The 68,031-nt window shown below is 37.7% G+C and overlaps 1 protein-coding gene and 1 pseudogene across 2 annotated transcripts; both read right to left on the reverse strand.

Moving 5' to 3' along the window:
* Positions 1-1,678: 1,678 nt before the first annotated feature.
* LOC127446282 (general transcription and DNA repair factor IIH helicase subunit XPB-like) lies at positions 1,679-35,210 on the reverse strand (annotated as a pseudogene).
* A 1,530-nt stretch (positions 35,211-36,740) lies between these two features.
* LOC127446276 (ribosome biogenesis protein wdr12-like) lies at positions 36,741-47,449 on the reverse strand. Of its 2 annotated transcripts, XM_051707051.1 has the most exons (13): positions 47,286-47,449; positions 46,944-47,038; positions 45,450-45,544; positions 42,577-42,683; positions 42,261-42,376; positions 41,623-41,777; positions 40,812-40,857; positions 40,058-40,140; positions 39,831-39,971; positions 39,439-39,544; positions 39,225-39,357; positions 39,045-39,117; positions 36,741-37,094 (listed from the first exon to the last, which is right to left on the reverse strand). In XM_051707051.1, the coding sequence occupies exons 1-13, from the start codon at positions 47,324-47,326 to the stop codon at positions 37,017-37,019; spliced, it is 1,269 nt and encodes a 422-aa protein (XP_051563011.1). In that variant the 5' UTR covers positions 47,327-47,449; the 3' UTR covers positions 36,741-37,016. The 2 variants fall into 2 exon arrangements, with proteins under 2 accessions (XP_051563011.1, XP_051563012.1); XM_051707052.1 differs by lacking the exon at positions 47,286-47,449 and having other exon boundaries at positions 45,024-45,544; positions 46,944-46,997.
* Between the last annotated feature and the right edge of the window lie 20,582 nt (positions 47,450-68,031).

Consider the following 68,031-nt stretch of genomic DNA (forward strand, 5'->3'; position numbering starts at 1 on the left):
AGGACTTAATGACTACAGACCCGTCGCTCTGAAGTCTGTGGTCATGAAGTCATTTGAGGAGACTGGAGTTGGCCCACCTGAAGGACATCACTGGACCCTTTCTGGATCCCCTTCCATTTGCTTATTGGGCAAATAGGTCTGTGGATGATGCAGTCAACATGGGATTGCATCATATCCTGCAACATCTGGACAGACCAGGGACATATGGAAGGATCCTTTTTATGGACTTCAGTTCAGCTTTCAACACAATCATTCCAGCTATTCTCTGGACTAAATTAAACCAACTCTCTGTTCCCACCTGTCAGTGGATCACCAGCTTTCTGATGGACAGGCAGCAGCTAGTGAGAATGGGAAAATTCACTTCCAGCACCTGTGCCCCTCAGGGATGTGTGCTCTTCCCACTACTCTTCTCCCTGTACACAAATGACAGCACTGCCAAGGACCCCTCTGTCAAGCTCCTGAAGTTTGCAGACGACACTACAGTCATCGGCCTCATCCAGGATGATGATGAGACTGCATACAGAAAGGAGGCTGAACAGCTGGCTGTCTGGCGTAATCAAAACAACCTGGAGCTGAACACACTCAAAACAGTGGAAATGATAGTGGACTTTAAGAGGAACACCCCAACACTGACCCCGCTCACCATTCTGAACAGCACTGTGGCAGCAGTGGAGTCATTCAAGTTCCTGGGCACTACCATCTCACAGGACCTGAAGTGGGAGACCCACATTGACTCCATTGTGAAAAAGGCCCAGCAGAGGTTGTACTTCCTTCACCAGTTGAGGAAATTCAATCTGCCACAGGCACTGCTGATTCAGCTCTACTCAGCAGTCATTTGAGTCTGTCCTCTGCACTTCAATAATTGTCTGGTTTGGTTCAGCTATGAAATCAGAAGACTACAAAGGACAATTTGGACTGCTGAGTGGATTATTGGTTACCCCCCTGACCTACCTTCAAGAACTGTACACTTTCAGAGTGAGGAAAAGGTCTGGAAAAATCACTCTGGACCCCACTCACTCAGCCCACAAATCTTTTGAACTCACCCAGCACACTATATTTTTGAACTGCTGCCTTCTGGCCAGTGCTACAGAGCACAGAGCACCAGAACCATCATGCACAAGAAATGTTTTTTCCCTCAGGCTATCCATCTCATGAACAGTTAAAATTGCCCCACTGAGGAATAATTAAGTGCAATACACAGCTTAATCTATTTATATTTATCCAACATATCCTACCTCTTCTGCCATTACATTCCCTTGCATTATCTGTAAAAAACAGATTTGTATTTGTACACACACACACATATATAGTCTTATGGTGTATTTCTACATTTACTTATATTTTCTATGCGCTTTTTATTTTCATTCTATTTTTTATTATCTCTGTCTTATTGTTGTATTGTTTGTGCACTGAAAGCTTCTGTCACCAAGACAAATTCCTTCTATGTGTAAGCATACTTGGCAATAAAGCTCATTCTGATTCTGAAATGATGTAGAGAAAATAGTTAGCAAAGACTAAAGTATTCAAAGTTTTAAGTTAAAAAGTTAAAAGTAAAAGATTATAGGTTAAAATTTATATGACATGGGAAAGTGTATATTTTAGGTGCTGTGACTAGTAACCAATTTTTCCATCATTTTTTAATAGTCCTGCAGTGTGACATCACTTGTTTGTAGTCTCACAATTAAAATGAATACTGTATAAACTATATGAATAAAATAATTATTCAATAATTAGTCAAATGTTGGTAGTTTTAGATGGAGTACTGCTGTGATATGTCATGTCAACATCTCATGTATCTGTAAATTATTAGTAAATGAATGCACTAAGGTCATTCTCAAACAAATAGCTAAACCTCAATTTGCACGATGAAGAATATACACTTTGTTCTTTTAATATCCATCTATAATATGATTACAAACTCAGTGACTGAGAAGACATTCATCTGCACAATAAAGGCATGAATGCTGGGAAGGGGATGCACCCTCTAGTGTGGGATAAAGGATTACATGATTCAGCAAATCACGTGAAGTTACACGGGGATACAGGACCATGATGACTGAAGTGAGCTACCCCTAACAGCACTGTGTGAGGAGGATTATAAACAGACTACAGAGGTTAACAAAGTTCGATGGGAAATATCATTGTTTTTACAAGAGGGAAAGAGAGATGGACAAAATACAAAAGCTTCATTGCAGAAGCCTTTATTCCAGCCATGTAAATAAAAGTGTGGAAAACCACTTATAATAAGTTAAACAATAATTAACTTCACACAACAATGGACAATATGTTCACAGCATTTATCTTTGTTAATTTTGATTTCTACATATATTAATATATTTTTAACACTAAAAGTAGTATACATTAACATTAGGAAATGCATTGTGAACTAACACAACCTAACAATAAACAACAGTTCATTTAAAAATGAACATTTACCAAGATAAAGGCTGTGAAAAATATTGCTCATTGTGTTCATGATACCTAATGTATTACATAATAATTTTTACAATTCAATTACATATAAAAAATTCAAATAATTTCTAATTACATTACAAACATCCTGTTTGTAATATGGTTGATTTTTATCTGACAGTCCTTAACTGGCTCCGTCAAACACAAGCATCTATGAAACATATTTTACCATTTTGTTGGCCACCCTGATTCAGATAGGTCAATATTTGGTCATGGTGTGTCCAATTACACCCCTCTTGCTCAATGGCTCTGCTGGGATTCGTTCAGCTAATACAGCCTCAAAAGGTACTTTCAGTGATGCAGCCAGGCTGTGAATGTCTTCACTTGCGGAAGCGTTTAAACAGAGGGTGGACATTCTTGCTGGCTGCAGACTTGCTTCCGCGGGTCATCTGGTATTCCATGTAGACTGAATCATCTGCGCCAGACATGGAGCTCATAGTTCCCATTCAACGAGAAAACTAGAGAAACAGGTGAATAATTTATATCTTAACCTATTAAACTGATAGGCCCAAGTTAAACAGGTCAGCATAAACAGCTTTACGCTATAACATAAATGCAGCTTAAAGCAATCCTTATTATGCTTTGATCTACGTCAATGTTACAAAACAAGGAAAAAATACTCAAGGCTCAGTCAGTGCATATTGACAAAGAGCCAACAGAGTTATAAAATCAATAAATTAAGACAAAAGGCCATATAATAGCTTTGTGTGAGGAACAGACTGGAATTGAAATGGTTATTCACTGAAAATCTTGTCCTCTGCTGTAGCTCTCAATTCTGATTTGAACTTTTCGAACATGCCCATTATGACTGTTACGAGAAATGTGGATACCTTTGTCATTTGGCGTCTTTGACTGGCGCAACGCATCATAACTTGTCATAACTGAAAACACGCAAATATGAATGATTTTCAGTGAATAAATTATTTTTGGTCGGTTCTTCACACAATCTTTAAATGGCTCCTGAAGACTTGGGATTTAGAATAAAATGTAGTATGAACTACGTTTATGTTGCTTTTTATGGTGCTTAAAACCCTCAGTTCCCATTCACTTTCATATTCTGCTTAACATTTTTTGTTTTCCACAGAAATACGTCAGTCATATAGTTTTGGTACTACATGAGTGTAAGCAGATGACAGAATTTACATTTTTGGGTGACTATTCCTTTAATTCTGAACTGAGACCAGTTTTTGACATTTCTATGATAATTACCAAGATCAGCACAAAAAACAAGCTTATCCTGGCTCAGTGTTACAAAGGAAGTAAGAGTGAGAAACGAACGATATGGCAGAGAAGAATGAATAGTGAATCATACCTGTGGCTTCCCTCCCATGTCTCCCATCACCACTTCCTCCTCTGTATCAAGATCTGATGCTGCCAGAACCTTCTGCAAGAGCTGCTGCTGTTCATCTCGAGAGGAGAACATCAGGTCTTCCTCCTCCATCCTAGCCAACTTTGTGATCACCTAGAAAGAGATAGAAAAAAAAAAAGAGACTGAATGTCTGACATGCAGCGACACAGATAAAGAGAGAAGAATGGATAAGGAAAATAATTTTTGTTTTTTAACTAGATGTTTTTTTGTTTTGCATTTCGAGATGCAAATACCATAAAGTTTTATGTACAGTGCTGTGAAAAAGTATTTGCCCCCATCCTGATTTCTTCTGTTTTTGTATATATCTCATACTAAATTGTTTCAAAAATAAACTAAACTAAATCTAACATAAAACAAAGGCAATCTGAGTAAACACAAAATACAGATTTTAAATTATAATGTTGTTTAGTGAAGTAAAAAAGTTATCCAATACCAACTGGGCCTGTGTGAAAAAGTTTTTGCCCTTAGTTACTAAATCCCCAAATCTATGAAACTGCATTCATAATGGGGTTCAGGTGGACTAGACACACCCAGGCCTGATTACTGCCAGCCCTGTTCAATCAAATCAACAACTATATACAACTTTTTCAGCAGTATGAAGTTGGCTAAAAGGTCTCACCCAGTAGCACACTATGCCAAGGTCGAAAGAAATTCCAGAAATGATGAGGAAAAAGGTGATTGTATCCATGGAAGAGCGGCAAGGCGAAAACCACTGCTAACCCAGAAGAACATAAAGGTTCGTCTGAATTTTGCCCAAACACACCTTGATGATCTGCAAGGCTTTTGGGAGAATGTTCTGTGGACTGATGTTTGGAACAGTTTGGAAGACAGGGTCCTGTTAAATCTGGCGTAAATCAAACACAGAATTCCACAAAAAGAACATCATACCTACGGTCAAGCATGGTGGTGGTAGTGTGATGGTGTGGGGATGCCTTGCTGCTTCAGGACCAGGGTGACTTGCAATGATTGAGGGAAACATGAATTCTACTCTCTACCAGAAAATCCTAAAGGAGAACATCCGGTCATCAGTCTGTGAGTTGAAGCTCAAGCGCAAGCAGCAAGACAATGATCCAAAGCATAGGAGTAAGTCCACCTCTGAATGGCTCAAAAGAAGCAAAATTAAAGTTTTGGAGTGGCCAAGTCAAAGTCCTGACTTGAACCAGATTGAGATGCTGTGGCAGGACCTTAAACGGGCAGTTCATGCTCGAAAACCCTCCAATGTGGCTGAACTAAAGCAGTTCCGCAAAATAAAGTGGGCCAAAATTCCACCACAGCGTTGTGAAAGGCTGATCTCCAGTTATCGGAAGAGTGGTTGCAGTTGTTGCTGCTAAAGGTGGCACAACACCCTATCAAGTTTAAGGGGGCAGTTAGTTTTTCACATGGGTGATATAGGTGTTTGATACCTTTTTTTGCTTAAAAAAAAAAAAAAAAAAAAAAAAATGATATATATATATATATATTTGAAAACTCTTATTTTGTGTTTACTCAAGTTGCCTTTGTTTTACATCTCATTTGAAAATCTAAAACAATTTAGTATGAAAAATACACAAAAATAGAAGAAATCAGGATGGGGGCAAATACTTTTTCACAACACTGTAAGCTTAAGTTTTAGGATTTGGTTTTGTGTAAATTACATGTTCTGTTCAATCTTTTAAGTTCTCTCTAGCTGTTTTTGAATGAAAGGGCGCATTCCGTGTGAATGATCTTCTGTACTGACTTTGCAGTGGCTATAAATGGTATACTAGATACAAGAAATTTAGACTAATCACAATTAATTATGCAAATAGATGTAAATAAAATGTAATTAAGACAACCAATCAGACTTACCGGTATATACAAATATTGCAATGACGTCAACATGACCTGTTAAATTTTGAAGACTGAACATTCTACCAATGGGAGATTTTCAAACTTAAATCTTAAATTTCTTAAAGTCAAGATGTTTACTAAAATGTTTACAAAAAACAAACATTGACCACCCAAAGACTTTTAAATTAAGCCTAGGGATGCACCGATATGAAAAATTCTGGCTGATATGATAACGATTTAACAAAAAACTATTGGCCGATACCAATATTTTGCCACTTATTTTTCATTAGATCACTGTTTCGTTCAGGAATTATGTTTTAAAAATGTACAAAGAGGTACAAAAGCTTATTTTATTTTATTGTTTTAAAAATAAATAATTTCCATTCAACTTTGGATCTATTGAACACATGACAGGCCAAAATGTTAAAGAGAGCCACAATGAAAGATAAATATAAGATAAAAAAATTATTGAAAATTATATAAATATTAAAGCATGATGATTGATGTGAAAAAAGGTTATTTAGTACTTCTAAAACATTTTTGCACTTCTGTTTTTGCAATTAAAAACAACAGAACTCACATTTAACATGTTTGTACTGTATATAGTACAAAATAACAAATTCATATTATGGATATGTTGGGCAATTCCATGGAAATGTCAACCACATCATGGAAAAATAATAAGTTACAAAAGGAACAAAAAGTCCTATTGTGGTGATATTGCAGTTTTCATTTCTGTTAATGCATAATTTTCTGTAAATTTGCTTTGAAACGATGTGTGTTGTGAAAAGCGCTAAACAAATAAAAATGACTTGACTGGTACAATGAATAATGCCATACACACTGCTAGAGGGTGCCACTTGCTTACACAATGCTGACTGAAGCACTGACTGAATCACTGAATGCAGTCTATTTTTAAGCTTTCAAGGTTTAGTAATCATACAAGACTATATTGTGATTTCAGTCTTAAATCTTAACTATCGTGTAGCATTAATGGATACCATACCAATGTCTAAGAAGTCAAAGTTTGCTGGTTTTAAAGTGTTTTGTATAGTTTTAACTCATGTTTAGGTAAGTGGCACTTTTACCACTGTCACATCTGTTACACCGGTTTTTCCTCATTAATGTGAGAACGAGAATGATTAAAAATTAAATATTACATGTTCTTAAGAGTGCCAACCCTTACACATTCTGTGGCTATCATTGTTTCTGGATTGTGCATTTGAATTCACAGAGTTTTTACAAAGTGTGATGATAATTAATTATAAATGAATCATGTGTGTTTCATTGTGGCATTTTCATGCTTAAAAGCGATTTGCTGATATAATTGGTAATATCGGGGGCCTGGGTAGCTCAGTGGTAAAGACGCTGGCTACCACCCCTGGAGTTCGCTAGTTCGAATCCCAGGGCGTGCTGAGTGACTCCAGCCAGGTCTCCTAAGCAACCAAATTGGCCCGGTTGCTAGGGAGGGTAGAATCACATGGGGTAACCTCCTCGTGATCGCTATAATGTGGTTAGTTCTCGGTGGGGCGACTGGTGAGTTGAGCATTGATGCCGTGGTGGGTGGTCTGAAGCCTCCACATGCGCTATGTCTCCGTGGCAACGCGCTCAACAAGCCACGTGATAAGAAGTGCGGGTTGATGATCTCAGACGCGGAGGCAACTGGGATTCGTCCTCTGCCACCCGGACTGAGGCGAATCACTACGTGACCATGAGGACTTAAAAGCACATTGGGAATTGGCCATTCCAAATTGGGAGAAAAAAAAAAAAAAAAGGTAATATCAGTGGCCAAAACATCGGTGCATCCCTAGTTGAGCCTGTGTTTTGAGCAAATCAGACTATTGTAGAAATTGTGGAGAAGAAATGTAATTAAGTATGAGGAAGTAAGAGGAATTTCAATATAGAGCTCAACAAGCTCTTTGCTATAATTTCCAATTAGCAAGTATTTGCAGCTTAAATATGACAAACCTTGAAACTGTATCCCTGGTCCACCAGGAAGCGCTGTCTCTTGGTGGAATTTGCCATTTCCTGTGTGTCCTGAGAGACAAGTGAGTAGAAGTAAGCATTGTATTCCTCTGCGGCCATACCTAGTAAAGGTAATAACATGTCAGTTCACGCATTAAACTTTCAATTTGAAAATTGATCAGATGATGATCATTACATGGTTAAAAAAGAAAACACAGCTTTTCTTAACACAACTCTTTTCAAACCTTTGGCAGAGAGATTTTCAGTTACTAAATTACTACATTTTGGTCTGTTCTTCACACAGCATTCCCACACTTTCCACCAATTAACTTCCATGATATTTCCATGAAGTTTCCATGGTTTTTCAGTCATTCAAATTACTAGATAAAAATTCTTAAAAATGATTATGATCGCACTCACAAAGAGCAATTTCTAGCCAATTAAATATTTTAGAGCGGAGCATCAACAGAAATTTTTATTTTCACTATATAAATTGCCATGACTTTGAGAATGGTTTATTCTTAGTAGTTTTTGACGATCACAATTATGCTCTACAACCATAATGCCACTTGCAATAGACAGTTGACACAACCCCAGGTTACTACAAAGGGGCTTTTGATTCAGTTGCTTTACTATAAACTTAGGCAATCTATCCAGCTATTCCATAATGATGTTGAAGGTGTTGATTTCCCATGGCTGGTTACCATTCTTGGCGCGCAGCACTCTGCCAAGTCTTTGAGCTTCCTGACGGCGAGAACCACCATGAGAAGAGATCTGAATCAGCACGTTTGCCTCAGGCAGGTCAAATGAAGTGTCTCCTACCTGACAAAGTGTGAGAACGAGAGTGTAAGACAGAATGAGAAAGGAAGAGGATCTTCTACAACGATTACCAAATCAAAACTGTTGAAAACGAAGGAAAATGCCTGAAACATCAATATGGCTTTTAACACTTGAAATTGTTAAACCAGGTCATCTTTTACCCTGGGTAAATGAAATCCTGGGTTATCTTGTTTCATGTTTCACACTGTTCATACTTTAACTAGGTTAAAGGAATATTCTGGGTTCAATACAAGTTAAGCTCAATTGCTAGCATTTGTGACATAATGTTGATTAACACAAAAATGTATTTTGACGCGTCCCTCATTTTCTTGAAGTCAAAATCGAGGTTACAGTGAGGCACTTTCAATGGAAGTGAATGGGGCCAATTTTTGGAGGGTTTAAAGCAGAAAAGTGATCTTATCATTTTATAAAAGCACTAACATTAATTATTCTGTTAAAACTCGTGATATTTGAGATGTAAAGTTGTTTAAATAGTTATTTTTACAGTCATTTTAGGGTTAGTTGACATTAAATGTCATGACAATGAAGTTGTAAAACTTTACACAGAAAAGGTTAGTAAGTGATTTTATCACACTAAAATGAAACAATGAGTATTTTTACCTTTACGGAATGGCCCCATTTACTTCCTTGTAAGTGCCTCACTGTAACCTCAATTGCTGCTTTTTTTATTAAAGGAGGGACAAGCGAAAATACATTTTTGCAGTAATCAACATTATGCCACAAATGCTGTCGATTGAGCTTAACCTGAATTGAACCTGTAATATTCCTTTAATTAATCCTGTTAACGTGCTTATTTTTCATATTCGTGGTGTCAATAACAATGATTGGATGAATGCAGCTTGTGACGGACATGCAACCTGTCAAATGGAAATGATACAAATCAGCTCTGTTTGTCTTTCGTCTTATGAAACATACAATAATAATAAAAAAAGAAATACTGTCTCTTCATCATGCCATTTATTGTGCATAAAAAGAACATGGTAGCATAAAATTAGTTATTCAATGAAATGGTTTAGTTTCCAATATAAATCTGTGCATATTGTACACTACCAGTTAAAAGTTTGGACACACTTGACTAAATTAGTTTCTTATGATTTGAAAAACAATTTGATCTAAAGATAATGCTTAAATGCTTCAATTTAGTTTTGCAGACAAATATAAATTGTGCCTAAATATGAATTTCTTTACAAAAAACTTAAATCCAACAATTTTTCAATAAATGAGCTAGACTGGATAGTGAAGGAAAAGCAGACAATAAGTGCCCCACATACAGGGGAACTCCTTAAATACTGTTTAAAAAGCATCCAAAGTGAAGTTGGTTGAGGGAATGTCCAGAGTGTGTAAAACTGTATAGGCATAATACAAGATATTTTTACAATTAAAACACAACATAATTAGTTTTTTTTTTTCTTGGTCACTGCATAATTCCCATACTTCCAATGACTTTACTATTATGGAAAAATGTGGAAAATAGTAATAATAAATAATGAGCACGTGTGCCCAAAATTTTACTTATTTAAAATAATTGAGGGCTTTTTTTTTTTTTAGAAAACCAACCATCATATCTTGGAAATTTGTATATTTATTAATTTACATTTTTTTCTTCACTTCAGGCATTTTTTTCCATAGCCTACATGTGTGCATCCTACCCACCTGGTACTGAGGTGTGCTTTTTTTTTTGTTTTTTTTTAAAGAAACCAACCTTCATCTATCTAACAATCATGTCATTAATCCTATTCATATTATTTTAACAATTTAATGTTTGATTTAATGGCCAAAAGAGGTTTAATCTGGACAACATTCAGCAAATCATTAAGTCTGCTTAGATTTTTGAGACACTAGGATATGTATGTTTTTGACATCAGCAGAGAGAGTTTTAGTCTAGAATTAGTGATCATTTAATCTTTTAAGCTCTGAAGGCACTTTTAAAGATTTCCTGTTTCAGTGGCATGCCCAAAATTAAAGGCTTATAACTCTACACACACACATACGCACGCACACCGACACACACACGCAGACAAAATCGTTTGGTATCATTCTCAGAGAAAACCTTTCAATTCAAATAATTTTTTTAATGATATAGATTATGCTTAATTACAAGATTCTCAGCCTAAGAAACTGCAGAAAAATCAGGAAAACAATTTGAGCCAAAACTATATAACTATTTCTTTTTTTTTTCTGATTTCACATTACAAATCCCAGGGTGTAAATAAGGTAGCTCTGAAAAACTGCATTTGTTGTTCCCAATCAAGTCACCTGTAACCGAGTAAAAATTTTTGTTGATACGACAAAGCAATTAAAAGTTATAGCATTACAAACATCATATATCCTTGTGTCCAAAAGCCTCTCCAAACCAATAAAAACATAATAATTGTACATAAGAACTAATTACACATGCAAATACAACAATGACTAAAGATATGCTCTCTCTCCAAAGCATGCAGACATGAGTAATGAGATCTCATTCAGTTCCATTCTGTGTCATTTGAGCCATCACTGAATCTGCATCATGTACTTGGCACCATCTCCTGATGGCCATATGTGATTAGAGTGAACGATACTCTTTGCCCATATTTGGATGACTTTCACCACTGGTTGCAATGATCTGTATCCTAATACGATTGGTTTAGCGTTCCAGGACACTGGACAACGTACTACATAATTTCCGAAGAAGTCATCTGATCCAGGAAAGCTCACGTGTTTTTAGCCAGATAGCCCATTATTTATCCGATCATGCACAAGCTTGTTTTTTTAGGGAATCCCCTCCTCTAAGTAGTGGTAAGTGACATTATGTGCTGTTTATTTTTGTGAAGTTATAAGTGAAAATTCAGCTTATAAGGAACACCTGTTTACATGTAACATCTACAGTATGTCAAAGACATGTACTTAGCCATTACTCACTACATTTTTGCCCGTGTGTAAAACAGGCTGGTTGTATTCTACTCTTTGAGAGCTTTCCAACAACATATGACACATGGCTATTTGATCAGTTTTATATTTTTACTGATAACAATAATATGTACAGTGCATAATTATTAATAAATTATCAAAACGGAACACTTATATTTGCCTGCACATTTCAAAGCACTTTTTCAATTTTGTTCATAATGCCTACATGCATTTTACAGTACAGTTTTTAAGCTTTAATCTGATACCTATTATGTGTTGGTCAAGAGTGTAGTTATTAATATTTTGATAATTATTTTTTTCTTGGAGGGCCAATCCGAGCTTAAAGGGTTAACAAATTAGGCTATGATAAAGAAGACCTGGTCTGTTTTTGAGAGATTTCTGAGGCATATGTTATAAACAATGTTAGTAGGATTTCCAAAGCACCCAAACTATGGAAACATGTTTATTTTATAACATGGATGAAAATGTCAGTTAATCAGATCAGTGTGATCACGTCCACTGAACTCTGCCTGAGGTAAACTTAGTCTCATAGAAACAGTTTCAAGTTAAAATGGTCTTGTGGTCTCATGTCAAAACTAAACCATTGCATTAACAACTGCATTATTGATCATAATGATCCAATTTGATTGTTGTGCAGACTTTACATTTGTGTAAATGACTGTGGCCTCACTATGCGATATTTTCTTGTTTATGCTGCCTCACTTTATTTTTACATTTTTTATCCCAGAAATCTAAAATGTTGAATCAAAATTTATATTGCTTAAAATCTGAGTTTAGTGTCTCTGCAGATGCAGGGATCAGACATACATTCATATGAATGTAGATGAAGTGGTATTTGATAAAACAATAAATAGTATAAAAAATTATTGTGTACATTCATATTTTATATAGTCAGAAATATATAATTTCCCTGTAAATAAACTGAAAGAAAGAAAATTGTGCTTTAGTAAAGACTTGAATGGCCAGCTGCTTGTTTCTGGCAGGTCATTGCGTCCAGTGAACGATTGACGATTTCTCACATGTATTTACACAAGAAAATAGTTTTTCGCCATTTGGTAGGAATATAGCTTTATACATTTGTCATTTGTGTACCTTGTCTGTGTTCTGTTATATAGTATGTGTGCTGCTGATGATTTACTAGAAAGATTATTGTGTAACCTGTGTAGTACTGTGATTTTGGAAGTCAAGAATTACAAAACAAATTATAAATAATATAGTTTTCTCTAATTTTAAATGTTTCCTCAATTCTTTATCTGTGAAGATGGGTGGTCATTTACCTTGGATATGAAGATGGTGTTGATCTTGGGATTGTTTTTGAAGTTTTGAAGGATCTGCATATGTTCTCCTTGTGATGTGCGTCCATAAATATATGGTCTATACAGAGAGAAAGTTAAAGATAATTAATTTTGTGTCCATATACCAGCACAGGTTTTCGTCAAATCAAGATGGGACATTTAGCAAAAGTGCAGTCATTCGCAATCTTTGTATGGCGACAAATCATTATCATTGAAGCTCAACAAGTATAAAGCCCCATTCACACAAGCAGCAACTTGATGTTGCTAGTCTCTATACAATGAGGTCTACTGATGTCCCTCTAACGTTATTGGTGGACTTCATGTCTGGCCATATCTTTAAAAAATGTGATCACAGATGGGCTACATTGCCGGTAAAACTAAGATATCATTCTAATTTGACAAGGAATCAGCTTTATTGTTCCAAAAAAAAAAAAAAAAAAAAAAAATTTACATTCAGCAGTGCTCAATGCATATAGCGGAAACGCTGTCATACAACTTAATGATATGATGCATATTGTGATTGCTGAGATTTCACATGGTTCATTTAATATTTTTGTTGCAACATAACGCTTGCCAGCCCCAGTTAGCTGTGCACATTCTACACTGTGAAAGAGACCCCACCACACACTAGGGGTGTAACGGTTCTCGGTAAAGAAAAAACTAACCATACGGTTCGCCACCCACGGTTCGGTAAGCATTGGCACCGCGGTTCACCTCAAGTTTATTGACGCATCTGGAGAACAAGGTTTTGCGAAGAAAATAAAGCGTCAAATAGACACGCACAGTTACAACTTCCGCTAATACCCCTGAATGGATCTGTAGATGGATACGCTCCACCTGTGTTTCACGTGGGTCAACTTGATGACATCACTGATCTGCAAGTGTTGTGTGTAGTTGAAAATGGCAAGTGGAGAAAATGAGCCGCTGATAAAGAATCCCCCTGCGTTATTCAGGTCTCCTGTCTCGAAACATTTTCATTTTGCAGTCAATTACAACAGCGATGGTCAAAAAACGTTTACAAAACAGGCACTGTTTGCAGACATCGCTCGATGTGAGTGCTGTATACTAGATACTAAATTACTCCGAAATCACCAGGGAAAGATTTCGCACGCGGCACGCACAGAGCTGCAGATGAGCCGAAACTGCACACACTCCCTTTCGTTTTTAAGCAGGCACTCAGTGCTGATTCGGACAGGCATAAAACAATAACTAAAGCGATTGGGGTGTTCATTGCCAACGATACGTTTCCCTACGAAGATGTGTGAATTCCGCGTATGATTAAAACACTCGAGCCACGTCACAACATCCCTCGTATCCATTTCAATAGCAAAGTTCCTTCTGTAGTGATGTACAACTTCTGAATATTGAATATATGTGAAGTAGAGTTTGAAAGGCATTTTATGTCGATGCATGTAGCGTAATAGAGCAGGTATTATGTTAAAATGTTGCTTTAGTAATTAGAGAAAAATTTTTTTTTTTTTTTTTGTTAAAAGACCCTAACGAAAATTAACCATGGTTTTACTATAGTAATATTGTAGTAACCATGACTGCTGTCACCATGGTCAGAAATCATGGTTTTGATACAATTAACCATGGTTTTACAACAGTAATATTGTAGTTTCAATATAGTAACCATGATTATACTATATTGTAAACATGACAGTAACCAAGTTGATTTTGTGGTTACTATGTTTTTACTACAAATACCATAGTTAAACTATGGTTACTGTAAAACAGACTCTTTTAAATGTGTTTCTGAACTAGTGGGATACGCGGTTAGGATTGTGAAACCCGTATTAATGCAGTACAGAATTGTCTGTTGCAAAACTCATATGTCTAGGTGACGGGGCGGACTGGGAAGAGAAATCAGCCCAGCCCATTTCAGCTTATCGCGGCCCATTCGGCCCTGTTTCACGGCCGGCCCACCAGGGAAAAGTCCAGGTTCTCCCGATGGCCAGTCCGCCCCTGCTCGGTGATAAAACTAGTTTAAAATAAACAGCCCCCACATTCTAAACAGCACTGACAAAGAAAACGGGAGTAAACATAAATTAGAAGGCTTTTCGACATTTACAAAAACGTACCATGGATTTACTGTAGTAACACTAACTGTACTTTATTAACCATGGTATTTGTTGCAGAAAAAGTTTCTATATGTATTTAGGCTGCTGTTTTTTATGTGATGGGAGGAGAATAGAGCCTTTCAGTCATGAGGTCAATATGTAAGCCAACCCAGAAAGCTTATCAGTCATGTGATCGGCAAAGAACAAAAAAGCAAGAAAATGTAATGAGTAAAGACTATGTACCAAGCAAAGACTGTGGCACAGCGAACAACTCCAAGGGATTACTTTGACAAGCTTTGCGATTTGAATTGTAATATGGTAAACGTTGGATCATCGCATATTTATGCACTGCTCAGCGTCTTCCTCACATAGCCGCTAGAAACGCTGCTAGCTCAAGCATCACTGACTGAAGAGGTCAATGCAGCATGCAGACTGTTAAAAAATGCAGCATTTTGCAGTTTACTAGTAATCGTGCAAGGTCATATCATGATTTCAATCTTAATTCAATCCATAATGCTGCCTTGATGGATACACCAGTGTCTTAGAGGTCAAAGTCTGAGGTTTCAAAGCGTTTTGGATAGTTTTTCCTCTACATTTACTGTAAGTGCCACTTTTACAAACTTCACGCCAGGTTTTCCACATTAATGTGAAAATGACAATGAATTTAAATTAATTATTACATGTTCTTAGGAGTGCCAACCCTTGGCTATTATTATTTCTGGATTGTGCATTTCAATTCACAGTTTTTAAAGAGTCTACCAAAAACTAAATTTTTATCACATCCGTAATGCAAGTTCATTCTCCGATCTAAATGGGGGAAAAAACTTGCCTACACTTATCTAACATTTTCTATTGTCTGAGATTTATGATTATACATACAAATGGTTCGATATACTGGCACAGAGTACTTTATATGTGAAGTTAAATTTCATGTTTTCACAGCAAATATCACATCCAGAACGCTTGAACTGCCACTTTAACGATAGAGATTTTTAACCTGTCAGCATCTGTGGCAACAGTTTAAACCCATGTTATATCCAACCATTTATAAGCTTTTATTTCTCTGGACCTGAATTAACCTTGAATACAGTTATGACGGTGAAAATCAGTAACCTCCGTCTTGCGTATTCTCAACTCTTAAGTATATACATGACACAGCAGCAGCGGCTCAATCCAAGGGAAGGTTGAATGACACTCGTTTGAGTGCTAACTAAGTGCTTACATACAATGTACAGAATGCACAGCTTATCGAGAATTCATGTGTCACATTTTAGGTTGGAGAAAATGGAATTCTGTAAAAATCTCAAGAATTTCCAGTGGGTTTTTAGAACAGCCTAGAACTGTCCTGGGATTTTCCAAGTCAGTGAATTAATGCATGGATCAGCAAAGGCTCTCAATTTTGACTTGTTGATCCAGTGTGGACATTTTCTCTTTCCATATGAGGGGTACTGGGTTCTAATTCATAATAAAACGTTTTATTTTAATAAACTAAAATTGCAGCTGTAAGTCCTGTAAGTTGCAAAGTGGACAGATCAGGATCGGATCGGACTTGTTGGTCCAGCACATCCCATAGGTGCTCAATCAGATTGAGATCTGGGGAATATGGAGGCCAATTCAACACCTTGAACTCTGTCAGTTTCCTCAAACCATTCCTGAACAATTTTTGCAGGGCGGGGTGCATTATCCTGCTGAAAGAAGGCCACTGCCATCAGGAAATACCGTTGACATGAAGGAGTGTACGTGATCTGCAACAATCTTTAGGTAGGTAGTATGTGTCAAAGTAACATCCACATGAATGCCAGGACCCAAGGTTTCCCAGCAGAACATTGCCCAGAACATCACACTGCCTCCGTCGGCCTGCCTTTTTCCAATGGAGCACCATGCTGCTATCTCTTCCACAGGTAAACAATGCACACTCACCTGTTCACATGATCTAAAAGACAACGTGATTCATCAGACCATGTCACTTTTTCAATTGCTCCATGGTCCAGTTCTGACGCTCACGTGCCCATTGTAGGCACTTTCTGTGGTGGACGGGTCAGCATGGTCACTCTGACCGGTCTGCAGCTACGCAGCCCTATACGCAGCAAGCTGCGATGCACTGTGTGTTCTGACACCTTTCTATCATGGCCAGCATTACGTTTTTCAGCAATTTGTGCTACAGTAGCTCTTCCGTGGGATCGGAACAGAGGGGCTAGCCTTCACTTCCCACACGCAATAATAAGCCTTGGGCACCCATGACCCTGTTGCCGGCTGTCCTTCCTTGGACCACTTTTGGTAGGTACTAACCACTGCATACTGAGAACACCCCACAAGACCTGCCGTTTTGGAGAGGCTCTGACCCAGTCGTCTAGCCATCACAATTTGGCCCTTGTCAAAGTTGCTCAGATCCTTATGCTTGCCCATTTTTCCTGCTTCCAACATATAAAATTCAAGAACTGACTGTTCACTTGCTGCCTAATATATCCAACCCCTTGACAGGTGGCACAGTAAAAAGATTATAAATGTTATTCACTTCACCTGTCAGTGGTTTTAATGTTGTGGCTGATCAGTGTATATTAGCAACAGGACCATATTTTGTTGCATTTTGTTTTGCGATTTTACTACCTATTTTATAAAGTGGAGGGGAAATGTCAAACCTGTCCCCACCATAAATAACCCCTAAGGCCATTTGATTTATGAGTCTGTGGTTAACAGTACTTGAAGAGACTTTCATATTTTGTTTACAAGTGGGTTCGTGTGATTTTAAATTCTTAACCAATTGGACAACCATTGCAGTCCCTTTGCACCAATATGTTAGCAATAAAGCAGGCCGTATGCGAGCGGAGCAGCATGATTTTAGAGGAGCGGGTTTTTTGAAAATTGGAGCGGCATTGTTTTCTCTTGATTTGAGCGCTCCACTAACACTCCATCAAGAGCACAACACCTGCTAACGGCCCATAATGCAGCAAGAATTCATCATGTGCTAAGCAGTGTTCAACAAAAACTTTGAAAATTAATGACGGCGAAGAGGAACATGGGGAGTGGGGAGGTGATTGCCACGACCAAAGGTTTGTTGTGGAATCTTAAAAAGGCATATGTCCAGAAAACACACTGTGTTCCTTTTACATGTGGAAAGAAAATCTAAAGGTCAGTAATAAATCTCTCTTTCTCTCCCCTACTGAATATTTTGAACCTAATACATCGCCATCTCAACTGTATTATGTCCCGCATTAAAAAGAATTGAACTTTTATTGACGTAAAACACCAGCTTAACTTAATTTGTTAGGGCAAGTTAATTTATAAAATAAAAGGGCAATAACAGAAAAGCGCCTAATAATATATATAAATTTTTTGTTTGGTAATTTATTTACAGTTGAAGTCAGAAGTCTACATACAACTTAGCCAAATACATTTAAACTCAGTTTTTCACAATTCCAGACATTTAATCGTAGAAAACATTTCCTGTCTAAGGTCAGTTAAGATCACTATTTTATTTTAAGAATGTGAAATGTCATAATAATAGTAGAGAGAATTATTTATTTCAGCTTTTATTTCTCTCATCACATTCCCTGTGAGTCAGAAGTTTACATACACATTGTTAGTATTTGGTAGCATTGCCTTTAAATTGTTTAACTAGGGTCAAACATTTTGGGTAGCCTTCCACAAGCTTCTCACAATAAGTTGCTGGAATTTTGGCCCATTCCTCCAGACAGAACTGGTGTAACTGAATCAGGTTTGTAGGCCTCCTTGCTCACACACGCTTTTTCAGTTCTGCCCACACATTTTCTATCGGATTGAGGTCAGGGCTTTGTGATGGCCACTCTAATACCTTGAATTTGTTGTCCTTAAGCCATTTTGCCACAACTTTGGAGGTATGCTTGGGGTCATTGTCCATTTGGAAGACCCATTTGCGACCGAGGTTTAACTTCCTGGCTGATGTCTTGAGATGTTGCTTCAATATATCCACAAAATTTTCCTTCTCATGATGCAATCTATTTTGTGAAGTGCACCAGTCCCTCCTGCAGCAAGCACCCTCACAAGATGCTTCAATGCTTCCATGCTTCAAGATTGGGATGGTGTTCTTTGGCTTGCAAGCCTCACCCTTTCTCCTCCAAACATAACGATGGTCATTATGGCCAAACAGTTACATTTTTTGTTTCATTAAACCACAGGACATTTCTCCAAAAAGTAAAATCTTTGTCCCATGTGCACTTGCAAACTGTATTCTGGAGTTTTATTGTTATTTTGGAGCAGTGGCTTCTTCCTTGCCGAGCAGCCTTTCAGGTTATGTCGATATAGACTCGTTTTACTGTAGATATAGATACTTGTTGACCTGTTTCCTCCAGAATCTTCATAAGGTTCTTTGTTGTTGTTCTGGGATTGATTTACACTTTTCGCACCAAACTACGTTCATCTCTAGGAAACAGAATGCGTCTCCTCCCTGAGTGGTTTGATGGCTGCATGGACCCATGGTGTTTATACTTGCTTACAATTGTTTGTACAGATGAACGTGGTACATTTAGGTGTTTGGAAATTGCTCCCAAGAATGAACCAGAATTGTGGAGGTCCACAATTTTTTTTCTGAGGTCTTGGCTGATTTCTTTTAATTTTCCCTATGCTGTCAAGCAAAGAGGCACTGAGTTTGAAGGTAGGCCTTAAAATACATCCACAGGTACACCTCCAATTCAGTACACCTCCTATCAGAAGCTAATTGGCTGATTGCCTAAAGGCTTGACATCATTTTCTGGAATTTTCCAAGCTGAACAATTTAAGCTCAATAGCCAGCATTTGTTGCATAATGCTGATTACCACAAAAAATTTTGAATACTTTTGGCAATATAGTGTATATATATATACACACACATATACATATATACATATACATATACATATATACACTATATTGCCAAAAGTATTCGCTCATCTGCCTTTAGACGCATATGAACTTAAGTGACATCCCATTCTTAATCCATAGGGTTTAATATGACGTCGGCCCACCCTTTGCAGCTATAACAGCTTCAACTCTTCTGGGAAGGCTTTCCACAAGGTTTAGGAGTGTGTTTATGGGAATTTTTGACCATTCTTCCAGAAGCGCATTTGTGAGGTCAGACACTGATGTTGGATGAGAGGGCCTGGCTCGCAGTCTTCGCTCTAATTCATTCCAAAGGTGCTCTATCGGGTTGAGGTCAGGACTCTGTGCAGGCCAGTCAAGTTCTTCCACACCAAACTCGCTCATCCATGTCTTTATGGACCTTGCTTTGTGCACTGGTGCGCAGTCATGTTGGAACAGGAAGGGGCCATCCCCAAACTGTTCCCACAAAGTTGGGAGCATGGAATTGTCCAAAATCTCTTGGTATGCTGAAGCATTCAGAGTTCCTTTCACTGGAACTAAGGGGCCAAGCCCAGCTCCTGAAAAACAACCCCACACCATAATCCCCCTCCACCAAACTTCACAGTTGGCACAATGCAGTCAGACAAGTACCGTTCTCCTGGCAACCGCCAAACCCAGACTCGTCCATCAGATTGCCAGATGGAGAAGCGTGATTCATCACTCCAGAGAACGCATCTCCACTGCTCTAGAGTCCAGTGGCGGCGTGCTTTACACCACTGCATCCGACGCTTTGCATTGCACTTGGTGATGTATGGCTTGGATGCAGCTGCTCGGCCATGGAAACCCATTCCATGAAGCTCTCTATGCACTGTTCTTGAGCTAATCTGAAGGCCACGTGAACTTTGGAGGTCTGTAGCGATTGACTCTGCAGAAAGTTGGCGACCTCTGCGCACTATGCGCCTCAGCATCCGCTGACCCCGCTCTGTCATTTTACGTGGCCTACCACTTCGTGGCTGAGTTGCTGTCATTCCCAATCGCTTCCACTTTGTTATAATACCACTGACAGTTGACTGTGGAATATTTAGTAGCGAGGAAATTTCACGACTGGACTTGTTGCACAGGTGGCATCCTATCACAGTACCATGCTGGAATTCACTGAGCTCCTGAGAGTGGCCCATTCTTTCACAAATGTTTGTAGAAGCAGTCTGCATGCCTAGGTGCTTCATTTTATACACCTGTGGCCATGGAAGTGATTGGAACACCTGAATTCAATTATTTGGATGGGTGAGCGAATACTTTTGGCAATATAGTGTATATATATACATATACATATATGTATATGTATATATACATATACATATATGTAAAGTTGTTAAAATCATAATTTTTAAAGTCATTTTAAGGTTTAGGGTTTGTTGACATACATCGCCATGGCAACGAAGTTGTAAAATTGTCTATAACCTTAAACAGAAAAGGTTTAAGTGATTTTATCACACTAAAATCAATTTAACATGCATATTGTTTATGTCTTGTGGCTAAACTTTTGAAACAGTGAGTATATTAACATTCAAAAATTGGTCTCCATTCACTTCCATTGTAAGTTCCTCACTGTCACCTCGATTTTTGCATTTTTTGAAGTAGGTGCAAGTCAAAATAAATGTTAGGGGTTATCAATTTTATGCCACAAATGCTGTCGATTGAGCTCAATTTGTACTGAACCCAGAATATTCCTTTAATCCAGAGAATGTTGCCAACATGACAAAAGTAAGCTAATATACGTAAATAAATTAAGTTAGACTTGGGGTAATGTTAGTATATATATAAAAAAAGCACATTTAAGCTTTTCTCATAGCATTATGAATTTATTTTTCATTTATTACAACACTGCACAGAGGTTTGTGATATTTAAAAGCACACTGATATAACTTTAGAGTGGAACAGTGGTTATGTGCAAATTATGCCATGGAGCAAACACGGAGTTTGGTTTCTCTTATTAGTAAGCGGGGAGTGGGAAATAGACAACCAGCACTGGAGTGATTAGGGAATGCTTTGAGTGCGTAGTGGGAAATTGGTGCCGCTCCACTCCACTCACATACTCTGGTGGCCGTACACATGGCGAACTCCTTCAAAACTGTTTAAAAAGCATTGCAAGTGTTTTAACATTTTTGGGTAACTACAAATCTTACTTCCATTTGCATCATTTCATGATTTTGATGACTTTACAATTATTCTAAAATAATAATAGTAAAAATTATTAATAAAGAATGAGTATGTATGTCCAAATAAGTTTTTTTAAAGAAACAGACAAACTGCCAAACCCTCATATTATGTTTTTTGTCCTTAAAAAAGGAAGTGTTAATAATTGTATTCAATATTAATAATTAAATTATATAAATTAATCACAGTTATTTATTTGACAGTCCTAATAACTTAATATATATAAACAACATAAAATATGATAAATAAATACAAAACAAACACACAAGATGGATCTTCCAGTTGGCAAATTTTACCTCACAAACCCTCAGATCCCTGCAGCTTCATAATATAACCCCTGGAGGAGGTGTGCCCTGTTGGGTTTAGTGTGTAGCCTTTCTTAAATTCTCTGAAAGTTTTCTAAAGCAAAGTGCATTCAAGGAAAAGCCCTTTCATTTGGCAAGTATGATGGTGATTAACAAAACAGCAAATTAAATCCGATTACAAGCTGTGTCTGGGACAGTTTCAGTTGTATGAATTTTGGCGCATTCTAAAAGCACCTAGTTATAAACATTTCAGGTTTGGCCCTGTATGACACTCTTGCAAAATACAAGGTTTTGGTAAGTACCCAAAGAAATGCACTCAGATTTTTTTTTGGCTCACTTGAGTTCATGTGGTGCATTGAGCTCTTTAGTGAGAGGCTGCTCCTTATCAGCTTTATAAAGTCATGACTTGTACATTCTGCAGTCCTCTGAGCTCCCGACCAGACATAGCAATATTTGAACAAAAGGAAACAAAAGGAACATTTTGTTTTTTTTATGAAGGCATCTAAGGTAGAGTAAAACTAAGTAAAATTGATTTTTAGCAATAATGTTTAAACCTGTCAAAACACTGATATATTCTTATGTAGAAGCAGCATGTCAATGTGATTTCAATTTCATTTTTTAAAAACACATTTATATAATTATTTTATCATTTTTTTTTATATTTATATCATTTTTTTTTTTTATAACTGCAACATTCCATGTGAAGAAATACACTACCCATAATCCTGAAGAGTAATCCACTGAAAGTCACTGATACCTTTGCATACACTCAAACATCATATTCAATGTGTATACACACTTGAATATACACTTCAAATATATTGTATTTTACACTTTAACAGTCAATTGTTTTATATTGTAGCATTGCTTATGGTTTATGTCATTTGCAATGCTTCATGGGATAAGCAGTTATTTTACTCATAAGAATTTAAGTATACTGTCTTGTATCTTCGTCTTTATTCAGATTTTTTATTAATAGTAATTTGTTTGGTTCAAAGTTTGTAATATTATGGTTCACCTCAGAGCTGGTTGGTTTGGTTAAAGTGATAGTTCACCCAAAAATGAAAATTCTCTCATCATTTACTCAATTTCTGAGAAATCCTTTTTTACTATAAATCTCCACTTTCACTTCAGAATGTGAAAGTGGAGATTTATAGTTAAAAAGGACTTAAATATTGATCTGTTTTTCACCCACAACTATTATATCGCTTCTGAAGACATGGATTTAACCCATGGAGTCTGATTAAGTACTTTTATGCTGCCTTTGTGATTTTTGGAGCTTGAAAGGTCTGGTCACCATTCACTTGCATTGTATGGACCTACAGAGCTGAGATATTCTTCTAAAAATCTTAGAAAAGTCATACAGATCTGGGATGTCATGAGGGTGAGTAAATGATGAGAGAATTTTCATTTTTGAGTGAACTATCCCTTTAATTTCTTAACCTCTTTACTAAATAATTTGTTTTAATTCCAATGGAGAAAATGAATGGGAAAAATACTTGTGGTGGGTGGAATAGGACGATTTAATTAAAAACGGAAATTGCCGAGCACAGTGTTATTATGCTAAGGCACTACTGCATGTGTATGAGTGTTTGTGTACAAACGAAATAAAACATTACTTGTTCAAGCGGATAGAGTATACTTTCAGAGCGAAGACGTTGTCGGCGAAGATGATGATCTTGTCATTTCTTCTCTCATGGAAGCGGATCAGGAACTGACATGCACGGAACTTGTTGGGGTTCATGGTGTAAAGCAGAATCCTCTTCTTCGTCTTTATGGCCACGTATTCACGATAAAACTCAGGAGACATGGGACACCACACCTACACACACAATGAGTGTGAAGATATACTTAACACTTAAAGCACACACTGAAGGAAGAAGGTATTTAGGCTTATTGTGGCACAACAATAACACTGACTGACCGCTTAACATATTTTCCATATGACATCCATAGGATTACTTCACCCATGCAGATGAGATCCATTGGATTACTTCACCAATACAATGAATTAGCTTCTCAAAGCTGTAGCCAAAGGTTTGTCTAATGAACTCTCATGGCCACTAATCTATAAACCTTTTAGTACAGCGCTACTCAACAGGTGTCCCATGGGCCGTATGCGGTCCTTGAGCCATCTTTTGCGGCCTGCGTTATGATTTCATCCTCAAAAATGTATTTATCAATAGCCTATCAAATGTGTATGAATTGAGGTGTCCATTTTCCAGAGTATTTACTTTAGTACTCTATATTGCTGAATCATAGCACATTTACAGAGGGAAATAAACTGTGAAAGTATGTAACAAATGAAATAAACAACAAAAAACTCTGAGCATAGCTGATGTTACATGAAAGTGGCGGTCAGTCTGCGCGCACACGTGCAGTCTGTACGTCAAAGCGCAAATCTGTGTCAAACCCTTTTGAATAACACAACGGATATATATACACTCGTCATGATAACAGTCATAAAAAGAAAAGATAATAGTATATATAACAAATATATATATATATATATATATGCTGTATACAAACAACGTATACATTCACTAGTCCTGACACAAACCTCATAATTTATCTATAAACCTTATCCCTTAGCTCTTTTCATAAAGTTTTATATAAACCTTTTTTCGGCTGAAGTGTGTTATTTCTGCTCAATTAGCGTCAACAAATGGAATTGCACAAAATTAAATATACGTTCTGAACAACCATAGTCCAAATTACTTTTAATATATGTCTTATGAACCAATGCAATTAATTTGGGTGAGAATCAGATCAATATTTCAGTCCTTTCTTCCTTAAATCTCCACTTTCACTTACAAAATGTGAAAGTGAAAGTGGAGATTTATAGTAAAAAGGGACTTAAACATTGATCTGTTTCTCACCCACACCTATTATATCGCTTCTGAATACATAGATTTAACCACTTGAGTCATATGGATTACTTTTATGCTGCCTTTATGTGATTTTTGGAGTTTGAAAGGTCTGGTCACCATTCACTTGTAATGTATGGACCTACAGAGCTGATATATTCTAAAAAAGACATACATATCTGGGAGAAGAGAGAATTTTCTTTTTTTGGTGAACCATCCCTTTAATGTAAGTTGGGAGAAGTATTTGAACAACACAAAAAATACACTCTTCAGCTTTAACAAAAGTTTGATAAAACAAGTTATCCTGAGTTTTGAGGAAACAAGAAAGAAAAATATTCAAATATGGCCAATTTTAAATATCAATATTAAATAACTACAATCCTAGCACAGCTTGCCTAAATATTTCCAATTCATATTTTATTTCTAAGCTTTTAGTTACTGTATTAAAATGAAATGCGCTAAAAGAATGTGATAAATAGCCTAATAAAAAAAATAAAAAAAATAAATGTGCTGTTGAGCATTAGAGGCCATGACATGGCTTTTTTTTTTTTTTGCTCAAGTGGACAAAGGATCTGCACAATAGCAACAGGAATTGCTCATCAATAACAAAAATTAGAGGGAACATTGAGTAACCGTATTATTTTGTACAGCAGGCTCAAAATCTGTTGCCTGATACAAACAAACAGTTTCACAAGTCCATGCACTCTGTTGACCAAATGAGATGTTGGAACCTTTTCTCAATCATTTGCACATATGAAATGATTGTTTGTTGTCTTTTTGTACTTTGGGGAGAAAGTATTTTTATTTATTTTTTGTTATATAGTTGTTTAAATAGAATTATCCTCTTTTGGCCTTCTCACCTCAGCACACTGAACTTTAGCAATGTATCCGCTGTTCTGCAGTTCCATCCAGTTCGCCTTGTACAACTTTGGTCCGATCAGGAAGTTTAGATCGACAATCTTATCATCCTCTCTCACTAGTGTGGCAGTCAGACCCAGCTTACAGTGAGCCTGGACTATCATTAGAACATGACGAAACATCTTTGCTGCAAGACAAAAACAGACACTCACAAAGCAGCATGTTTTCTTTACAATCAATTTGTGTTGCTCTTCACAAACTTTTGGGGTTTTTTTACGCTTTCAGTGGCAAATAACTGTTTGTCCTCGCGGGAAGTAATATGATGGGAGAATTGACAGAATCACAGCCAAACAGAACACATTTAAATGTGCTATATGTAATATTTGTACTGTACTAAATCATAAAATGACCATAATATGTCATTAGAGAATTAGGAAACATGCTAAGTTGAAATACTGGCTTCTACGATAACAATGCTACAGCTAGTATATTCTACTTTGAAGTTTCCATTCCAGGCTGGAATTTCTGTTTATGTTTTGGCCTGTGTGATCCCGCCCACTGCCCTCTCACCAATAGTATTTAGACACTGCCAGGTTGCCAGATTTGAACAAGTTTGCAGGCAAACAACACTGCGTGCTGCAGCCATGGAAGCCAGCAAACGAACTGGATCAGAGATAACAGATTCCACACAACCTAAAAAGCCTCGCCATCTGTCTAAAAACCACCATGACCAGAGGTGTAGTAAAACAAGGATAAATACTGGAGATGCCTTTGGAAGATGGAGACAGCTTAAAGCCCAGAAATCATTTAAAACGGATGCTGAGTTGGCTAATTTGCATGTCAACATTCTGGCAACCTGCATGAGCTTCGAGTCTGGGGCGGGGCAGACAACTCTCCCAATATTTTGAATTTGGACTGCAGTACCCATTTCAAACGCTTGTTGTCAATCTTACATATAGCACCTTTAAAGGGCATAATGAGAGCAATTTACACTGCCTGGCCAAAAAAAAAAAAAATTCACTGTTTGGATTTAAATAAGCAGATACTTAAGAGCCTATGATTGGATCATTATTGCAGTGATTAATATATTTCAGCTGGCAACAATTCATTTAATCCTTACTGAAGCAGTGTGCAGCTTCTCATTTCTTAAACAACCATGTCGGAAGACATATCCCGTGGACGTGGAAAAGATGTTACTGTGTCTCGGAGATCACTAAAACGCTTGAAGTGACATCGTAAAAAAATGGATAGTAGTATTCGTGGCTATGTTTAATAGTGAAAGAGCATTTCCACATGCACAATGCGACAAGAACTTACAGGATTGGGACCAAAGAGCTGTGTGGCCTAGGGTTGCTCTGATACCAAAATTTTGGCTTTGGTACAATACCAGCCCTGGTACCTCGGTATCGATACTAAATCGATACTTAGGCAACAAATAAAAACCGTAGATTTTTATGAAATTACACAGAAAATAACTGAAAAATCTACCTCAGACACAAGGCTGCTATGGCTGAATCACAACATGCTGATATTCAGTCCACTTTTGTGATAGTGCTTACAGATCATAATAATCATAATACAACCATTTAATATTATACGTTACATCAAGCCTTCCATTAATGCTGTAATACTCCCGTCGCAACTCGCGAGCTAAAATCTCAGAGCTGCACCGGAGAGTGTTCACAACCGTTTTTACACTAAACACACTGCATGAAAATCAAGCACCAGCAGCGTATTGCGTTTGTGTGTGTGCATGCGTGTGTGTGTGTGTGTGTGTGTGTGTGTGTGTGTGTGTGTGTGTACAGCAGAGCAGCACCCTTTCATTCTGTAGCATGCAGCGAATGGGACTGTATATTATTTAAATGACACCCTTCTGCTGTTTAATGATCACACTTGGCCATATCGAGATTTTTTTTAATTTTATTTTCAAATTGTCAATGATTTCATCTCAAAACTTTCACATCTCATAACATTTTGCTAATGACAACATACTGTAAAATGGTACCAAAACTAGCAACAACTTGATATCGTACCGTTTTAATTTTTTTGGTATCGTGATATTTCATTAGTACCGGTATTCTGCGCAACCCTAGTGTGGCCACAAGAAAGTCACTTGTGAGGCTAATCGAAAAAAGAAAACAATTTCAATTTGCTAGGGAGCATAAAGATTGGACTGTGGAACAATGGAAAAAGGTCATGTGGTCTGATGAGTCCAGATTTACCCTATTCCAAAGCGATGGGCACGTCAGGGTAAGAAGGGAAGTGCATGAAGCGATGCACCCGTCATATAGTGCCCACTGTACAAGCCTCTGGAGGCAGTATTATGATCTGGGGTTGGTCAGGCCTAGGATTAGCAATGTTATGCGGCAATAAAATGAAGTCAGCTGACTAGCTGAATGTACTGATTGACCAGGTTATCCCAACAATGGATTTTTTTCTTCCCTGACGGTACGGGCATATTCCAGAACAACAATGCCAAGATTCATTGGGCTCAAATTGTGAAAGAGTGGTTCAGGTATCATGAGGAATCATTTTCACACATGAATTGGCCACCACAGTGTCCTGACCTTAACCCCATTGAATGTCTTTGGGATGAGCAGGAGAAGACTTTATGGAGTGGTTCGACTCTCCCGTCATCAACACAAGATCTCAGCCAAAAATTAATGCAACTCTGGATGGAAATAAATGTGACGCTGCATAAGTTTGTCCAAACAATGCCACGACAAATGCACGCCGTAATCAAAGCTAAAGGCAGTCCAATGAAATATTACAGTGTGCTACTTTTTTTTGGCAAGGCAGTGTAGTTTTGTGCAATGTAGCTTTGTTTTCTTCATCAGTCTTGCCAAACTGAATTTTTTTTTTTTAAACCTTTGGTTCAGTTTCTGGTTGGAGACCAGCAGGTTTTCAAGGCCATTGTGGATAAATTTTTTTTCCAGCTCTGAACAATCTTTTCAATGTTGGAAACGCATGGAACGGTTGCAGATTGTGCACTGGCACACTTTCGATGAAAGGGCTAGGAGTGAGACAGTACTAACCCACACAACCTACCTGGGATAGTGTGCATCTCATCTAGTATAATGAGACCCCACTCCTGACTTTTCATCCACTCCATGACCCTTTCTGCCTCCCATGAGCGTTTAGTAGTGTGACCTAGCATGGAGTAGGTGCCGATGGCCACCGAGCAGCCAATGGGCTTGTCTTTTGCATCGAAGTAAAGCGACAGATCTGGGAGTCATCAATGGTGGACCACATCTTAAACTGAGCCTTCCACCAGGCAGCGCTTACGAACTGTACATGCAGCAGTTACGCCCACCATCCTGTAGGATAAAACAAGACAATAATAAAAGATTTGAAAGTACATTAAAGTCAACATGAAACTGCGTTTACAACCTATTTCACTTGTAATTTGTAAGCGAAACAGGATTTTCAATGAGTATAAATTAGTAATGCACCGATGTATCGGCTGCAGATATTTATTGGCCAATTATTGACCAAATTAAAACCATCAGTATGTCGGTTATAAGCATGAAAACGGCAATATGAAAAAACATTGGTTAATTTGTAATTAATTCGTAACACACTTTGTAAAAACTCTGCGAATTTAAATGCACAATCTGCTTTGAAACCAGCAGACTTTGACTTCTGAGATATCGGTTTGATATCCAATATTGCTGCATGATTGATTAAATTAAGATTGAAATTGCAAAATATGGCCTTGCGTGATTGATAAACCTTAAAAGGCTGCATTTTTGCATTCAGCGCATCAGTTTGCCCTCTAGCGGTCTGGATGGCATTATCCCACTATAATACAGAATTTAAATGGGTTTTATTCCTTTGATTTCTCACTGATTTCTGTTGTTTTGAACTGCAATAACAGAAGTGCAAAAATGTTTTAGAAGTACAAATAACATTTTTTCATATCAATCATCATGTTCGTCATCATATTTGGTTATTTTTTCATTTGAACTTTTATCTATTTTTCTTTCATTGTGGCTCTCTTAAAATGTTGGCCTGTCACGTGTTCAACAGATCCAATCCATGTTCAATGGAATTTATTTCTTGTTAGAAAAGTGAAAAGGCTTTTGTACCTCTTTGTACATTTTTAAAGCATAATTCCAAAGTAAAACAGTGATCTGAAGACAAAATGAGGTAAGTGGCAAATTATCGGTTTCAGCCTATGATTTTTTTGTTCAAATCGGTATTGTTCAAAGATTTTCATATCAATACATCCCTAAAATAAATGTAGGGCAGTACTTGATTTCATCCAGTATGAATTGATTGGATCGGGAATTGCTTGGATTGTGATAATGGACTGTTACATCCCATAATGGAGCCAGGAAGTTGGAAGGGTGGGGTTGAGAAATTAAGAAGGACTGCTGACATCAACCAAAAAGTTGTTTCAGAGGAGAAGCAAATTATTAAATTTTGATTAAATGTTTTCATGACATGCACTGCACAAGACATCCATTTCCAAGACATACACTGAACAATAAGACCAGGAGCATGTCTTAATAAAGTGAATTGAGCATAAGAGGTTAAAGGTTCTAATCCGTCCATATAAAACTATATATTTTAATAAATAAAAAAAAAGACTGCATCCGCACCTCAGTGGATGTATATCTTGGGGCCTGGGTAGCTCAGCGAGTAAAAACACTGACTACCACCCCTGGAGTCGCGAGTTCAAATCCAGGGCGTTCTGAGTGACTCCAGCCAGGTCTCCTAAGCAACCAAATTGGCCCGGTTGCTAGGGAGGGTAGAGTCACATGGGGTAACCTCCTTGTGGTCGCTATAACACCAGAACACGGTAACGTGCTCAACAAGCCATATGATAAGATGCGCGGATTGACGGTCTCAGACGTGGAGGCAACTGAGATTCGTCCTCCGCCACCCGGATTGAGGGGAGTCATTACGCCACCACGAGGACTTAGAGCGCATTGGGAATTGGGCAATCCAAATTGGGGAGAAAAAGGGGAGAGAAAAAAAGTAAATTGGGCCAATTTATATTTCATGTTAACTTTAGTTACATTTTATCTCAGCAATTCTATTAAATGAACCACTGACCCTGAGAATCTTTGGTACAGTAAAAGTCTAGTTTTCGATGTGTAAATCCTTTATCTGATGCTGGTTTAAAGGGATAGTTCTTTGTTTGTGTTCTGCAGAATAAAGAAAGTCATACACATCTGGGATGGCATGAGGGTGAGTAAATGAGAGAATTTTCATTTCGTGGTGAACTATCCATTTAATTGTCTTTAATGAGACAATAATAAATGAAAATAATGAATATTCAATGAAAAATTGATAAAAATGCTATCAAATCGAGGATTAGGCATCAGCTGTTGTAGGGAGAACATGTTTAGAAAGTGAATGCTGAATTGTTTACCGCAAGGCAGCACAATGACTCCAGATCAAGCTCTGCCGTTCCCAAACATCTTCCTCAGACTTTTCTCCTGATAGGGTCTCAGTGCAGCGGTGGGTTTCAGGTCCATGTTGATGTCAGGGTTCACCGTGTCATTACGGAAGTCATACTCTGCCAGGAGGGGGTACTCTAACTGAATGCAGCGTTTCTGAAGCTCCTCAATCATTTCCTAATGAAGGCCCACAAAGACAGAATGTTAAAGAATGAGATGTTAGGCTGAATATATGATGACAGAATTTTCGTTTTTTGGGTGAACTATCCCTTTAAGGATTAGGACTGTGAGCACAAATGTTCCAGGTTCAAAATTAGGTAGGGCTGTCAGAGGAACTGTAGAGTTAAATGAACTCCATACACACACCTGACGGATCTCAAATGACACCGTTTGTGTCTCTTCCTCTTCTTCCTCCTCTTTATCCATCTGTTCATAGTAACTGAAGATGTCCTCAGGCACTTGAGTTCATGAGCACTGCCCATCTGCATGCTGAGAGGTGGATGGACCACCGTTATCCTGCTGAGACTTTGAGATCTGGACAGGACCATACAAGTGTTGAGTCTTTTCTCCACTGACGTTTTAGGTGTCTTAATGTTCATTATATTTAATTCATCTGTGGTAAATGTTAGTGTAATGTACGTCTGTGTGTGTGTGTGTGTGTGTGTGTGTGTGTGTGAGAGAGAGAAAAGAAAGAGTGCGATATTGAGAGCATGTGTGTGTGTGTTCATATATACTCACAGCTGATTTGCTAGAGATGACCTCAGTGATGAGCTCCATCTCCTCTCCCTCAGCTGACCGAAGACGACAGTCTTGAATCAGAGTCCTGTAATAGCCTCTGAATGACATCAGGGAAAGTACTCTCCACAAAGTACCTGTTTTCAGTACACACACAAAACAAAATAGCATATGCCAACATGGTACATTGCAGTCATAGAAACTAAACCAGTATTAGAGCCATTCAAAGTAGAGGTAGACTGATATATCGGTTTTTCACGATTCATCTGTGCCGACAGTTGCTTTCAGAACTATCGGTTATCTGCAAAAATCTAAGCCGATGTTTGCCGATAGTTTTTTAAAAGTCCATGTTACACTATGGCCAGTGCTGGAGGATTCTACAGTTCTTATAACAGTGGCAGAGGTGAAATAAAAACAATCACTGACACCTCACTGAGATTTACTGTATTTAAATGTTTCATCATTGACAATATTCATCCATATTTTTATCCTCACTTCAATGCATATTTTGTTATTTTGGTTAGATAATCAAGTGTTCTAAATTAAAGCTAGGGAATGCATAGAAAAATGTGAGTAAACGGAAATGTGCTCCAGCAACACATACATCGTGTCTCCAACTTCGTATCTTTTGAATAATAATAAAACTTATTCTTCAATAAACCTCATCTGGTGAAATATACAGTACATATATTGGTCCACCTCTAATTCAAAGTTACAAGCCAAGGATTTATACTAAGGATGTGTTTAAAATAGTATATTACCATACTACAAATACCATTTCTGTAGTATGCAGAATGTACACAGATCAGCCACAACATTAAAACCACCTGGCTAATATTGTGCAGGTCCCCCTCGTGCCGCCAAAACAGCGCCAACCCGCATCTCAGAATAGCATTCTGAGATGATATTCTTCTCACCACAATTGTACAGAGTGGTTATCTGAGTTACCGTAGACTTTGTCAGCTCGAACCAGTCCGGCCATTCTCTGTTGACCTCTTTCATCAACAAGGCATTTCCATCCACAGAACTGCCGCTCACTGGATGTTTTTTGTTTTTGGCACCATTCAGAGTAAATTCTAGAGACTGTTGTGTTTGAAACTCCCAGGAGATCAGCAGTTACAGAAATACTCAAACCAGCCCATCTGGCACCAACAATCATGCCACGACAGAAATCACTGAGATCACATTTTTTTCCCCATTCTGATGGTTGATGTGAACATTAACTGAAGCTCCTGACCCGTATCTGCTGATTTTATGCACTTCACTGCTGCAACATGATTGGCTGATTAGATAATCGCATGGATGATTGTTGGTGCCAGATGGGCTGGTTTGAGTATTTCTGTAACTGCTGATCTCCTGGGATTTTTCGCACACAACAGTCTCTAGAATTTAGAGGTCAACAGAGAATGGCCAGACTGGTTTGAACGGACAAAGTCTACGGTAACTCAGATAACTGCTCTGTACAATTGTGGTGAGAAGAATAGCATCTCAGAATGCTATTCTGAGATGCAGGTTGGCGCTGTTTTGGTGGCACGAGGGGGGTCTACACAATATTAGGCAGGTGGTTTTAATGTTGTGTTTTATCGGTGTATACTTTACACTGCACACATACTGTGTGAATTGTGTGTATAAGCATGGAATAGCAAAATAAACTGCTTATTTTGCCAAAATGTGCACTATACAACCAGAACACACTGGAACACTGTATCCCACAATGTGGATATTGGATTAAAATCACAAAACAACTATGTTTAATTTCAAGATTATTGAACTTGAAATGCCAATTAAAATGTTCATCTTTAATACATTATTATAATACAAAAGAAATGTGACCTCATCAAACACAGCGGACAGTAACAATTAAGCAATCGCTGACTTCTTCATTTAAAAAAAATAAACAGACCTGTTGTGTATCAGGACCAGTTTGACTTTACCATAGCTCACTGTGCACAACTGCAGGGGAAATGAAAGGAAAACAGACAGAATTTGGCTTTGATACATATGGATTGCTTTAAACCTTTTTTAAAACTTCCTGTAAAATTGAAATGAAATTGATTATCTGGCAGCTCACACACACCTTAATAAACTGCACAATTCCCTCTGGCACGGAGGTCTTGCTGAGTTTCTGCAGGTACTCTACAATGTCAGAGGTCTGCAGACCAACACTGACTGCGGCGTAGAGAGTATACGCTGTCAGCTTGTACTCGTGCACATGTGTGGGTCTGCAAACTGGCTCTGCTACAGCCACAAGGAAGTCCTGAGCGTATTTATATACAGGAGAGAAAGCCTCCAGGAAGATATGACCATCAGGAGCCTACAAGACAATCAAACATAGACACAATGGAACAGATAGATTATTGTTCCTGATCTTGACACATTAGGCTCATATAATTGCAACTCATAACTCATATCTTACCACCCACAGGGGTCGTGCAGAGTGGTCGTTCTTTAGAATCATCTGTATTCTGTAGTCTTTGGCCCCATACTCATCCACTTTAGTGCTGGATTCATCCACCTGTTTCCCAGCAGCAGCAAGGATGGCCTCCTGAGACTCACTGCCCACCGCCTCTTCATCCTCTTCTTCCTCATCGTAATAACGCTTCTTGGATTTCCTCTCTAATTTGAATCAACAGATCATTTTAACATTTAGGAGTTTTAAAAACAGTGCTGATCAATCCTGCTCATGGAGTTCTATCTTCCTATCAGGGTCAGGACAAAAATGCCACAAAAAGTGACAAAAATACCCCCTGCTATTTAGCTAATATTTAAAGTGTTTTTAATCCATTATCTAATATTTGATATATATAATATTCTACATGTAATACAGTATTCTTATTGGTTTAACAGCTGCTCTGTTGTTAAATGTGAAGCTAAAATGAAGTGTTTTTTAAATTAAAGAAATTAAAATCAGCCTTGAAAACATTGTTCGTTCGTTCGGTCTGTTGGGTTTAGATTTAATAGCATTTGAGACAAGGATCTCACTGTGCAGGAAGGTGGATATTCAAGAGCTGGATGCAGCACCTCAGGTTTAGACAGTTTCATCAAAAAAAAAGCAGTAGTTTGATAAGATGTCTTCAGGTTCATCTTATGCATCAGGGATGTCATGTTACGTTTGTACTCAAATCACCTTTAACACGAGGACATGCTTCTATAATGTTCACTGCATGTCTAATTCAGTATTTATGGAAACTTTGTACATTCATCTAACTTTGTTCGTCACATTCGTCTATTTTTTTATAAAGCACAGCGTCTCTCTTACCTCGATCACTTTTATCTTTCTATCCCATGCTGCCATGCAGTATTCACTCCCCTTTTATGAATTATGTGATGGTTTCACACATTTTTCACAAACGAATCTGCGAGAAGTTTCATTATTACGCCACTGCTGTAGCAGCACACTCTTCCTCTACGCAGAGAGAACTCGATAAGTGTAAACCTGAACCAACCTCAAACCCCTATCGCCACCTGCAGGCTGAATGTGTAAGTGCGCACAGTTTAACTGTCCTCTCAACGAAGACTTTGTTTAAAATTACATTTGTATTAGGTACATTGTATATTTTAAGCTCTGTAATTGGTCAAAATGTACGTTTTTCACATTATTAACCACCTTTTAGTTTTTTTGCGTTTTATGCTGTGCTGGTCATACGTCGTCCTCTTTGACTTCAAGGATTGCCAGGTTGAGGACACGCAACAGGAACGAGCAAACTGACAATGGCAAGTGACGAGCCTTACACTGTACGTTGATCAGCTAATGTACACGTTTGCAATGTTTTATTGTTTGCAAATGATAAACCAGCTCATGTGGATTTTTTATAACTCTGTCAATGTTAGCTAGATGTATTTCTGGCTTCCATGGCTGCAATGCGTTGTGTTCGCCCGCTAACTTGTTTCAAATCTGGCAACTCGGGGTGTCCAAATACTATTGGGAAATGGGCAGTGGGCGGGATCACACAGGCCAAAATACAAACAGAAATTCCGGCCCGGAACCGACATTACAAAGTAGAATATTCAGGCTGTAGCATTGTTTTCAGAGAAGCCAGTGTTTCAACTTAGCATGTTTCCTAAATCTCTGATAACATATTATAATAATTTTATGCTTTAGTACAGTAAATTTATTACATATTGCACCATTAAACTGACAACTAGTGGAACGGATGCAGCATTATTCAAACATTTTTAGTGACGGATTTCATTGTAGAAATTCCCTATTTAGAGTCATACATGATTCATTTAATCCATGAGTGAAAATGTTCAATAACGGCAGTTACTAAGATTAAGCTAGTAGTATTCGGCTGGTCAGGTGATCCTAACATGGAAGCCCCCATGAGGGGAACCACCGAATGAAGATAGGGGGGGGGGGGGGGTTACGGGTGCCTCGTGCTGCCCCCCACAAAATGCCGCCCTGGGAAACTGCACGTCGCCCATGCCTAAATCCGCTACTGCTGCGTGCACCTCACACAGGAGTACACTGCTTGAAATTTCATGTAAACTACCCAAATTCAACTAGACACAAAACACAGTTGGTGCTTTACCCTTAAAGTAGAGTTTGTTTGTTTTTTTCCCACTGGAACAACTGGAATACAGTCCAACGATTACCATTATCAGAAATAGTGAAATATTTACCAACAGGTTCTTATGTGTGGACGATCTTCTAAACACCACACTCAAAATAATATAAGTTCATGATTTTGTCAGCAAAAATGTACAAAACAACAGAAAACTTGTGTACCAATTTCACACAAATAGCCAACATTAACCAATATTCATTCATTATTTTGTTACATAGAAAAGGCAACAGAGTAAAAACGGACAGAATATGACTGCTATAAGACACTGTATTGAACATCAGAGGATTAAACACTGAATATGAAATCAAACAAAAACTTAACACTTATGTTTTTCTTCTATTCTTCACTGACACTGTTGTTTTTAAGGCTGTTGAGTCACTGTGTTTTTGTAGCCATTTGTTTTGTTTTTTAGTCTTTTTTTGTTTTTGAAGTTATGAAGCAAAGCAGATGTTGTGCTAAGGTTCCCATAGTCATACTGATGTAAAATGAGGCTGTGCTATTGGCATGGCAATGGTGAACGTTGTTCTATGCTCCTGCATCAGAGATGCAGTTGGAGAATCTGTATGTGTAGAGTCTGTTATCGGCTCCTCCACTCAAAATCAACTAGAAATAGAAAACAAGATAAGAAGTATGAGAAAAAGAGAGATTGACACATCTGCAGAACTGTACACTGATTTACATCACTGTTAAAGTCCACAGGAATAGAGCAAAACAGTCTAGTTGCAGAAGTAAAAATCCCATTCCTAACTACTTATAAACCTTTTAAGACAGACTTACCGCTAGCTCTGGGGTTGTTAATCGATTATAGATGCTTCTGTTGAAGCCATCAGTCGGTGTTATTTCAACATTTCTTGGTTGAGAACTACACTACCCATGATCTTGAAAAGATATCCACCAATCAGAGAATCGTAGCAAACAAAACGCACCAAAAGAGCACAGCGGCGACCACCCATTCCCATGAAGCATTGTGGGTGATTGAGTTGGTCTCTCTACTCACTCAAACTAAGTATTTGTATATATCTGAATATTTTGCAAGAAACTTAAAATATATATATTCTATACTTAAAAATCAACAACTTGAAAGGAATAGTTCAGTAAATATTCTCTCATCATTTGCTCACTCACATGCCATCCCACATGTATATAACTTTTGTGTTTCTGCAGAACACAAATGAAGATTTTTAGAAGAATATTTCAGCTCTGTAGGTCCATACAATGCAAGTGAAAGGTGACCAGAACTTTGACCCTCCAAAAAGCACATAAAGGCAACATAAAAGTAATCTATCAGACTCCAGTGGTTTAATCAATGTCTTCTGAAGCGATATAATAGATTTTGGGTGAGAACAGACCAAAATATAACTCCTTTTTTTACTGTACATCTTGCGTTTGACGCATGCTTAAGAGTTCTAGATGGCACTAGTAAGTGTAATCAAGCTAAAAATCATGATTGCCAAGGAGACTGCAGATGTCAAGATGTACAGTGAAAAAGGAGTTCTATTTTGGTCTCTTCTCACCCAAAACCAATTGGATTGCTTCAGAAGACATGGATTAAACCACTGGAGTTTTATGGATTACCTTTATGTGACTTATGTGCTTTTTGGAGCTTCAAAGTTTTGGTCACCATTCATTTGCATTGTATGGACCTGCAAAGCTGAGATATTATTCTAAAAAGTAAAGTAAGGCTGGGCAGGCACGTTTGCACTTGATTGGTTCAGTGTAAATGTATTTCCTATTAAAACAAGAAGCCACAAAACTCCAATTTTTATTACATGGGGTCTTCTAAGGAATAGTTTGCCCCAAAATAAAAATTCTGTCATTTCTCACCCTCATGTTAATAAAAATAACAGCATACCAGTTTGGTGAGGGTGACTAAATAATGACAAAAATGTTAATTTTGGGTGAACTCTTCTTAACAGTGCCAGCAGCCATATCACCCTGCAGCACTTGCCTGGTTGCCCTCTATAGCTAAGCAGGATTGAGCCTGGCCAGTACCTGAATGGGAGACCTCCTGGGGAAAACTAAGGTTGCTGCTGGAAGAGGTATTAGGGAGACCAGCAGGGGGTGCTCACCCTGTGGTCTGTGTGGGTCCTAATGCCCCGGTATAGTGACGTAGACACTATACTGAAAAAAGGCACCATCTTTTGGATGAGATGTTAAACCGAGGTCCTGACTCTAAGTGGTCATTAAAAATCCCACTTCTCGTAAAGAGCAGGGGTGTAACCCCAGTGTCCTGGCCAAATTCCCCCCATTGGCCCTTTTCAATCATGGCCTCCTAATAATCCCCATCCATTAATTGGCTCTATAACTCTGCTCTCTCCTCACCACCAATAGCTGGTGTGTGGTGAGCGTACTGGCGCACTATGGCTGCAGTTGCAACATCCAGGTGGATGCTGCACACTGGTGGTGGTTGAGGAGATTCCCCCTATACTATGTAAAGTGCTTTGAGTGCTAGAAAAGCGTTATATAAATGTAAGGAATTATTATTAATTATTATTATAACAGTGGCATGTGCAAGTAATACACAAACAAATATTGGATATTTTGATGTTGTACCCCATTCTCTGTCCAGTCAGCACATAGTACTTTGTCTTCATGGGCAGCAAGATCATACAGCGGAGCTTTACAGCTATAAACATGAAGAGAGAAGAAACCATGCTTAGGGACAGATAGGGAACAGAATGCAGTCTACTGATGACTGAATGTGATAGTGTAGTGTATATGTAAGTCACACACCTCCTGGTGTCCCACAGTTTGACCATGTTGTCTAGAGATCCTGACACTAACTGCTGCTCATGAGAAGGAGACCACCTGACTGCCGTCACCCAACCATTATGGGATGTGAGAGAGAGGAGAACTAAAGAGCCATCTGAAAGAGAGAGGTAGAGATTACTAGAGTGGGAAGAGGGGGCAAAATTAAGCATACTGCAAAGGAATCTATTATGGTCACCTTTAGATCTTGGGTCCCACAGTCGCACATGTCTATCAGTGCTGCCCGAGGCCAGACGACGACACAGTGGAGAGTATGAGATACAATTGAAAACCTTACTGCCTGTCTGCAATGCAATAACATCACTTTGTAAATCTATCAGTACTTATACTATCCAGTCACACAAAAAAAACAAAAAAAATCAACAACTCTTTAATAAAAGAAAACATGAAGTTAATCAGTCATATCAGGAATAGTTCACCTAATAATGAAAATTCTGTTATCATTTACTCATCCCCATGTCATAAGGGTTTAAAAACAACAAGAGGGTAAGTGACATTTTCTATTCCTGTAGGTTCTGAAACCCAAATATTTAACAAATAAGACTCTTTAATCATTAGACTCTGACTCACTAGAGTACTCTTCTGCCCACCAGTCTCAGCATCCCATAGGCGGATGGTGTGGTCCCATGATGCACTGCACAGCTCCTCTGCATCCATCCAGAGCACAGATGACACAGCCTCATTATGACCAGACAGAGTCATGAGTGGAGTCTACAGCACAACAAGAGTTTGTGAAATTGTCAAGCATTAACTGACAAAAATCCTTGCGTCAAGAAGATTTGTAGATAGATTCTCACCCGTGTGAGCCCCATCTGTTCTGTTTTCTGTTTTTTGCGTGGCCTGTTGGGTTCCTCAATCTCATCCTCTTCTTCTGTCGACACTGATGACAAAAAAAAAAAAAAAAAAGATAAAAAATACAAACCACAATTTAAAAGGTGCTAAAATTACAGACATCAATTTCCATATGAGGCGGAAGCTTTCCGATATTTTTTAATAACACATCTCATAGTTTGAACCATACCGAAAACGTTTTAAAGGGGTCTTGACATGCCTTTTTTATATGTTCCTTGAGGTTAAATATTGTTATTATAATATTAAGTAAAGTGTTTTGCACAGAAAACAGTCATATTTTTGTAAAACATTATCATTTTCCAGCCTCATTCTGACTTTCCATTAGAAACACTCGGTTTTGGTGCCGCTTCTCCTTTAAGACTTAACAGTAAATGCTCACTTTTATGATTTGCTCTCTGCTCTTGACTGACCTGCTCTCTCTACTTGCCACTGCACTGGGCGGGCTACGGAAGTGATTAAAGGTAAAGCAGGCATTGATGCAGTCAGATGCAAATGTCTATCACAGTGTGACATCACAATGTGGAGGAAGTGGAGAACAAGTCATTTTGGCAGCTTGGTTTCAACAAATGCTCTTATTGAAGGAGAAATTTTCAGTTCTGAAACTTACAGTATGTTTTTATAGTACAATGACCTCTTATATGTCAAAAGATCAAGGAAAATTGTATTCCTCATGACATGACTCCTTTAAAGAAAGCATACCTGCTGACCAAATCTTAAGCATTTTATCCCATGAGCCACTGCAGAACTGAAGAGGAAACAAAACATGAGACTTATGAATAGCAGATAAGATTTATTAAAATACTTGTATGAATGTAACTGCATTAGATATCAAACCATGTGGCGTTTCTTTCAAAGATAGCACAAACACAATTTTCAAGCAAAACAATTAACAAAAATGTGTCTGTTAGGTTTTGAATAATAAAACAATAGATGTATTGTTCAAAATTAAGACAAATTATTTGCCACTTTTTTTCTCTCCCCTTTTCTCCCCAATTTGGAATGCCTAATTCCCAATGCACTCTAAGAATGCCTAATTCCCAATGCACACTAAGTCATCGTGGTGGCGTAGTATCTCGCCTCAATCCGGGTGGCGGAGGACGAATCTCAGTTGCCTCCGTGTCTGAGACCATCAATCTGCACATCTTATCACGTGGCTTGTTGAGCGCGTTACCGCGGAGACATAGCATGTGTGGAGGCTTCACACTATTCTCCGCAGCATTCACGCACAACTCACCACACACCCCAACGAGACTGAGAACCACATTATAGTGACCACGAGGAGGTTACCCTGTGTGACACTAACATCCGGGCCAATTTGGTAGCTTAGGAGACCTGGCTGGAGTCACTGAGCACGCCCTGGATTCAAACTCGCGACTCTAGGGGTGGTAGTCAGCGTCTTTACTCGCTGAGCTACCAAAGTTCCCCAATTATTTGCTACTTTGATAGTTTACTTTCTAATGCAATGGCTTTCATACTTTTTTTAAGTGTCAGACAAGAAATATGCACACACCTTTGTCCTGCTGGGGTCGACAGCAACAGTGTCTACACTTCCTGCGTGTCCACGGCAACAGTGTCGGGCCTTCACTTTGTTCCTTTCCGAGTTCCACTCCCACAGCAGAATGGTTTGATCCAGAGATGCAGTCAGGAGCACAGAGTTCAGACCATCTAAGAGCCACAAAACCAGAACCATCAAACCGAAATGCATCTTTCTGTTTAAGTCGACAAGAACTCAAAACTGACCCCATTTCCTTTATGTACATTCCTAATCTTCATAAGTGCACATTATTACATGTAAATAACATGTTTGTCTTTGTAATCTTTAATTAAAATGTTATAACATGTTCCACCTCTGAAACGACTTTTCTTTTTGGCTGATGTCACGAATCTCTCTAATTTTTCAACCCCTCCCCTCCAAACACCGTCTCCATTCTGGCATGTAACACCCACTTTCTGATGGATAAAATCAAGTACCGCCCAACAGATTTTCTGCATTGAATATCCTGTTTAGCTTGGGTAAAATGGGTTATGAATCATTTACACACGTTCATACATATATACCAATTAGATGTCTCATACTTTGATTTGGTCCGGCAATCTAACAAATAAATTAACTAATAAATGAGTTTGAAGTACATTTAAGTCTCTAACCTCTCTTTACCCAGGCCACATCTTTCACAACATCAGTGTGTCCAGCCACAGTGATCACTGCCTTCCCCTCCATAGACCAGATCCGTGCTGTCTTATCATAAGAGCCTGTGACGATCCTGAAAACAAGGCAGAAGAACAAGTTTAATATATCAGTCACAAAACTGTTCAAGCACACAGATTTTTAGCTTTCTGTTAAGAATTTTTCTCTACAGCTGCGGAGCACTGCATGGTTCATCGAGAGAATTAAGAGGAATGAAGAATAAAAGAGAGAAGGAAAGGGGACCATGGTGTGTCTCGCTAGACACATGAAACTCACCATTCAGCATCTGCCTCCACAGAGCTGATCCAGTCATCATGCATGATACACTCCTCTGGTTGTGGGGCAGTGAACTTCTCTACATACTCTATTTCTACAACTTCTTCCTGAAAACACAAGCTCAGATGAGGCTCATATACAGTTAATATACATTACTGGTCAAAAGTTTAGACACACCTACTAATTTTTATTAGCATTTTCTACATTTTAGAACTACAGTAAAGTTATTAAAACTAAGAAATAATACAAATGGGAATTATGTAGTGACCAAAAAATGTCAAAACAAAACTCTAAATATCTAAAACTCATATATATATATATATATATATATATATATATATATTAGTACCCGACCGATTTATTAGCCTTTCACAGATATATCGTATCGGCGTATATGTTTTCCAGATATGAAAACTTTTTTTCAGAACATATAATGCAGAAAACAATGCTTGGGGTGATTTAGAATTGGTGTCAAAACGTAGTTGGTCCAGCAGAGTGTGCTCCAACTCCATTGTTTTCAGAGCTGAGCTGACGGTGGTTCTGCAGACAGTGCGGAGTTAAGCGGTGTCTTCACGGTAAGTTGCTAGCTAGTTTGTGAAACACATACTGGAAAGTTAATAAACAATGACCCCATCATTTTCCCTTTTCAATATAACTAATAAAACGTTAACCCTGTCCCTGACAACCATGTCACTCCTGTTTATCACATCTGTTTGCTGTGTTAGCCAGCTATAGTTTGTCAGTGCAGTCAGTAATATAGCAGATTGAAAGGTAAACATCTTTTTGCATCTCAGCAGACAACGGTGCGGTGGTGGATTGAGTCTGTTGATTTCACGCTAAGTTGTTACCTAGTTGGTGAGACGCAATGCTGAAAAGTAAATAAACAATGTCCGTCTTTTACTCTTAGTGACAACGAGCTTATAGCTAACTAGCCAACCACGTAGCTACTTTCATACCTTGTCAGCGTGTAAACGTATTCACCACCAAAGAGTTTTGTTCAGGATTCGCAGTTTGGTACCCCCTTCAACTGAACAATTCCAGTCATTGCATTTACAAAATATAATATTTAAAAGTCTGGTTTTCCACCATTGAAAGTTTCCCCTGAACTTGTATAGCAGAATACAGTGTAACACCGCTGCCGCTGTTTATCTCTTGACTCGGCAGGTGTAAACGCTTCTTGTTTTACAACCTGCCCCTAATTGACTGGCAGTATTAAAATAGTCAGCATTTGACTGATACTAAACAGTACTACTAATGTTTATTTAGCAATTTATTTTATTTTTATTTATTTAAATGGTCAGCCATTGACGGATACTGAACATACAGTACTGATTTTTATTTAGCTATTTATTGTATTTTTATTTATTCTTTATTTAAATGGTCAGCAACTGACTGATACTAAACATACAGTACTGATGTTTATTTAGCTATTTATTGTATTTTTTTTATTCTTTATTTAAATGGTCAGCAATTGACGTACTAAACATACAGTACGGATTTTTATTTAGCTATCATTAATTTATTCTTTATTTAAATGGTCAGCAACTGACTGATACTAAACATACAGTACTGATTTTTATTTAGCTATAATTTTAATTTATTATTTATTTAAATGGTCAGCAGCTGACTGATACTGAACATACGGTGCTGATGTTTATTTAGCTATTTATTATATTTTTATTTATTCTTTATTTTTTCAGTGTTCATTTCTAGAATTTGTTGACAATGTATAATGATAATGTCAAATATTCTTTGATAAAAATATTTGTTTAAGAAAGCAGCCTTCTGAGTACCTTTGCATAGTCATATCGGTGCAAAATCGGTGCACAATCCACATAGAAAAGGTCTGTTTGTTTGTAGATCACTGTTTTATTTTGGAATTATGCTATAAAAAAGTACAAAGAGGTACAAAAGCTTTTTCACTGTTCTAACAACAACTAATTTCCATTGAACATGGATTGGATCTGTTGAACATTACAGGCCAAAATTTGTAAGACAGCCACAATGAAAGATACATAGAAGAAAAAAACCTAAAAAAAAAACTAAATACGATAACATGATGATTGATATGAAAAAAGGTTATTTTGTACTTCTGTTTTTGCAGATCAAAACAACAGAAGTCACATTTTACATGTATCTACTGTATATAATAGAACATTAAAAACTAATACTATGCATATGTTGGGCAATTCTACAGAAAGGTAAACCACATAATGGAAAAATAAAAAGTTTAAACCAAAGGAACAAAACACACCTTAAATTCTGTATTAGTGTAGTGGTATAATGGACAATCGATAACGGCATACAGACCGCTAGAGGGTGCCGCTTGCTCATACAGCGCTGACTAAAGTGCTGAATGCAGAAGCGAAGCCTTTTAAGATCACGCAAGCCATACTGCGATTTCAATCTTAATTCAATCAATCAAGCAACATTAATGGATTTCATACCGATATCTCAGAATTCAAAGTCTGCTGGTTTCAAAGCATTTTGTATGGTTTCCCACATCATGTAGCCTATAGGTAAGTGCTGTTTCCATAACTGTCACGTCCATTTATGGTGGTTTTTCTGCATTAACATAAGAACGAGAAAGAATAAATATTGTATATAAATATTACATGATTTTAGGAGTGCCAACCCTCCTACATACCGCTCTGAGTTTCAGTGATGGGTCTGCTTTTGGTCGATAAAGTATAAGGGAACACAGCTTGAAAAAATGTTGATGTTCTAACAGCTAAATGTTCAGCCTAGAATAAAGCAGTGTTTTTAGGAAGGCTGCAAGACTTCTGTGTTGTAACATGTTGCCATGTAAAACCTGCTTCACTTCTGATGCACAGTAGGGTTAGGGTCACATTTGATTAAGTTAATTGCCATACTGTTGAGATGTTTTCTGTCTCCATATGACTGGCCAGCGAGGTGCGCAGAAACTGCCCTCGGACCAGGAAGTCAAACTCAACATGTTTGTGTCCCGCTGTAAACACAGACACCAGTGATAATCAATAAAACTAAATAGAAAACAATAACTAAGCACTGCTGCTCAGTTATAGTCTGCTGAAAAAGTCATAGTCTGATCATTAGATCAATAATCAGAATATATATATACACTGGCGGCCAAAAGTTTGGAATAATGTATAGATTTTTCTCTTATGGAAAGAAACTGGTACTTTTATTCACCAAACTGGTATTCAACTGATCACAATGTATAGTCAGGACATTAATAAAGTGAAAAATTACTATTACAATCTGAAAAACATTGCCAGAACTTCTTAAAACTACTTCAAAGAGTTCTCATCAAAATATTCCTCCATGTGCAGCAATGACAGCTTTGCAAATCCTTGGCATTCTAGCTGTCAGTTTGTCCAGATACTCATGTGACATTTCACCCCACGCTTCCTGTAGCTCTTGCCATAGATGTGGCTGTCTTGTCGGGCACTTCTCACGCACCTTACAGTCTAGCTGATCACACAAAAGCTCAATGGGGTTAAGATCCATAACACTCTTTTCCAATTATCTGTTGTCCAATGCCTGTGTTTCTTTGCCCACTCTAACCTTTTCTTTTTGTTTTTCTGTTTCAAAAGTGGCTTTTTCTTTGCAATTCTTCCCATAAGGCCTGCACCCCTGAGTCTTCTCTTTACTGTTGTACATGAAACTGGTGTTGAGTGGGTAGAATTCAATGAAGCTGTCAGCTGAGGACATGTGAGGTGTCTATTTCTCAAACTAGAAACTCTGATGTACTTATCCTCTTGTTTAGTTGTACATCTGGCCTTCCACATCTCTTTCTGTCCTTGTTAGAACCAAATGTCCTTTGTCTTTGAAGACTCTAGTGTACACCTTTGTATGATATCTTCAGTTTTTTGGCAATTTCAAGCATTGTATAGCCTTCATTCCTCAAAACAATGATTGACTTACGAGTTTCTAGAGAAAGCTGTTTTTTATGCCATTTTTGACCTAATATTGACCTTAAGACATGCAAGTCTATTGCATACTGTGACAACTCAAAAACAAAAACTAAGTTAAGCTTCATTTAACAAACCAAATAGCTTTCAACTGTGTTTGATATAATGGCAAGTGATTTTCTAATACCAAATTAGCATGATTACTCAAGGGTAAGGTGCTGGAGTGATGGCAGCTGGAAATAACTTTTTTCAAATAGTGATGGTGCTGTTTTTTACATCAGTAATGTCCTGACTATACTTTGTGATCAGTTGAATGCCACTTTGGTGAATTAATGTACCAATTTCCTTCTGAAACAGCAAAATATGTACATTATTCCAAACTTTTGGCCGCCTGTGTATATAAGAATATAAAAAACTAATTCGAAAAAAAAAGTGATCAAAATGAATGAGGAAACATATGATTAGTGAGCTCACCATCCTTAGCTTCAAGCAGCTTGTTGATTACACAGCTGAGGTCTGTCACCCCAGAAGCAGCAGGGATGGAGAATGGGACATCATCTATCAAATACCTACAGAAAAGAGCATTATGTACTTATGGTGCAAACACAGCATACACCTACACATCTTAAACGTTGTTAACTACTGCTGTTCCTAATGTAAGAACAGTGGTTATAAATAAATAATTTCTATCATCTGAACACTGTGAATACAACAGCTCTCTGACAGAGCAGAAGTCAGCTACACATCTCTTGGCTACCACAACAAAATCTATGAGCTAGCTGTACTGTTGCATTATGCACAACGAAAAATACTCACTTTTTGTTTTCGGTGAAGAACCGGGCCTGTAGCTGCGACATTTTATCTTTTTTGACGGTAAATATTTAAAATGCACATCTGGTTACCAGCGAACTCCACTTTGTGTGCGATACTTTGCCACCATGTAGTTCCAAGTGCGTGCGTGAGGAAGACGTGACTGTAGATCGCAGAGCAATCGAAGTTCGACGATTTTGCGCGCCACTGTGTATGTCAGTGTTGAGCTCCTTTCACTCACTGAGGAAAATCTGGGTTTAAATGAATATTTCGGGTTCAATACAAGTTTAGAAGAGGTGCAAAAAGAAAGGGAAGAAATTGTACAGCACAGACGGAAAGAAGGACTGGAAAAAAAAATACAAATAATAATGAGAGTAGCAGAGAGATATTTGGTATTGAAAGGGCTGACCAGGGAAATAGTTAGAGATGGTCTAGTATTGATACACAGCCAAGTCAAGAAACATGGGTTGGACATTAATCCTGATGCTAATCATCTTGTAGTGGAATGATAGAAGTTTGGTGGCAAACGGTCTGGAATTTAAAGGTTATCTAAACCAGATGGATGAAAAACCTGATGTGGTGTGTATACAGGAGTCATGGTTGAAGCCTAATTTTGATTTTGTAATAAAGGGGTATACATCTGTGAGAAGAGACCGGGAAGAGGGTAGTGGTGGTGGATGTGTTACTTTTATTAAATCAGTGGTGGGGAAGGGTACTAAAATGGAATATGTGGTGATTGAGGTGTGGGTAGATGACAAGAGTTTTGTTAATTATAAACTTTTATAATCATTGTAAAAAGCTGATTTTAGATGACCTGAAGCACATAGACGGTCAAAGCTGGGAGAGGATAATCTGGTGTGGGGACTTTAATGCCCATAGCACCTTGTGGGGCGGAGGTACAGTAGATGGAAATCGTCAGATAATAGAAGAGTTGATGGATGGTATGAATTTGGTATGCCTTAATGATGGTGGAGGTACAAGGATAAATGTGGGTTCAGGTCAAGGAGCAGTACTAGATTTAACGCTAACAACAAATACAGTAGGAGGAATAACCAACTGGAGGGTACTAAGGAAATGTACTATAGGAAGCTACCACTTTCCTATAATGATAGAAATTGTAGGGATTGTTGTGGCAAAAATTAGTGGAGATGTATGAAAATGGATGTATGAGAAAGCTAATTGGACAGAATTTGTTAAAATGACTGAAGAAGGATTTAGTATGAATGATGTCATAAATGGTGATAATACAGAAACTATTAGTAAGAAAATTATAGGGATCATCAAAAATAAGAAAATATCCCCAAGAGTAAAGGAAGAAGTAAAATGAAAATGGTAGCTTGGTGGAATGATGAGTGTGATAAAACTATAAAAAAGAAAAGGAAAGCATTTAGGAAAGTTGGGAGAACTCATAACTTCCAAGATCTGATGGAGTACAAACAAGCTCAAGCAAAAGTAAAGAAAATAGTAAGAAGGTCAAAGCGAAACTATTGGAGAGGTTTCTGTAGTAGAGTTGGGAAAAGTACACCAATAAAAGAAGTATGGAGAATGATCAAATAGATGAACGGAATTAGGAAAGAATTTGAATATCTGGTTTTGAATGATGGTGAAATAGTAGAAATAAGCAAAATTGATAAAGTGGAGATGTTTTGTAAAGCTTTCATAAAAGTGAATAGTTCAGAGAATTTGACGGAAGAGAGTAGGAGGAAAAGTGAAGATACAATGCATGAGTTGAAACTAGCCTTGAGAATCAAGAAAATGTCAACCCCAGGTCAGGATGAGATAAGTTACAATATGCTCAAGCATTTAAGTGATAATGCATTGAAGGTGATTTTAGCATTCAACAATAAAGTCTGGAAGATGGGAACATTACCCTAAAATTGGAAAAAAGCAGTGGTGCTGCCAATAAAGAAGCCAGGGAAAGACCCATGTATACCGCTAAATTACAGACCAATAGCTCTCACATCACATACAGTTGCAATCGAAATTATTCAACCCCCCCCCCCCCCAAGACTGTAAGGATTTACCATGGTAAACTTTTCTGATGACCCAGATTTTTAAACTTTACATCTATATCAATTGAGTGACACATTCAAAGTCATAGTGTGAATATATAACCTAATATTTCTAAATAGCAGGATTTTTTAAAATACAGCCATGTCATAATTATTCAACCCCTATTACATGTAGCTGTTTCTTAAATATGTAAGGCTACACAAGTAATTGTTTTAAAACAAAATTAAGTCATCAATCTGCAATGGCACTTATTTAAGTTTTAAAATTTAAGTTTAGCATTGTAAGCAAAAATTTATTTCTATGCAAAAAATGCAATTAACAATAATCTGTCTCAAAAGCTAATAGAGGAGATTATTTCATTATACAAGAAAGGTCATGGCTAAAAGTACATTTCCAAGGCACTTCAATTTCCAGTAGACAAAGTTGGCAGCACCATTCATACATTTTTAAAATATGGTACAACAGAAACCTTCTTGGGGTGTGGAAGAAAGCAAAACTTCACCAAGGGAAATGTTTACTCCAGTTGACTGAATATTCAAGAAGTAATTAGGAAAGACCTGTGGAGTCCTGGAAAAAGGTTTTATAGACGTAGGACACTAAACTGAAAATGAGTTTTAGACCCATGGGTCAGCAATACGTCTGGAGTAAGATGACAAGGTGATGACAAGAACGACACCATCCCCACAGTCAAGCATGGAGGTGGGTCCGTCCTGTTATGTTTTGTGGCTGCAGGAAACAGCTATCCTGACTATGTGACTGATACCATGGATTCTTTCAGGTATCAGGCCATTTTGGCATGAAAAATGTGATGCCTTCAGTGTGTAAATTGAAGCTCGGTGATCACTGGAATTTCCAGCAAGACAATAACACCAAGGATACATCCAAGTTGTCCAAAATCTGGTTCAGGGATAGGTCGTGGAATGTCCTTAAATGGCCCTCTTGGTCCATCATTAAAATCCCATTGCAAACCTTTGTTGGGATTTCAAGGAAGCAGTGGCAGCACAGAAACCAAAGAATATCAATGAGCTGGAAGCTTTTGTTCATGAGAAATGTGTAAACATTCTAATAGAGAGGTGTCCGAAGCCTGAGAACACTTACCTGAAACATTTATTTGCTGTTATTAAGGATAAAGGATACTCCACAAATGTTTGACTTTGGGGGTTGAATATTTTTGACATGACATTTGTGGAGAGAATTAGTTATTTTTATTTTAAAATTCTCTTTGTTTTCAAAATCACTCAAATGTGTATTAAAAACTTACTTTGACTGTTTACTGAGGTTTTAGTTGATGTGTTTTAATTCACATCAACAGAATGTATTGCTGGTCAGGGGGGTTGAATAATTTTGATTGCAACTGTATGGGTAAATTAATGGAGAGAATGATAATGGATAGGTTAATGTACACTGTAAAAATGTCTGTAATTTTAACAGTAAAAGACAGAAATAAAATGTTAATTGATTAACAAATATTAACTGTAAAATATACAGTAAAAATGTGTAATATATTTGAAAAGACAATACAGTAGTTTTTACAATAAAATGTTGTAAAAATAAAATTTTATTTAATTCGTTAAATTTAGATGTAAAAAGTATGATTTTCCTGTATAATTAATGGTAACAATTTACATTGTTTAACAAGAGAGTATATGTACTTTTTACAGTAAATTATTGTTAAAATTACAGTAAAAAACAATAATCAGGCGTTCCCACAATTCCCTGCATGACCCATATTTCACTACATTTTATGGGAATAGTTATGTTTCTTCTTATTTTTAATATCAGTTACGTACATTTGTGATGTTCTGTTTTATATTTAATGTAGTTTAATTCATATTTACTGCATTATTTAAATTTCACATGTGTTACCCTGATGGTGTTTATGTTTGTGAGTGACACTGAACACTGTCTCTTCATGTTTATTGGTCATTGCTCCTGGAAGAGCCACTGTTGGTGAACTTCATGTCGTCATGTGCTCTTCTGTAATTTTTTACAGTGATTAACAATACCTTATAAAGTAAAATGCAGATTTTTATAGTTTCAGAAGATTAATATCAAGTTTGATGTTTTTATTTTTATTTATTTAACAGAATTTGTTTTTTTTTTTTAGTGCCATTGTGGTCATGTAAATTACAACAGTTTTAAACTGTAAAATGTACAGGTTGTCCTGTAAAGTTGTTTAAATTTTTACTTTATTTTTTACATAATTATTCTGGCAACCACAGCTGCCAGTTTTATTTTTATTTTTTTTAAAACAACAGGATTTTTTTTAGTGTACTATGTAGAAAAAGAGGGGGAATTTTCACCTGACCAGAGTGGGTTTAGAATTGGAAGAGGAACAATGGATCCTGTCATGTTTCTAGAGGCAGATATCAAGAAAGCCTTAATAAATAAAGAGTCAGTACTAGCAGTATTCTTTGACATAGAAAAAGCGCATTATATGCTATGAAAAGAGGGTCTGCTGGTGAAACTGGAGCAACTGGGGACAGGTGGCAGGATGTTTTACTGGATTAGTTATTTTCTTAAACAGAGAACGATAAAAGTGAGAGTTGGAGATTCCACACTCTCCGAAAAAAAAAAAAAAGAACAAAACTGTACCTTTTAGGGTACAAGTGCCCGTCGCTGGGGTGGTACCTTTAAGGGGACCTTTTTTGTACCTTTAATTGAGGAACAAATTTGTACCTTATAACTTTGTACCATTTAAGAGGCAATTTTGTACTCAAAGGTACAATCGTGCACTCTACGTAGAAGGTACAAAAATGGACCTTATTAAAAGGTACAACTTGGTACCTTAAGGGTACCACCCCAGTGACAGAGCCATTTTGATCCTTTAGGTGGCAAAAAAATTCCTTATTGACACAGGTTTACAGATATTCAATTTTATTTATAAATCTCTTTTTACAAAAAGAACAATATTAAGTTCAAAACTTTGCACATCTCTAAACAGCAGGTGTGGATCAATAAGTATACATTAAACAGCAAATACACTACATACAATACAATATAAAGCAGTCATTTAAAATGGGCATTAAATGACAAACATGAAAACATTGTAAGAGTTATGTTGAAATGTGAAGAACACAAACATTGTAATATGTCATATAATTCATCCAAGTCTATAAAGTCAAATTCAAAATTCAATCTCAAACATACAGAAAATAAAAACCAATGTTTAACACTGACATACATACAGCTTATTAAAAAGGCTACATTGGGGGCCTGGGTAGCTCAGCAAGTAAAGACACTGACTACCACACCTGGAGTCACAAGTTCAAATCCAGGGCGTGTTGAGTGACTCCAGTCAGGCTTCCTAAGCAACCAATTGGCCCAGTTGCTAGGGTGGGTATTCACGTTGGGTTAGCCTCCTCGTGGTTGCTATAATGTGGTTCTCGCACTCAGTGGGGCATGTGGTGAGTTGTGCGTGGATGCCACAGAGAATAGCGTGAAGCCTCCACATGCGCTATGTCTCCGCAGTAACGCACTAAACAAGCCACATGATAAGATGCATGGATTGACGGTCTCAGACACAGAGGCAACTGAGATTCGAGTCACTACACCACCATGAGGAATTGGGCATTCCAAATTGGGGAGAAAAAAAAAAAAAGAGGCTACATTAATACATGTACTGCACCTTTTTAGGGTTACAGTATAGTGCAGTTTTTTTCTTCAGCAGGAATACCAAGTGCTAACAAACAATTTGTCATCAACAACATATGTATCTGGTGCCTGGTAATCAGCCTCCTGACCTGGTGAGAGGACAGTCCAGTTTTCCTCACATTTCACACAGTATGAAAAATAAATTACTGAAAAATTTGCTTCATGTGCATGAATGAGACCTATGTGTTGGATAAATTTAACAAGTGCGAATGTTCTCCGAGAACATTTTGGACAACAGAATGGGCGAGGCATTTTTGGTAGATGTTATATAAGTGGTTAATGACTCTGGTCACAGGGGTAGGCAGAGGCTTGTCACCATCCACAGCAAGTTTCAGAACATGCCGCTGAAGAAATATCAGAGTATTCTTTAAGTGAAATGGATATGCCAGGTTGGAGACAAAGTAAGAACAAAATGCAGCAAGAGCCCCTTCATCCACACCACTAGCCCTGCAGATCTTCATCCCATCAGCTCTGACCACTTCTTGTAAACACAGACTTCCAGTCAGTGACCTCTGGTAGCTGAACAGTTGAATATGGCGATGATGGTTCATTATAAATGACAGAGCACACATAAGAATTTCTCTCAGTCAATTTTTTTTTTTACTTAATGTTACTTAAATTATGGACAAACACAATATATATGCTTGAATAGTCATTAATATTCACAATATACATGTATAAATGTGGCACAACTCTAAATGCAGTTTTGAATTATTTTTACTTTTTAATTATCACATAAATACATTTAATAAACAAACAGAGGACCATATACGCACCTCTCCAAGCACAATGACATTTTCAAGTTTCTCCCTGAACAAGGATGGCAACATCAGGAGAGCTGCTTTGAAATCCATAACTAAAACATAAGACACATAAATATGTATGAATCCATCCAAAGAAAGACTAGGATTAATTAAGAGGATAAAGACTGAGGTCAATAGCCAATTACCGGAATCAGTTATCAATAATCAGAATCAATTACCAGAATGATCTTCAGTGAGAGATTCTTCTCGTCTCCTTGTGCAGCTTTGCTAAGGGAGATTTCTCTCGAGCAAGCCATAGCACACTACATGCAATGTTTCCAAAACATCTTTGTTTACAACTGTTTTGGACTGTTTTCACTTGTAAACGGCACTTGGTCTGTGTATATTACCCTTATATCATTTATATGAGCAACTCATATCACTGTATCACCAGAAATGATTAGATGGATACCTGTAAAAATATTTAATGTTAGTTTAGCATTATATGTGTTTTAAACACCAAATTTAGTGTAAACCTTTAGTACTTTGGCACCGTTATTAAGAATACTTACATCTTAAAATGAGCAATGCTTTCATACAGTGTTATGATTTTGATTCAATCTGATGCAGAAATATTGCATTCTTTTCTGTCCAGCTTAGTCTGAATATCTACAGGGAACTTGGGAATTTCAAAAACTCACTCACACACACACACACAAACACACAAACACACTCTCTCACACACACACACTCATACACAAACACACTCTCTCTCACACACACACACACACACACACACACGTTGGTTTAGCTATCCTTATGAGAACTCTCCATAGACATAATAATTTTTATACTGTATGAACTATCGATTCTATCCCCTAACCCTACCCCTAAACCTAACCCTCACAAAAAACTTTTTGCATTTTTACATTTAAAAAAAAAACAAAACATAATTTAATGTTATTTCACCGCTGGATGGTCCTCACAATGTAGGTGATCTCAGGTTTTACTATCCTTGTGGGGACATGTTCCCCACAACGGAGGTTAAACCTGTACACTCACTCACTCACTCTCTCTAACCTGTATAACCACTTTACAAGACTATGAAATAAAGTAGAAATACAGTGTCTATATTAAGACATACAGTTGTAAATATACTAAACTGATAAAGATTAAGCATAAGCGTACCAAACGTAACCTTCATGGGCCCCACTTGCCCGCCAAAACTTATAACAGCAAGTGCCTTAACACCAAAGTGCAATAATCTCTTCAGCGTCTCTCGTATTTGACGAATAAAGGCATTTTATTTGAGACAGAAAGTGCCAGAACTGATTTGTTTTTTTCTGTTGGCCTTAGTTATAAGTTCAAGGTTATGTGCCGTTAACCATTTGTAGTACAAAGCTTAAATAGTGGTCAACACTTTAATTTTCCAAGAACGTTTCAGCGTGAAACTTTATACTCATATTCAAATGTCTTCCTCTTCTCTTCCGTGACTTCTAAACCGAAGTAGCTCCTTTAAGTGAGCTGTAGACATCTTCCCCAACTCCATTCTAGAGAGATAAAGATATCCCGATGCTGTCGGAACGCAGCTGAGGGAACCGCGAATCTCTCACACTGATTGACTGAATGGACAGGCGCGAGCCAGCGACATTTTCTTAAAGGGACCACAACCATATTAAGATTACTTATACATGTTCACTATAAATGCATAGATTTGTTATTTTAGTCCTTTTTATATTCATTCTGTTGGCTATTTATTGGCTACTTTGTTTCATTCATTTTTTTCTTTTTTTTTTGTAAAGGGTACATAAATAAAATATATATCGTTATGACATATTCTAGATAGGCATATAGACTTTTCTGTTACAAAAGTTACAAATATGGACCTTTAACATTGAACACTAAAAAAGCGTACATTTCAACCTCGTCTGGGTACATAATTGTTCCCTAAGGGCTAATAGTGGACCTTTATAGGTACAATTATTTATTTTGTTCCTCTGGGAACAAAAATGTACCTGTGCAGTACCTTTTTTTCTGACAGTGCATATCATCTAGTGGTGTTGTAAGAAAATGGCACCCCTCAAGGAAGTGTAATAAGTCCAGTGCTATTTATAATAATGATTATCAATGTATTCGTAAAAAGTAGACATTGAGCATTGTAAGATCGCTGTTTGCAGATGATGGAGCGCTGTGGTACAGAGGAAGAAATAAAAAATACAATGTGCAGAAAATGCAAAAGGCATTAAATGAAGTTGTAGAATGGTCGTATATGTGGGGATTTAAATTCCCAGTGGAAAAATCACAGACAATCATATTCTCTAATAAAAAAGTAGACAATGAGTTGAAGTTGAGATTATATAATAAAGAATTAGACCAGGTTTCTTTAATAAGATTCCTAGGAGTATGGTTGGATAGCAGATTGGCATGGAAAGGACATATAGAAAAGATGGTAGGAAAATGTAAGAAAGTATTGAATGTAATGAGATGTATGTGAGAACAGAGGTGGGGAGCAGACAGAATGGCTTTAAAAATGATATATATAACAATAAGATCTGTATTAGATTATGGAAGCTTGGCATATGGGACAGCAGCAAAATCACATTTAGTTAAACTGGACAGGATTCAAGCACAGGCATTAAGAACTTGCTGCGGAGCATATGCACCAACACCAGTTTCATCACTACAGGTAGAATAGGTGAAATGCCTCTTTACATTAGAAGACAGCAACTGATGGCAGTGTACTGGACAAACCTTAAAAGTCAGGATGCGTCGCATCCAACGCTGAAGATATTAGAGACATGTTGGGAAAGGGGGCTGAATAAGTATAATAGTTTTGGGTGGATAATTGAAGAGATGATAAATTAAATGGTTCTAAATACATACAAGTATGCACCAAGAGTGATACTGCCACAAATTCCTTTGTGGATTCTTCCACAACCAGCGGTGGATCTAACATTATTGGAGGCCAGCAAAAAGAGGGTAAAGATGAACAGGAAGTAACAAGAGTAAAGGAGTATATTTGGCTAAATTACAGAAATAATATTCATATATTCACAGATGCTTAAAAAACAAACAAATGGAGGATAAGTAGGAGTTGCAGTTACTATTCCAAAATTAAAGATCTCAAAGAAGAAAAGAATAACTGACCAGGTATTGGTATATACAGGAGAATTGATGGCTATTCTGTTAGAAGTACAATGGATAAAAGATTCAAAAATACAACATGCGATTATATGCTCAGACTCATGCTTGGCATTAGCAAGTCTTACATACAACATTCAGAAACAAGACAAGATATAATATTGGACATTCTTAAAAACTTATACATCATACAATAAAGTGGAATAGAGTTACAGTTCATGTGGGTACCAGCTCATGTTGGAGTCAAAGGAAATGAGGAAGCGGATAGAAATCAAATCAATAATAAAACAAAAGATGCTACAGAAATGGCAACAGTATTGGAATAATAAAATTAAAGGAAGACATTTATATGCAATACAAGCAAAAGTTGGGAAGGGAAGAAACAGTGGAAGAAATAGGAGAGAAGAGAATATAATATCAAGACTAAGGCTGGGGCATACAGGTCTAAATAAAACATTGCAGTTAATATCCAAACATCCAACAGGGCTGTGCAAATAGTGTGGACACAATGAAACAGTAGAACATGTGATTATTCACTGTAGGAATTATGAAGAAGAAAGAGAAATGTTATTAGAGGAAATGAGGAGGATTGGAGAACAAGTATTAACACTGAAGAATATATTAAATCCAGAAATAAGAAAGAATACAATTACTGCAATATCATGGTTCCTGGAAAATATGGGTAGAATATAAGATATAAATGAATATAAGAGATATATAGATATATAGATATAAATATAAACGTTTATAGAAAATGTAGGATGATTTAAAGGTGTGTTTTATATACACTGGCGGCCAAAAGTTTGGAATAATGTACAGACTTTGCTGTCTCAGAAGGAAATTGGTACTTTCATTCACCAAAGTGGCATTCAACTGATCACAAAGTATAGTCAGGACATTACTGATGTAAAAAACAGCACCATCACTATTTGAAAAAAGTCATTTTTGATCAAATCTAGACAGGCCCCATTTCCAGCAGCAATCACCTTATCCTTGAGTAATCATGCTAAATTGCTCATTTGGCACTAGAAAATCACTTGCCATTATATCAAACACAGTTGAAAGCTATGTGGTTCATTAAATGAAGCTTAATGGCCTTAATAATCTTTGTGTTTGTTTTTGAGTTGCCACAGTATGCAATAGACTGGCGTGTCTTATGGTCAGTATTAGGTCAAAAATGGCAAAAAAGAAATGGCTTTCTCTAGAAACTCATCAGTCAATCATTGTTTTGAGGAATGAAGGCTATACAATGCTTGAAATTGCCAAACAACTGAAGATTTCATACAAAGATGTACACTACAGTCTTCAAAGATAAAGGACAACTGGCTCTAACAAGGACAGAAAGAGATGTGGAAGGCCCAGATACAACTAAACAAGAGGATAAGTACATCAGAGTTTCTAGTTTGAGAAATAGATGCCTCACATGTCCTCAGCTGACAGCTTCATTGAATTCTACCCACTCAACACCAGTTTCATGTACAACAGTAAAGAAAAGACTCAGGGGTGCAGGCCTTATGAGAAGAATTGCAAAGAAAAAGCCACTTTTGAAACAGAAATCAAAAAGAAAAGTTTAGAGTGGGCAAAGAAACACAGACATTGGACAACAGATAATTGGAAAAGAGTGTTATGGATCTTAACCCCATTGAGCTTTTGTGGGATCAGCTAGACTGTAAGGTGAGCCAGACAAGACAGCCACATCTATGGCAAGTGCTACAGGAAGCGTGGGGTGAAATGTTACATGAGTATCTGGACAAACTGACTGCTAGAATTCCAAGAATCTGCAAAGCTGTCATTGCTGCACATGGAGGATATTTTTGATGAGAACTCTTTGAAGTAGTCATTTTTTTCAAATTGTAATAGTAATTTTTCACATTCTTAATGTCCTGACTATACATTGTGATCAGTTTTATGCCACTTTTGGTGAATAAAAGTACCAATTTCTTTCCATAAGAGCAAAATCTGTACATTATTCCAAACTTTTGGCTGCCAATGTAATTAAAAATGTATTGGTGTGCTTCTTCCTCCTTCTCTGAACTGAGCGGAGCTGGGAGTAAAGCCAGAGTTGCTGAACACGCAGCGCTGGCTGAACTTTCGGATCTGATATAGTCAGGGAGGGAGGAAGGGTAGAGTTGAGAAGATTTGAGTTTGTGATCCAAGCTGTCAGCATGTAGTGGTAATGCACTAATAAGTGCGATCTACCAATAAACAGAAGAAGAAGAACAAGAAGAAGAAGAAGAAGGAAGATTACAAGTTTAGCTCAATCGGCAGCACGTGTGGCATAATGTTGATTACCACCAAAAAATTATTTTGACTCTTCCAGAAGCAAAAATCGAGATTACAGTTGAGCCACTTAATATGGAAGTGAATGGGGCCAATTTTGGGAGGGTTTAAAGGCAGGATGTAAAGCGTACAACTTTATAAAAGGCTTATGTTAATTATTCTGTTAAAACTTGTGTTATTTGAGCTGTGAAGTTGTTTAAATCGCTGTTTTTACATTGTGGTGTTATGTCTTTATGGTATTTAGCGTTACACCAAAATCATGTTAACACGCATATTTTTTTTGTCTTGTGGCTATACTTTTGAAACAGTGAGCATTTTAACATTTACAGAGTGGCCCCATTCACGTTCATTGTAAGTGGCACACTGTAACAGAAATTTCTGCTTGTTTTAAAGAAAAGGAGGGATGAGTCAAAATGAATGTTTTGCCACAAATGCTGTCGATAGAACCTGGCCTGTATTGAACCTGGAATATTCCTGTCAGCATTGTTTAGAAAATAATATATTTTAATGCAAACCCATAGGAAATAACAAAAGACATTTACAAAAGTCATTTTTTCATCTCAGTTATTTCTCCTACTTGCCGAAAATTATTTTAAACCAGCCTAAGATGGTAGGCTGGTTTTAGCTAGTCTCCAAGCCTGGTCAGGCTTGTTTACTGGCTGGTTTTCACTTGGTCACTTCCAGCTAAACCATCTTCACACGAGCTTGACCAGGCTGGGAGACCAGTCAGAAAAGCTTTTCAAGGCAACGTGACCAGCAAACTATCTCAGGCGGGTTTAAGTTGTTTTCCTTTTCTTGTTTACAAAGACGCCAGTAGTCTCACATGTCTCATCTAGACTTTTAGAATTAGAAAAGATCTCAACAATGTCTGACACTATGCTCAGATTTAATTTGAAGTCAAAAGATCTGAATATGAACTAAAAATTTTGGCCTTGGAATTCTTCTTAAAGTTGTTTGAGAGAATGCCCAGAGTGTGCAGAACTTTAATCTACTGTAGAAAAGGGATGGCTTCTTTGAAGAAAATAAAATATAAGATAGCTTGGATTTGTTTAACATTTTTAGTCACTACATTATTCCCATATTCCCATTATTTCATAGTTTTGATGACTTTACCTATCCTATCCTACTCTTGATGTAGCGTTCTTTCTTACATAAACAGGTCTGGACTACTAGCCATGTCTCATGTTTTAATGTAATGTCACATCCCTTTATCCAGATGTCCTTGATTAATCATGCAGTCTGAACAACACCCATCATGTTGACAGTCGACAAAGTGACTTTACATTGTTTAGTTCACATCGACACAGCAGGCCGAGGGGCCAAGGTTGTGTCTGCTGTGGGTCTGCAGCTGCAGGAGGGCCCTCTGCTTTTCCCAAGACCCTCCACGGCTGCTGACATGCCTGGGGACACCATGCAACTCCCCTGAGTCTGCTCCCTTGGCAGTGAGCACTAGGGGGAGGCAAGATGAGAGATAACGTACAGCTTGAAGATCCCCACATTACCTCACCAGATAAGGCGGAGGGAGGGGGATGGAGCCAAGTGGAGTGGACATTGGGCCTTTGAGTGGAGGAAAGGTCCGAGCCCCTTCACGCAACTCGGAGGAGACACTCAAGCAGTGTCATTTAGAGGTTTGGTTTGGTGATCTTGCTGGTGGTTCCCATGGCAGAGCTAGTGATGGAAGAGACTGTGGCCCAGGAGTGGGGAAAGGTGGGAGGAAAAAGTTTGCAGACTCAAAGATGGACACAGCCAGACGTGAGACAGCAAACACACCGAGAGCCAAAGAAGTGGGTGAGTAAATGAAGCAGCAGAGGATGAAGAGGGTTTGCGCTCAGCAGGAATGAATATGCTTTGGATGTCAAGAGCAATACAGTAGCCCCAAAAATTATTTAGACACTTAAGTTACACATTCAAAAAACTTAGGTATTTAATTGCATTAACAAAATATCAACCAGGTGGCATCTGCAAACAAACGATGCTAAATGATGCCAAAGTTTCTCTCAGATCTAACTTCACTTATCGGAGACATTTTTGCAATTACTTTTAAACAACTGGTCCCAAGGTCATTTGTACTGGATGTATGAAGTCAGTTTACCTCAAGTTCACACAGGTGTCCTTGAAGAGTAACGACAGGTATAGTTTATCACATCAGCTATGAACATATTCCACTAAGTTTATCAACCAGAAAGTGTCAGAATAATTTTTGAACAATAAATACAGTATATAATTTTCTAATTTGAAACCTACATTTTTTTTTCAAAATCTTTTGCTTGAAAAGTGTGTTTGTGCTATTCTTTAAAATAAATGCCATTTGGTTTGATATTTTTCATTGAATTCAAAAACATATTTACATTTTTATGTGTGGCTTAAGTGTACAATACTATTTAGGACCACTTCGTATGCGAGAACATCAGTTTGGTATTTAGTGTGTATTAAGATGCAAAATATTGTGTTTTACATTTTCCTACATTTGTTCAGTACAGAGTTCGAAGTCTTTAAGCATAAATTGCGGATTTACACATGATTTTTTTTAGATTTGTTTTGTAAATCTATTAATTCGATTTTTTCTTATAAAAACTTCACTTACATTTAGCCTCTTTCCCTTACTCTCTCACACACTTTTTTGTCTCTCGCTGGGACTGCATCTTGATTACAAACATGCACATACATTCACACACAGACACACACATATTCCTGTACAAAACAGATATGACAGATGTAACAAACATAACAAATAAACTATATCAAAGGTACTACAGCCTAAAAGGGGTGTGGCAAGATTTTGTTCATGCACACATAAGTCTAAATAAGGCTTGAAAGAGGAAATTGTCCAAAAATATTTTTTCTGCAGCCATCTGATGCCGAACCAGCTTACAGCATACTCACGCATCAACATTTGTCAATTCATGCAAGTAAAAAGGGTAGATTTTGCTTAAAAACATAGTAAAGAAGTGTTAATGTTGTATACTTGAATTGTAAAGTTGTTTTGATGATGTTTAGTTGAAAAAGAATACGTTGGTTACATAACGTTTGACCATCAAGTTGTATTGAGCAGTTATGAGTAATATGTAATTCATTCAAATTACAAGTAATTCACACATTAGAATTCTCACATCTTCCAAACTACTTTCAGAACATAGTAAAAAAATCTTTCCCCTTTCCTTTTTGATTTTGTTAGGTAAAGTCTGGACAGACCATTCCATCAAGGGTATGTAAGACTCAGAACTCCCCAGAGATTGCAGCGAGAGAAAGGAGTCGCGTTCGTAACCTTCGACAAGCGTTCCACAGTCTGCAGGCTGCTTTACCCTCCGTCCCTCCTGACACAAAACTCTCCAAACTAGACGTGCTGATTCTGGCAACCAACTATATCGCCCACCTAACTGAAACCCTGGACCAGGGTGGAGTGCAGGGCGAACACACCTTTCTGCAGAGAGCAGAGGGATACCTACACCCTGTCAAGGTAAATGATTCTTCACCACATTTACAGTTCTCTACCCATTTAGTCCAATAAACTTGACCCATTCTGTTGATATGCAGCAATGTGTAATGTTGTGTTTCTACTGGAGAAACCAGAAAAGTTTGTTACTGTAGCCTAATAAAAGGGGGGCTAAATGTATCACTTTCTCATATTGGATTTCATGTTTTTATGGATTCATTACCTAAGCCAAGGTTATCTATATTACATTTTCTTTGGTTTAAAAGCTGAAGGTATCAAAGTGCTGGAGTTGTATTCTCTCTAACAGAAATGGCCCATGCGTTCTCTTCTCTACTGTGGGAACATCACAGAGCGATTGACAGGAGCTCAGACCAATCAGGAGGCATCTTGTCCACCTACCTGTGCCTCTAAGGTGAAAGCAGATTAACGGACATGGATTTGAACAGGCTAAATGTCTGAGGGCTATTTCTGGTTTATGTAAATAGGATTGTCAGTTATATAACCACACAAATACTAGATAAAGTTATAAATAATTCCACATTATTTACCTTTTACTTTGATTAAACACTAGTATTAAACTAGTAACATAATTGTTGTCCTAACCCCATTGTACACTTGCTCCATAAACTTTCATTGTATGTGCATAACTGTAAATGCATTTTTTTTGTTTATTTTTACAAACAGAAGTGCAAGTCAAAATTATTGCTGTGGTAATCGAATGCATGCCCAGAGGCTGTATATAGATCTTAACTTGTTTTTAACTCAGAATATTCCTTTAACATCTTACCCATTGAAAGCTTGGTTAACTGTCTACTTTATCTCTCACTGTTGGTATCTTTGAGTGTTTGGGTTTAATGTGTGTTTTGCAATTGATAATAATAAAATGAATGTCTTGATTAGTGGGAAGGGAGGTTTGTTAAAAGGAACACTTGGCAACCACACATGAGTGGAGTACCCCCATGTCCTCTCCATCATGGGCAGCTCAGAAGAGCTACACTTTAAATCCTCTAAAAACACAGCTTTTTCATTACTTATTTAACTGCACAAATCCCATGTGATCATTCAAAATCATTAGATGCAGAATAGGCAATCTTGTGATATCCTTTGCCCTCCAAGAGTGCTCAACCTTGAAGGAGTGACAACAGTGTTCTTATAGTATGTGCTTGGTATACACGAAACATAATGTTTACTTTGCAGTTACTAGGAATGAAGGTACACCGCCATATTTTGTATTGTTTTTCTGCTTTCAACAAAACCTTAAGTCTGCATAACCTCATGAACACTAGATACTGCATGTCTTCACTGCAACAATCATTTTCTTAAAACCTTGGAGAAGCAAATTTGCATGAGGTATTAAGGTATGTTTTCAGAGAATAATGGAGACCGGGGCTAGCTGTCTTTTTACTCCATGTACTCCTATTTCTTAGGGTGGAATTATTTTTGAAAGTCAGTCAGTTTCTGTACAGGCACATATAGTTGAAGTCAGAAGTTTACATACACCTTAGCCAGATACATTTAAACTCAGTTTTTTTTCCACAATTTCTGACATTTAATTGTAGAAAACATTCCCTGTCTTAATTCACTTAGGATCAGTAATTTATTTTAAGAATGTGAAATGTCAAGGGGCCTGGGTAGCTCAGCGAGTACTGATGCTGACTACCACCCCTGGAGTCGTGAGTTTGAATCCAGGGTGTGCTGAGTGACTCCAGCCAGGTCTCCATACCTCCTTGCTCACACAAGCTTTTTCAGTTCTGCCCACAAATTGTCTATCAGATTGAGGTCAGGGCTTTGTGATGGCCACTCCAATACCTTGACTTTGTTTTCCTTAAGCCATTTTGCCACAACTTTAGAGGTATGCTTGGGGTCATTGTCCATTTGGAATACCCAATTGCGACCGAGCTTAAACTTCATGGCTGATGTCTTGAGATTTTGCTTCAATATATCCACATAATTTTCCTTCCTCATGATGCCATCTATTTTGTGAAGTGCACCAGTCCCTCCTGCAGCAAAGCACCACCACAACATGATGCTGCCACCCCCATGCTTCACGACTGGAATGGTGTTCTTCAGCTTGCAAGCCTCACCCTTTATCCTCCAAACACAACGATGGTCATTATGGCCAAAAGGTTACATTTTTTGTTTCATCAGACCAGAGGAAATTTCTCCAAAAAGATCTTTGTCCCCATGTGCACTTGCAAACTGTAGTCTGGCTTTTTTATGTGGTTTTGGAGCAGTGGCTTCTTCATTGCTGAGCAGCCTTTCAGGTTATGTCAATATAGGACTCATTTTACTGTGGATATAGATACTTGTCTACCTGTTTCCTCCAGCATCTTCACAAGGTCCTTTGCTGTTGTTCTGGGATTGATTTGCACTTTTTGCACCAAACTACATTCATCTCTAGGAGACAGAATGCATCTCCTTCCTGAGCGGTATGATGGCTGCGTGGTCCCATGGTGTTTATACTTGTGTACTATTGTTTGTACAGATGAATGTGGTACCTTCAGGCATTTGGAAATTGTTCCCAAGGATGAACCAGACTTGTGGAGGTCCACAATTTTTTTCTGAGGTCTTGGCTGATTTCTTTTTATTTTCTCATGATGTCAAGCAAAGAGGCACTGAGTTTGAAGGTAAGCCTTAAAATACATCCACAGGTACACCTCCAATTCAGTACACCTCCTGTCAGAAGCTAATTGGCTAATTGTCTAAAGGCATGACATAATTTTCTGGAATTCTGCAAGCTGCTTAAAGGCACAGTTAACTTAGTGTATGTAAATTTCTGACCCACTGGAATTGTGATATAGTCAATTAAATGTGAAACAATCTGTCTGTAAACAATTGTTGGAAAAATTACTCGTGTCATGCACAAAGTAGATGTCCTAAATGACTTGCCAAAATTATAGTTTCCTAATATTAAAAATGAGTTTTAATGACTTCAACCTAAGTATATTTAAACTTCTGACTTCAACTGTACCTTAAAGTCTTGACTCCTAAAAAGCTTTGAACATTTTCACTGTTATTGCCCAGAAAAAAAGATAATGTTCATTGAACACACACTGAAAAAAAGATTTTCTGGTGAAGAAAATAAAAGGAAAAGATTAAGTTCTTTCTACATTTAATAAGTTAGTTTAAGATTGAACTTATTAAGTAAATTCTACATTTTCTACAAATTCAAACATGTAAAAATTAATGCTCTAGCTTATAAGTAAATATTACTCATGATTGTTTGTTATGTTTACAATGTGTTTCATGTATCAATCCTAAAGTTGAAAACCTTGTCATATTTATTAGCTAATTTGAGTAAATTTCACAGGTAAATAAAATAATTACATTTTTCTTAACTTTTCGAAGCTGTTGTTCCCAGCATGGACTGGGCTTGAATAATTAATGAGCATATTAATTAAATGAGAAACTGAGCTGAAGCTGAAGTTTATTTACACCGTTTTTTTATTGTTGATTTTGCTGTTACGTTTGGTATCTTCTTGTTTTGTGAGGTCTGAAGTTCATTTTCTACTCAACATTACCTATTCATGTTAAAAAAAATTACCTTTTGATTATTACTATCATCATGTTTCGCGCACCAAGTGTTGGGGTCTGTGCACACAGTTTCTATAGCTAGAAATGCTATCTAACAGACTGCATAGTATACATTACGCTTCCCTGTGGAAGACTTACATATGATATGTGGTACATGATTAAACATGTATTTATAAGGAAAGTTAAAAAAAAAAATGTTTTGATAATTTTGTACATTATCTTTTAAATTTAGCTGTTTCCTGAATTGTTTTGTGTTTCATTATTGTTTTACATTTTAAACTCTGCTGTAAAAAAAATGAAACACAAAATAATTCAGGAAACAGCTAAATTTAAAAGATAATGTACAAACTTATCAAAGCATTTTTTTTTTTGGAAAACAAATAAAGTTAGTTAAATTGAAAACATCTGTAACATTTAAAACATGAGTGAAAAATTGCCCCAACCTGATGAAAAATACTCTTGTCCTGAGAACATAGTTCAAACTTTTATTTAAAATCTACTTTCATTATACAACATAGCAGACTCTAGCCTGAATGTAAGCCAGTGGGGTTTTATTGTGTTCACAGCAAAAATATATAAATAGATATTGAAATTTAAGTTTGGAGGACAGAATTCACAAAATGATTTGAAATGGTATTTGAAACCTACATACTGCTATAGAACATACACACTGCCAGAGAAAATGTCCTGGTGACTTTCGTAACCTCCGTTCCCTGATGGAAGGAACGAGATGTTGTGTCGATGTCGTGACACTAGGGGTCACTCTTGGGAGCCCTAAACACCTCTGATCTTTGAAAAAAGGCCAATGGGAATTGGCGAGTGGAATTTGCATGCCACTCCCCAGGACATATGGGTATAAAAGGAGCTGGTATGCAACCACTCATTCAGGTTTTGTGCTGAGGAGCCGAGACCAGGTCCAGGCCATTTCAGCGGGTAGTTCAGTGTTGTGGCAAGAGGGACACAACGTCTCTTTCCCTCCATCAGGGAACGGAGATTATGAAAGTAACCAGGAAGTTCCCTATCTGTCACTCACTCGATGTTGTGTTGATGTAGTGACACTAGGGGTCCCTATACAAAACGCCACAACTAGCTGAACTGTGTTACGTGGACTGGCAGTGCGAGACGTGCAGACCACTGTGTGCCTCGTAGCCAGTGCACCAGGCCATCACGTAACCTTCCCCAATGCTCTTATGAGCGTTGAACGGTCCTTCGGGAACAAGTCAACTGCCCAAAAAATAGGGACAGGCTAGCCCAGTCGTGGCCTCTTTTCCTCTCTTTTCTCCCAAAAAAGAGTGGAATTTGTTTACCGACTGGGGCCATAAGTGTCTACGTCGGGGGGTTGTCACTCCCAAGGGGAAGACACCGCGGGGGTGGGGGGGGGGGGGGGGGGTATTTTGAGTGGAAATATGTCACATGGTCTTACCGAGTCTTGTCGGAAGTATGTCATGTGGAGAAGTCCCATGGTAGGTCCTACCCGAGAGGGGAGGAACTCTACAAACACGGTGACCGGGGGCAGAGGAACCACTGCCCAAGGAAGATGCAGTTTACCAACAGGGAAACAATTTAGCGGCAGATATACATCACATGGGCCACCTATGGGGAACCAGCACATGTGGAGCACCTACCCCAGTACAGGGCTTAGTTAGCACATGTATTGGGCCGGCAGCGAGTTTCTCCGCAAACTCATCTGCCACAGGGCTAAGGAGGAAAGTCATCCAGGGATCACCACTTTGTGAACACTACTGGGAGTCAACAGCGCACGTCTTCACCTCAAAGGAGGGAAAGGCGCTATGCGCAAGTGGTACACCCGGCCAGCTGTCCCGGAACTTACCTGTTCGTACCTGACAAAACACGGGACGAAACCGGCTCAACCCGGAGATTGTAGAACCTCGCAAAGGTGTTGGGTGTTGCCCAGCCCGCTGCTCTGCAGATGTCTGCTAGAGAGGCGCCATTG

Source organism: Myxocyprinus asiaticus, chromosome 9 (genome assembly GCF_019703515.2).
Source record: "Myxocyprinus asiaticus isolate MX2 ecotype Aquarium Trade chromosome 9, UBuf_Myxa_2, whole genome shotgun sequence".
NCBI classification, from domain to species: Eukaryota; Metazoa; Chordata; class Actinopteri; order Cypriniformes; family Catostomidae; genus Myxocyprinus; species Myxocyprinus asiaticus.

Bases quoted from the DNA above. Each gene is read 5' to 3' on its own strand.
- LOC127446276 (XM_051707051.1), bottom strand. From the start codon at position 47,326: ATGTCGCAGCTACAGGCCCGGTTCTTCACCGAAAACAAAAA. The intron at 47,039-47,285 runs GTGAGTATTTTT...TCTTTTCTGTAG, and splicing joins TTCTTCACCGAAAACAAAAA to GTATTTGATAGATGATGTCC. The intron at 45,545-46,943 runs GTGAGCTCACTA...CTGTGTTTACAG, and splicing joins GCTGCTTGAAGCTAAGGATG to CGGGACACAAACATGTTGAG.